General features: G+C 47.0%; 2 protein-coding genes and 1 pseudogene across 11 annotated transcripts; 2 read left to right on the top strand and 1 right to left on the bottom strand.

Moving 5' to 3' along the window:
* The first annotated feature begins 6,332 nt into the window (after positions 1-6,332).
* On the top strand, positions 6,333-8,011 carry LOC125553642 (Tetratricopeptide repeat (TPR)-like superfamily protein). Its single transcript, XM_048717399.2, has one exon. It carries the CDS (start codon positions 6,447-6,449, stop codon positions 7,866-7,868), a length of 1,422 nt encoding a protein of 473 aa, XP_048573356.2. The 5' UTR covers positions 6,333-6,446; the 3' UTR covers positions 7,869-8,011.
* A 5,261-nt stretch (positions 8,012-13,272) lies between these two features.
* LOC147974946 (uncharacterized) lies at positions 13,273-15,528 on the bottom strand (annotated as a pseudogene).
* A 38,562-nt stretch (positions 15,529-54,090) lies between these two features.
* On the top strand, positions 54,091-66,730 carry LOC125550929 (F-box/LRR-repeat protein At3g26922). 10 transcript variants are annotated; one of them, XM_087517868.1, is made up of 7 exons: positions 54,091-54,375; positions 54,474-55,414; positions 55,922-56,077; positions 56,164-56,241; positions 58,820-58,946; positions 59,976-65,204; positions 66,475-66,730. In XM_087517868.1, the coding sequence occupies exons 2-5, from the start codon at positions 54,509-54,511 to the stop codon at positions 58,895-58,897; spliced, it is 1,218 nt and encodes a 405-aa protein (XP_087373994.1). In that variant the 5' UTR covers positions 54,091-54,375; positions 54,474-54,508; the 3' UTR covers positions 58,898-58,946; positions 59,976-65,204; positions 66,475-66,730. The 10 variants fall into 10 exon arrangements, with proteins under 10 accessions (XP_087373994.1, XP_087373992.1, XP_048570019.1 ...); XM_087517866.1 differs by having other exon boundaries at positions 56,164-56,362; XM_048714062.2 differs by lacking the exon at positions 59,976-65,204 and having other exon boundaries at positions 58,823-58,946.
* Positions 66,731-72,089: the final 5,359 nt, after the last annotated feature.

Raw genomic sequence — 72,089 nt, 5'->3', positions numbered from 1 at the left:
TGCGTACCGGTGCCCGCGCCTCGGCCCACGCCTGGGCTGGTGGGCTCCTCCTGGTGGCGGCTGTCGGCCACACGCGCACATGCGCCCGCGCCTGGGCGGACGGTCTCACCGAATCGCGAGGTGAGACAGGCGGAGTCTGCCTAGTCGGCCACCCGTGCGCCAGTGGACGCATGCAGGGGAGGCATATCCTCCTCGGATCGCGCGCCACCAGAGACAGACGGGTTGACGCGAGGATCTGCATGGGATCCGGCGCCGCTGCCAACCGCATCAGCATGGGATCTCGTGCTGTTTCGTCCAGATCTGCACACATAAAATGACGACCACAATCTGCATAATTACAATTTTCTTTGGAATTTTCCACATGATCAGCTTTATTTAATTCACCCCCATGATCCGGAAGCAAGGCTATTTCAGCACGAAGAAGGGCGCCTGCGTTGGGATTAAGTTTGGCAAAAGGAAACAAAGTTTCGTCAAAAACAACATCCCTTGAAATATAGATACGTCCAGTGGCAATTTCAAGGCACTTATAGCCTTTGTGAAGATTACTATAGCCAAGAAACACACATTGAGTAGAACGAAGCTCGAGTTTATGACGATTGTATGGACGAAGATTGGGATAGCATGCACACCCAAAGATTTTCAGAGAGTTGTAATCAGGTTTTTGATGATAGAGGCGTTCCAAAGGAGTAGAGTTGCCAATGACTTTGCTAGGCAAACGATTAATAAGATATGTGGCAGTGATGAAGGTTTCATCCCAATATTTGAGAGGCATGGAAGCATGAGCAAGCAAAGAGAGACGAACTTCAACAATATGACGATGTTTACGCTCGGCGGAGCCGTTCTGTTGATGGGCATGAGGGCATGACACATGATGTGCAATGCCTATGCTACGAAAGGAGTTGAGCTTCTCATACTCTCCTCCCCAGTCACTTTGAACTGTCAAAAAATTTCTGTCAAAGTGGCATTCGACAAGTTTTTGAAACTCTTGAAATACATAGAAAACTTTAGATTTATGCTTGAGTAAATAAATCCAAGTGAATTTACTGTAATCGTCAATGAAACTGACATAGTATTTTTTTTTCTTCCAAAGGAGTCTCGGGCATAGCCCCATACATCACTGAAAATAAGCTCTAAAGGAGCATGATATATACTATCGGACCTAGGATAGGGAAGTTGGTGACTCTTGGCACATTGACAAGCTTCACAAACCGAATCACTAACATGGCTATGTGACAAAGAAAGGTTGCCTTTATTGACTACTTGCTTAACTAGGACTGAAGAAGGATGTCCTAATCGTTGATGCCACCTTACCAAAGAGGGCTTGATGGCGGAGTAGACCTGACGATGCTTGCAACTAAGTGCTCCGGATGTGATGGGGTAGAGGCCTCCAATACATCTCCCGTGGTGTAGAAGTTCCCTCGTTGCCCGATCCTTGATAAAAAATAACGAGGGTGAGTTCCAAAGAAGATGTTATTATCAGTGGCTAAACGAGACATAGAGGCAAGGTTTTTATCAGCTTGAGGAACATGAAGGACATCTTTGAGGACTAGATCACGTTTAAGCATAGGGGGATTAATATAAGCTTGACCAATGTGTTGAATATCCATACCTCCGCCGCTTGCGGTATGAATCTGATCATGGCCGTGGTACTGTTCACGGAGGGCAAGTTGCTCCAGCTCACTTGTGACATGGTCTGTGGCACCGGAGTCAACATACCAGACGCCATCTCCTCCTTGCTCACGCATGGCTGCAGCAACATGGCGAGCATCAGGCACATAGTTCTCGTCGAACCGGTGCCAGCAATCCATCACCTCATGGCCGGCCTTCTTGTAGAGTTGACAGCGAGGGCGGCCATGAGAGGAGGAGGGAGGGCGGCAGCTGTTGTTGTTGTTGAAGCCACCAGCCCCTGATCGGTTGCCGGTGTTGTTGTAGCTGCTGCCCCCGACGTTGTTGAAGTTGTTGTTGTAGCCGATGTCGCCATGAGCGTTGCCACGCCCGCACCCATTGCCGCGTTGCGCGTGGTGACTGCGCCCACGGCCGCGTCCACGCGAGGCGGCGTTGGCAGAGGACTGGCGAAAGATGGCGCCATGAAGGAGATTGAGGCGGGCGTCGAAGCTGAGGAGCTGGCTGTACAACTCCTGAACAGTGATGGGCTCAACCCGGGCAGCAAGGGCCGAGACGACTGGATTGTAATCCATGTCTAGTCCGGCTAAGATTTTGGACACGATCTTCGGATCGGAGAGCGCAGTAGCAGTGCAGGCAACTTCCGGTAAGGCTCTTACTTTTTCCAAGGTATTCGGCCATAGTCATGTTACCTTTTTGGAGATTCGTGAACTCGATGCGTGTATTGATAGCTTGGGCTTGGCTCTGGGCAGCGAACATGTCGTGGATGGCAAGCCAGACTTCAACCGGCATCTGGAGCGTGGCGACTTGAGCAAGGATGTCGCGGGAGAGGGAGCCCATCAGGTAGCCTTGGAGCTGTTGCTGTTGTGCAAACCAAAGGGATCGCGCAGAGTTCAGTACATGTTCTTCTTTGCCGTCCTTGGTAATGGTGAGGGTGGCCGGCGGTGTCGGACTCTTCGCGTCGAGATGATGCTCCATCTGCGCGCCCTTGATCTGGGGTAGGACGATGGCCTTCCAGAGCAGGAAGTTGCCCCTCGTCAGCTTCTCTTGCGGCGGCGATCCGAGGAAGGAGTTGGTGGAGGTGGAGGTGGACGATGACGCAAAGGTGGATGAGGTGTCGGTGGTGAGCGCACCCATGGTGCTAGCCGTCATGGCGGCGGCAGTGGTGGACATGGTTGCGGTCGCCTAGGTAGCTAGATGCAATCTCTATCCGATCTATCGAGGAAGAGGCTCTGTTACCATGTAAACTTTGGTGGAAGCATTGAACCCTTTGCTCGGGTCGTATCTATATTTATATCACATTTGTACCGTGGCTTACAAGAGATCGAGAGGATCGAGAGAGATCGAGATTGATCGTTACAGGAGATCAGGGAGGTTACAACAGAAGAAGAGATAGAAAGACACAAGTTTAAAACACCTCTCCTCCCTCTATACAATATCATCTAACAGCTATGACTGACACTTACGTAAATTAGAAAATGTTAGTAGCACAAAATACGTCGGAAGCACATTTTGATTCTGAGTAATATTCCCTTCGTCCCATAATGCAAGACGTTTTTTGACTGTAGTGTAGTGCAAAAAAACCTTCTTATATAATGGGGTGGAGGGACTAGATCATAGTGGGCATCTTGTAATTCGGAAATTTACAAAATTAGCACATGACAAAAATGTGGTGGAGGATAGAACACCTACTAAATCTGAATGAAAACGAAGAGTTTAAGTAGTTGTGTTCCACGATTGAGTATTGGACGATATCTACGGAAGCAGGATTAACCAGTAAGTTAAGTTGAATTCTTTATAAACACTTAACTTGATGATCAATTCCATGGGTTTGATGCTGTAAAACTATTATCTATGAGGTTTTGGGGTTGCGCCCCATTTAGGAGAAAATTTCATGGTAATATATACATATCTACTTATTCAGTTTTGGATGCAATTTCACTGTTTTTTCGCAAAGGGGGTGTACCACAGCCTCTGCATTTTTAGTGTTTATTGATAACATTTCACTAATGCATATATTGAACATGATTTTGATATGTACATTAAAGGGGCCCCATGTTCTGGTTTCGTCCCGGGCCCCTGAACTCTCAGGACCGGCCCTGGCAAATGGTCAGTTCTTACACTCCCAGTGCATACAATCTATGCTTCCAAGCATTCCCGAAAAGCCTCTTGATTCATTTATGGCTAACAACCGGGTTGTATCTGCATCCACATCATTTGGTTCTACCAAGTACACTGGGCCAAACACTGCGACCACAACTTTGTAGAAAATTTACAATGCCTCAAGGCATGTGGACTCACTCATGCGAACATACTCATCCACAAGATCATCAGGAATTCTATATGCAAGCATCTGAACAGTTGTGGTACATTTCTGATAAGAGGAGAAGTCAATATTTCCAAGGGTATCAGGCTTGCATTTGAAGGAATCATCATATCCCATCATTCCCTTCCGAATACGGTTGAACAAATGTCTCACCAACCGGAAGCATTGCTGAAAAAGCATGGCGGAGAATAGTGGTTCCTTGACCTCGAAACAATCGTTGTAGAGTAGGCAATGACCGCCTCTCTCTTACTATTCAACCCTGAAGCATGGCACATGATCGATCCTCTAAACAATGGTCGCTAACTTGAAATGTGCTCATTGACGACCAAAGTAGCAAGCACAACATCCTCATCGCCCTTATCTTCAGACGATGAACATAGGGTGTTACTGTAAAAAAAACATCTGAGCTATCCACCATGATCCTTCAGAGTGACAAATTTGTACCTCACTAGACGGAGGCTGGGGTGGAGGAGCCTTGGCCTAGCAAACATCCCACACCTTGTGGGCTGTGACCGAGGCAGGCGTGGACGATTTGCGACCATTGAAGGGCATCGTCCTTAGCCCATTCAGGCGGCAGGTCTGTCGAAGCCTGTGTCCTCCGGCGGTGACCGTGGAGGTAGAGATTGTATGCTGAGGGTTGCCGGTGAGCCTGCGTAGGTGGGCCTTGTAGTACTCCGGCGGCGGCGAGAAGTGGCCACGATGCCGGCAAGAGTGGGCGTCGATGAATGCAGTGGCGATGGGGCCATCGGTGGATGAGGCAGCGAGGGCTAGGGTAATGGGGAAGAGGCCGGAATTGGGTGGCGACAACGAGGGCAATGAGGCCAGGGTGTTTGGGGGAAGGGCAATGTTCGTTGTGCCACGGACGGGCGGTCAGGGAGGCGTCGCGTTGTGTCTGCGCGGACGCAAACTCGACCCAAATTAGGGCCGAAAATGGATCGAGGTGGACAAAAAATGAACATTTGTCTGTTTTAATCGATGCGTTGGGCCGTGTTTCTTTATTAGCGCGGGTCCAAATAGACAAGGGCGGACGAAATGTATCCTTAGGTTGGAGTTGTCCTTAGCTCCTGCACACTTTCCTGAGCTGCTCTCGTCATGTGATGCATCCAAATCCAGCTGAAATCCCTGTTTTTACCATTTCAAATTTTATTTCACGATCTGACCCTTTTGATAAATGATAACGCTAAAATTATGGTGTTTATGTCCTACCTAAACATGTTAAACTTACCAGTGTTTCTTCTTTGACTAGATAAGTGATCATGGGCACGCGTTAGGGCATGTATAAGGGTGCTATTTTAGGAGTGCCACGTAGGATAAATGATGAGGTGGAGAAGAGAGAACTCGTAAGAAAAGGCTTGTCTTCTCTTAGAGATGATCTCTTAGCACAATATGTCTCACCACGTTTTTAGGATTAGCTAGTTATTGAAGATAAGGCTAAGAGATAACCCATTGTAGACACTTTTTTGTCATCTCCAAATTATATGCAAGATTTTGGATAAAACTACCTTATCAACCATTGTACATGCCCTTAGACGCCAAGACGTGACGTTTGTTCGGCAGAAACGCTAACGGCCATAACGTTTCCGCTAAAGGGGGAATTTGATTATTTGCCACCCCTTACTTGGTACATTGACTATTTGCCACTCTTTACTTTGTATTTGATCTGGTGACACTCTTTACCTGGGTGTTTGATATTTTGCCCCCTATCAGACGGGTCCCACAACAAAAGACAAACTTACCCTTACCTCTCAATTGATTAGGAACAGAGGAGCGCTCGCTCGATCTCATCCCCTATGTCGCACGCGAGGCTCTGGCGCTACTGGGCGGCGGCGACCCTGGTGGTACTCGACGGCGGCGGCCCCGGTGAGTCCCTCTTTCCCGCTCCCTTCCTCTCTCCCGTTCCATCCCTCTCTCCCGCTCATCTCCCCTGCAGCGGCGGCCCTAACCAGCAGGCGGAGTGATGGCGGAAGGAGAGACTGCAGTACTAGGGGCAGCGGCAACAGGCCAAGAAGGGCTAGCGAGGAGCAACAAGGGCCGACAGGGAGTAGCAAGAAGGTTCAGGAGAGGAGTGCAGCAAGAGTTCATCCCTTCCCCTGTGTAATGTTTGGTCAAATAGGTATAAGGGTATAATAGTCTTCTATTTTGTTCATTTATGTTGTCTATTATTTTTAAAGTTTGTTTTTGTGTTGAAAAGTGGCAAAAGATCAAAGTTCAAAATAAAGAATGTCATAAAATCAATTACAAAGTACGGGATGGCAAATTAATTATGAAATCCCCCCCCCCCCCCCCCCCCCCCCCCCCCCCCCCCCCCGGTAAAGCTATGGACTGCCAAACTTACCTGCGTTGCGTTGTGTGGCATGTTTGGCGTTTAAAAAAAGGTGAAAACAGTGATTTTGGCCTCCAAATCCCAAACGGATGCATCTTTGATTTGATTTGATTTTTACCGCCGGCTTTCCCTTCCTACGCCGCCGGCCTCCTCTCGCCGGCTTCCGGCTAGCATATGTGGACGGGCTCCCCGTACTCCTTCGCCGTCCTCGAACGCCTCCTCCAAGATCACTTCTCCGCCCCTCGCCGCCTCCTCCAGGTCCATGCCCTCCTCCTCACCTCCGGCGCGCTCTCCACCTCCCACGCTGCCGCCACCTTCCCCTACAACTGCCTCATCCATGCCCACCTCCGCCTCCCCGCTTCCACCGTTACCCCGCTATGCGGCCCCCTCCGCCTCTTCTCGACCATGCTCGCCGCCGGCGCGCGCCCCAACGGCCACACGTTCCCTTCCCTCCTCAGGTCCGCCTCCGCCTCCGGACCAGCCACCATGGCCCTCCACGCGCAGTGCCTCCGCCGCGGGCTTACGGCCGACCGCTTCGTTGCATGCTCGCTCGTCAGCTCCTATGGCCGAGCTGGCCGTCTCGCGCATGACGCTTCTAAGGTGTTTGACGAAATGGCCAGCCCGGATCTCGCCTCCTCTAACGCCATGCTTGATGTGCTGTGTCTCGCTGGGGACGTGGCTGCGGCTAGAGTGTTCTTTGAGCGGATGGTGGTGAGGGATGTGGTATCATGGACGACGCTCATCTCTGGGTTATCGAGGAATGGGTGCCACTGGGATGCTGTCGAGATCTTCAGGGGATTTTTGGTGGACAACAGGGGACTGCTCGGTGAGGCCACGTTGGTCAGCGTGCTCTCGGCTTGTGCAAACTTGGATGGTGCTGAGGGGCTTGTGGTCGGGACGGCTGTTCACGCTTATGTCGTTCGCCATGAGGTTGACCTCACAGCGTTCTTGGGCACGGCGTTGATCGACATGTATGGGAAGTATGGGAAGCTTGACTGTTGTAGGAGAGCTTTTCATGCTGTATCTGAGAAGGAGGTCTGTACGTGGAATGCGCTGCTGTCTGCACTGGCTAATCATGGGAAAGAGACTGAAGCACTGGTTAAGCTCAACATGATGATAGTTGGAGGGTTCTTGCCAAATCAGATTACATTTCTTGCTCTACTGACAGGTTGTGCTCGAGCAGGATTGGTGGAGATTGGGTTATACTGGTTCGAGACGATGGTGACTGAATACAAGGTGACTCCGATGATGGCCCATTATGGATGTGTTGTGGACCTGTTAGGCCGTGCTGGCCGTTTCATGGAGGCCATTGAGAGGATAGAGCGGATGCCCTTTTTGCCTGATGCTTCTGTGTGGGGCGCGCTTCTTGGTGCTTCCAAGCTCCACGGAAATGTGGAGCTTGTTGCTGAGATTGGGCGAAATCTAGTGTCTCTTGGTCCTCAGCAATCCGACCGGTATGTGACTATCAGGAATATTTATCTAGAAAATGGGAATTGGTGTGCTGCGACGAGAATGGGTGAGGTGATGCATGACGCCGGGATCAAGAAGACAGCAGGACAAAGTAGTGTTGTGTTTCACAGCTCTGCCATTACTTGACTAGAGTTTGTTTGTTGCAAATATTGCTCTTCTGGGACTACCGTTTGTTTCTCATGACTTGTACCCTTAGGAAAATACTAACCCACATCTTGTTCAAGCTTATAACAAATATTTGACGTAATGAAGAATCAGATTTTTATTCACTGAATCGGGCGGGTTACCTTTGATTTGCAAGATTGCAAAAAGGCAGTATTAGGAAAATCACAGAATTGTAGTGGCATGTCCACTCAAAACCTATATTGCAAGAGGTTTGAGTGAATGGAAAATCCCTAAAAACTCTAAGCTCCTGGGAATTGGAGGCCTGGGAGCGCTATGTGTATTTTTTCGCTGGCTGGTCCCGGTTGTAAGGGGGAGATGCGTGTGTGGGACACGGGTGTCAGGGAGGGCGTGGGGTGTCTCCCGGTTGAACCGACGTTCAGCGTCGCGTGTTCGTTTCATGGTGGTTTGGCTTGTGGTCGTGTCTTCTTTCCGCTGGCCCTTGTGAGTCTGGCCAAAGGGGATTCTTCATTCAGAGAGGGGGTGAAGTGGTTGGCAGCTGTAGTTTCGGCAGGGTTGTACGAGCGGCTGGAAGACAAGGGTGGGATCACTGGGTGATTGGCGGCGGAGGTTCTCGCCGCTCCCTGCGGATAGCTGCTATGATAGGGTGGCCGGCGCGGTTGTCGTCGCTCTTCGATTCGGCCGCGTTGGGGTTAGTTTTGTTTCGGCTGCTGCGGGTGTTTCCCCATGGATTGATGCGTGTATTTGCTCCCTTCTTCGCTATTATTTCTTTCTTTCTTTGTGCCTTTGTCGGTGCTGATTGATATTTCACAGGCTTGTTTCGGCTGCGGAGGGTGTCCTCCCCGATTTTTTCTTTCTCCCCATGGATTACATGGTAGGGGCAGTGGTGGATGCTTCCTGTGTATCATCACGTGTTGCTGTTGGTGCGGTCCATTGGGGTTTGGATTAAGGGCTTTGTGGCTGCCTGGATGTGGTGCTGTCGATGGGTTTGTTTTTTTAGAAGAAAAGGGCTCCCGCCCCGGCTCCATTTGATTGATCAAAACGAAGCCAAATTTCTGTCGATGGGTTTGTTGGTGTGGGTTAGTGTCTCGGTGTGGTGTTCATCACTTTCGTGGGTGTTTTGTTTTATAGGATGTACCATCGTTTGATTTTTGCTGTAGGTTCGGTTGAGGTGTTTACTAATCTGGTACATTGTTGTCTGCTGGCTGCTTAATTATGTATAGGATCTGTACCTATAATCTCCACGACCGGCCAAACAGCTTTGCTAATTAAGAAGCCTGTCAAATATCCGCGAACCTCTGACTTGTTTAAGCTCTCTTTGACATGGATCAATCAATAAATACATGTATGTCTAGCATCTTCATGGGACCAAATCGACTTCTTCTTATCTAGGCACACTATTGTAAATTCCATTCACCGTTGTAGATTTGATAGAATCATTCTGAATTGGTTTTTTTAAGTACAAAACAGCAAAAAGATGTCGTTTTTTAAATTTCCAAGAAACTGTTGTCAATTTGTCTTCTGAATACAAAAGGGCATAGGGGAAGGCAAAATTAAGAATCGCTGATCACATAGGTTGTACACTGGCACAATATCTATCTATTCTCGGTTCTTAATTTGTCTAAAAGATGTGCTAAGAAATGGAGATGTAGGCACATGAGAAGAAGGGACATGGAGCCTTAGTTAATGTAATTATTTGTAGGGATGCTTCTGTTATAACATAATTATGTATCCCATGATGCTCATGTTATAGGATTTTTAACTACTTCATGTTCCATTGATTTGATTGGCAACCTCTATATGTCATCTCTGATGCATCGAGTGGGCTCTGTGGATTTGGATGCTGAATTCTAATCTGATGACTTGTTTTGACAATTTCAGGTTACTGTTACTCCCACGCTCCGTGGTATTATTTGATTTGATGTACAAATTTAATTGAGCATTACTCACATGTGAAATTAGGATATTCCTTCAACCCATCCGATTTTTACTCTGAAACTGATCATCATTTTCCTTATATTTTGGCCGATGTAGGCTAGATGGTGGTAAGTTAGTATTTATATGCTGTCTGCCTTGCTGGAAGAATTAACATCTACTCCCTCTGTAAAGAAATATAAGAGTGTTTAGATCACTACTTTAGTAATCTAAACGCTCTTATATTTCTTTACGGAGGGAGTACTATTTTATTTCAGCTATGTAAGAGCATCCGAATTTACTATACATTCCGAAGAACTTAGTAACTGGTTTGCCTGCAGAGTCCATCAGGAGGACACGATTGTAAACATAGGTCCTAGGCTCAGATATATGGATTCAGAATTTACTTGCTGAGTTGAGTGCCGAGGATTTGATGTTGTGATGCACTAAGGCAAGGATCCTTATTTTTCATTTGTCAGCCATTCCTGTGCTATTTCCATATTTTTGTTCTTGCAATTTTCTCATCTAGATAATTTTCTCAGATCCCATGAGTTTTGGAAATTAGCATCTTTCCATAGCTTAGTACAGAAGCATTTTTTATGGCTGAATAAATCTTGGTACTTCTAGGTTTGCCAGGCGGTTTGAGGTGTCCTCTTTGAGGTCAATGCCGGTAGTGCCGTTCGTGTTTAGGTGTGGGTTTGTGTCAAATTTGGTCTTTCGATTTGCTATTGTCACTGTCTCTGTGTCACCTAGGCAGAGTTCGTCCTATAGCCCCACTGATTTTTCTTTTAGTTGGTCTTGCTGTCGTGTGGTCATGTCGTTGTGTTTGGTTCAGCTCTAGGCTAGATGGAGGGCAGTGCGGCTGGTCATGTTTGGCACTGTCGGAAGCGCGCTGGTATACATGATTGTGGCCATAAGGCCTTTTATGTTTCATCCCTTTGTATTCCTGTCAATAAAAAAGGTGAAGCCACACCTTAAATTGTCGTGGTTGTTTCAGGGAAGGAGATTGAACCACACTTGATTCAGTGATCTCAGGCATACATATAGCGTTACAGAGGGAGAGGCACGAGGCCACGATGATGATCGTGGGCTGGCCATGATCGTGAAGGAGGACGTGTGTGCTCAGTGGGAAAACTGCACACACGCTCACTACCCCCCCCCCCCCCCCCCCCCCCCCCCCGCAGCCTTGGCGTCAATGCTCGAGACGCAAAGGCTGGAACGGAAGTCGTGGAAGACATCAGAGGGCAGCCCCTTCGTCATGACGTCGGCGAACTGCTGGCGCGTGGGAACGTGCAGGACGCGGAAGTCGCCAAGCGCCACACGTTCGCGCACGAAATGAATGTCCAATTCGATGTGCTTGGTGCGCCGGTAATGCACGGGGTTGCTGGAGAGATACACCGCCGAGATGTTGTCGCAGTAGACGAGCGACGCCGTGTTGATGGTGCAATGAAGCTCGCGAAGAAGTTGGCGCAGCCAGACACACTCCGCGTCGGCATTGGCGACGGCACGATATTCGGCCTCCGTGCTAGAGCGCGAGACGGTGGCCTGGCGTTTGGACGACCAGGACACGAGTGCGTCGCCGAGGAAGATGCAGAAGCCGGAAGTAGAGCGGCGGGTGTCCGGGCAGCCAGCCCAGTCCGCGTCGGTGTACGCACGGAGCTCCAGAGTCGACGAAGCACGCAGGGCGAGGCCGAGGGTGACCGTGCCGCGGACGTAGCGGAGCACGCGCTTGAGGAGAGCGCGATGACACTCGCGCGGGTCGTGCATATGGAGGCGGACTTGCAGGACGGCGTAGGCGAGCTCGGGACGGGTGATGGTGAGGTATTGCAGCGCTCCGGCGAGGCTTCTGTAGGAGGTGGGGTCGGAGACGCGGGGCCCGTCGAATGACGGGAGCTTGGCCTTGGTGTCAACTGGTGTAGGCGCAGCCTTGCAAGTGTCCATGCCGCTCAAGGATGTCCTCGGCGTACTGGGCCTGCGAGAGGAAGAAGCCAGCAGCGGTGCGCGTCACCCGTATGCCAAGGAAGTAGTGGAGCGCTCCCAGGTCCTTCATGGAAAACTCGTGCGTGAGTTTGGCGATGATCCTTTGAAGGAAGGCAGCCGAGCTCGCCGTGAGGACGATGTCGTCCACATAGAGCAGTAGATAGGCGGCGTCGGCGCCGGACGCGAGGATGAAGAGGGAGCTGTCCGAGCGTGTGGCGGTGAAGCCGAGGGTGGCGAGGAAGCTGGCGAAGCGAAGGAACCATGCGCGCGGCGCTTGCTTGAGCCCGCAGAGGGACTTGGTGAGCCGGCAGACGTGGTCGGGTTTGCTCGCGTCGACAAAACCTGCAGGCTGCAGACAGAAAACTTCCTCCTGGAGTGTGCCATGCAAGAAGGCGTTCTTGACGTCGAGTTGCCGAACGGGCCACCCACGGGAGGCGGCGAGGGTGAGCACAGTGCGAATGGACGCCGGCTTCACGACAGGGGAGAAAGTCTCGCCGTAGTCGACGCCGGCGCGCTGGCGAAACCCGCGGACGACCCACCGCGCTTTGTAGCGCTCGAGGGAGCCATCGGAGCGCGTCTTGTGCTTGAAAACCCATTTGCCGGTGATGTTAGCGCGCGGAGGGCGGGGCACCAGCTCCCACGTGCGGTTGCTGACGAGCGCGGCGAACTCCTCGCGCATGGCGGAGACCCAGTTCGGATCGCGAAGAGCATCGCGAACGGAACGGGGAAGCGGAGAGACGTCCGGCGAGGTGTTAATGGAGGCGACACAGGCGTAGTCGTCGGCGTAGCACATGTACGGACGGAACACGCCAGCCTGAGCGTGCGTGGTGATCCGCGAGCCGCCAGCTGTGGATGAAGAAGAGCTGGCGGGGACGACCGCGCGCTGCGCGGGAGCGGCCGGATTTAAATCAGGGCCGCCTGATGCAGATCCGTCGGTGCAGCTTGAACTTGAAGGAGTGGCGCGCGATGAAGGCGAGGCAGAGCCATTGGATGGCGATCCGGCGGCGCAGCTTAAACCCGGAGGAGTCGCGCCCGATGAGGAAGAGGCGGAGCCGCTGGATGATGATCGCGTGGCCGAGCTTGAACCAGCGGCGCCCGCGCGCTGGTGTAAGGCAGGAGGGCCGGACTCAACAGAGTCAGGCGAGCTTGCGTCACAGGGCGGCGTAGGAGCAGCTACGGGAGCCTGCAGGGGCGCGGGGACGTAGCGTGGAGCTGGTGGAGCGCTGACGGCGGGCGGATCAGAAGCGGCAACAAAGGGGAATTGAGTCTCATGAAAACGAACATGGCGGGAAGTGAGAACTCGTCGGGTGCGGGGATCGTAACAACGATAACCGCGATGATTTGGTGGATATCCAAAGAACACGCAAGCTACGGACCGGTGATCGAGTTTGTGGCGCGAGGTAGAAGAAGTGTTTGGGTAGCAGAGGCAACCAAACACGCGCAAAGTGGAGTAGTCAGGGGCCGTACCAAGAAGCAGTTCATGCGGTGACCGTGGCGAGGAAGTGGAGCATGGTTAGTAGTTGAGGAGGAGAGTTGCAGTGCCAAGGGCTTCCGCCCAAAAACGCGCCGGCATAGAGGCGTGAAAGAGCAGAGAGCGCACGCTATCGTTCAAGGTGCGCAGCATGCGCTCGGCCTTGCCGTTTTGCTGGCTGGTGTACGGACAGGAGAGATGGAAGACAGTGCCGTGCTTGGAAAGGAGCGATCGAACAGCGAGACTGTCGAATTCCTTGCCATTATCAGTTTGAAAAGCAAGGACAGGCCGCTCGAACTGTGTCTGAACGTAGGCGTAGAAAGCAGTAAGAACAGAGAGCACATCAGACTTATGACGCAAAGGGAAAGTCCAAACGTAATGCGTGCAACTGTCGAGTACAACCAGGTAGTACATGAAGCCAGACACACTAGCTACAGGCGAAGTCCAAACATCTAAATGCAAGAGCTGAAAAGGAAAATAACTAGGACTCTATGAAGAAGAAAATGGCAGACGGGCATGTTTGCCCAGTCTGCAGGCGTGGCAGGTGTGCGGAGCCGAGGGCGCGCAGGTGAAGGGGAACTGGTGTAGCACCCGTCGAAGTGCGTCGTCTCCAGGATGGCCGAGCCGCTGATGCCACAACTCCACGGAAGCGACACCGGCGAACGGAGGTGAGGAGGACGGCGCACCGCAGGGCATGACGGGGTACAAGTCTCCAGTGGAATCACAGCGCCGGATCACCTGGCAGGTGCGGATGTCCTTGACAGAGAAGCCAAATTCATCAAACTCGACAGAGACAGGATTCTCACGTGTAAGTTGCCGAACAGACAGCAGATTGGTGATAAGAGAGGGAGAAAGCAAAACATTGCGAAGAACGAGTGGAGAATTGGTGGTGATCAGAGAGCCGTGGCCGGTGTGCGTGATCGGGAGACGACCGCCATTGCCGACCACGATCTGATTGGGAGAGGAATTAGGAGAAAGGGAGTGGAGGGTACCAGGATTGGCGGTCATGTGCGCCGTCGCGCCAGAGTTGAGGTACCAGTCGGAGGTGCTTCCCACAGACAGAGCTGAGGTGGATGCGGCCTGCAGGGCCGTGTGCAGTGGCCCCATGTCCCAGGGCTGGGGCTGCGCCGGCGGTGGCGCGGTGCTGGAGCTAGCGCCGGGGGAGCCGTAGCCGTAGCCGGGAGGGGCACCGTAGGCACCATAGCCGGGTGGGTTCGATGGCGCAGCCGGCCCGACGAAGAAGGCCTGCTGCGGAGGGATGCCGGGGCGGGGTCCAAGAACGCCGTCACCGGGCGCGCGCCAGGGCATGGGCCAGGCTTGCACCAGGCCAGTCCAGGAGTTGGCGCCGGGGGCCTGTCCCGGAAGAGCAGGCGGACGGATTGGCGGTGGAGTGGTCAAGGAAGACGCCCTCGGACTGCCGCGGCCACGCCCACGGCCAGCGCTGGAGTCGGCTGGCGGGGCAGCGTTGGGGGCGGACGGGGGGGGGGGGGTGGACGGCGTGATGCGCCCGGCCACCATGGCATGGGCGTGCTGAATGCGCGCCGTCTGCTTGGCACGGTGTTCCTCCAGCAGCAAGAACGAGCGGGCCTGCAGAAAACTGGGCAGGGGCACGCGTGAGGTAAGGTGAGGTATGGCGCCGTGGTACTGGCACCCAAGCCCACGAATCATGTTGAAGAGCTGCTGGGTCTCGGAGACGGGCTGGCCGAGATCGCGAAGCTGGTCGGCGAATGTCTTCAGACGCGTGCAGTACTGCATGATCACAAGGGCGTGGTACTCGGCGTCGACGTACACGGCGCGGGAGAGCTGGTTGTCGTGGAAAATCGCCTCGATCGCAGCCCAAAGCACGGCCGCCGTATCCTCGGGCTGCATGACGGCGTCGAGCAGCTCCGGCGAGATCGTGGCGTAGAGCCAGTGAACCACGCAGTGGTCGATCATGACCCACTCGGGGTCACGGCGGCCCGGCGCAGCGTCGGCGAGGATGTGGTCGCGGATGCCGAACATGCCCACAATGGTGTGGAAGAAGCGGCGCCACTGCGCGTAGTTGCCGGCGTGGAGATCGAGAGTGATCGGGACATGGTGGCGAATATCGATGGTCTAAAGAACGGACGCTGGGAAGGCGCGCGGAGGTGGGAGGAGGGCGTTGGGGAGGTCGACAAGGGCGGCGTTCTGGAGGACGCCGGCAGCGTGGTCACCGTCGTCGGAGGAGGTGGGAGAGGGGACGGGGTTGCCGTCCATGGCAGCGGAAGGGGAAGGTGGCACAGGCGCAAAGGGGTTGGAGTCCTGCGCATCTGATACCATGTTTTAGGGAAGGAGATTGAACCACACTTGATTCAGTGATCTCAGGCATACATATAGCGTTACAGAGGGAGAGGCACGAGGCCACGATGATGATCGTGGGCTGGCCATGATCGTGAAGGAGGACGTGTGTGCTTAGTGGGAAAACTGCACACACGCTCACTACACTACTCTACCTTATACGTACAGAATACAGTAGTCTAACAGTGGTGATGTTGGATGGCAGTTGGCCAGCCAGTCAGGTTGATTATTTGAGAAATCAATGTGTGTATATCTGACAAAGAGATAATCACAGTAAACTAAAAAGCTTAGAAGTTGAGTTTAAAAGAAAGTTCAGAAGGACTGGAGGCTCATGCTTCTACGGTCATATTTAAAGCTCCAGTTCTGAGTGATGTTTCTAAAGAAGAGATTATCGACATCTGCATATATATCGTGTGTTCATAATAGCATTCATGTCTCATTCTTTGTTTGTCATATTATTTTTCTCTATATATATTGTAGAGCTCCGGTTAAAATTACTGATATTTTCATATAAATTTTATAACTTACTCCCTCCGTCCCATAATATAAGAGCGTTTTTGACACTAGTGTAGTGTAAAAAATGCTCTTATATTATGGGACGGAGGGAGTAGCAAACAAGGTCCTAATAAAGTAGAGCAACAAGTTTCAGAAATAAGATGTTTATAACTACGCAGACAAGGTTCTGAACTTCTGATAAATAAGATCCAATAGTTTCAGAAATAAAGGTAGGGAAATCAAAGGTAAAACATGCAGGCAAATGACTTTGCATATGAAAGAACAAGAACTATGAATATGAGTAACTTATGCACAATGGTATGAATGTCGCAATTAGACTTTCCTTCTGCTATTACCCCGTGTGTTGCTTCAGTAAATGAAGTTTATATGCTTAGCTTGGTCTACATAATTTGATGTTACTATTTTTAGCCCCGTGAGCAAATTTGCAGGTCAACAATAGGTATGTATAACAGAGTCCAATGTTATTCAGATTCACTCCATGAACAAGCTGAATGTAGCTCCGTGGCACAAAATGCAGTCATGGAAAACACAATTTATATCCATACACGTGGTTTAATAGTGCATTGGTGAACTTCTTATTCTACATGTGCTGTTTTGAAAATTGATTGAGATAGTTTAGTGGCCTTACCATGTTGGACGATCTCTAACTCATGAAGGGAAGTCATGCTTACAATAGTGTTGATTGTAAGGTCGATGAAAATCGGTCATGTATGCTGGACTATGCTACATGTTATTCGTCATTTTGGCAAACATGCTATAAAAGTTTACTATATAGAGTTGCTATTCTAAGTTCTAGCAGAGAAATGTCAACATCTGGTGAAGACGTGCTCATCAGTGAAGTTGTGAATACATATGTCTCCTTTCTGCAATGTTGGGATGGTAGCAGCAAGTAAGTCCTGTATTTCTATGATTTGGGCATATAGTTGGTCGTACAGCAAGCAAGTCCTGTATTTCTATGATTTAGGCATATAGTTTGGTCATACAGAAAAGCTGGTGAGCAACTTCCCTATATACATTCATTGTAATTGTTTCACCATAATTGACTGTTTCTAGCAGGGTGGTTAGGTCCTGCAAAAATAGAATCATTAGATGTGTTGTTTACTGCTAATGTGCTATGAACATTTTGGCATTGTTTATTATTGCCTGTTACCATGAATCTATAAACTGGTTTTTATGTAGCCTTATGAAACACAATGAGTATAAGTCTTTGTAGAGATTTCACTGTGGACAACATACGGATGTATATAGATGCATTTTAAAGTGTAGATTCACTCATTTTGCTTCGCATGTAGTCTATAGTAGAATCTTTACAAAGACTTATATTCAGAAACGAAGAAAGTATATGGTACATGAGAACCCAATGGCAACACATTAAAAAAATTAAGGTGGCTACGCTACAAAACAAGCAGCGCAGCAAAGCGCGCCTTACCTTCTAGTTTCCTATTAAATGTACTGCAATTGATTTCTTAGAAAAAAATATCCACGGGATTCATCATACAAATAAAAAAACAATATAGGAGAAATTTCTAAAATCATTTAAATCAAAGAGTCCCTAAAACTGATAATAAAAAGATTGTCCAGTTTAACCAAAAAGAAAAAGAAATCCAAGCAGCCAAGGTGAACTAAAAAGAAAAAGAAATCAAGCAGCCAAGGTGATATGCGTGCAGCTCTCCATTGTTTAGCTCCAATCCCTAAGGGCATCTCCAACTTGTCCATCAAAATGCCGCTAATATTCGGGTATGTGGTCCGAACGCTTTGTGTCATCCATTGTCGTACGTCAAACGTCCACAAACCAGTCTGCACGTTTGAATTCTCGCAAACCAGAAGCATAGCTGGCGGAGCTTTGCGAATGTCCGAGCAGACGCCACGTAGGTGTCCCACATTCTGGATTTAGCCAAAAACCCACCTAGAGCCCCGCTTTTCTCGCTTCGTCCCTTCCCCTTCCTCTCTGTCTGCATAGTCTTAGACCGATGTCGCCGCTGCACCAACCACTTTGCCGTCCAGACCTTGCCGGACCTCCACCGCCCCCTGAATGTAGACCAAACACATGTCTCGAAGCCAAGGTGTCTGGACTAGAGTACTTGAGAAAACCAACTGCCAAAGACACCGCACGACTCATGGCACTGTCGGAAGTCAGAGGATAGCTAGGTATGCTCGGATCCTTGGATTACATGCACTGCATGGCAATGAAAGAATTTCCCATATGCTCTAAAGGGCAATATTAGGACCATTGCAAGAAGCCCATCATGATTCTTGAAGCAGTTGCATCACAAGACCTCTGGAATTGACACTCTTTCTTTGGGATTTTCGGGTCTCACAATGACATCAATGTGCCACATCCGTCTCCATTGTTTGCGAGGTTGTGTGCGGGAGAAGCTCCTCCACGTAACTATAGTACTATATACCATCGATGGTCATGACTGCAAGGGATGATATTTATCTTTTAAGAGCATCTCCAACAGCCGCGCCAAACTAGCGCCGCGCCGCAAAATTGCTCGTTTTAGCGCGCGCGCAACCGATATAGTGGCTCCAGCGGGCGCGCAAAAACAGCGCGCGCGGCATATCTAGTTCAGCGCGCGGGCCGAAACGGGATCACGCACCGCTTATTTGTTGCGCCCGCTCCGGCGCGCTTGACTCTCGCACGCTCGCTCGCAACTCCCACCCTCCATCCAGCCGCGCCGCCGTCGCTGCCCGTGCCACCCGGCGACCGTTCCAGCGCTTCCTCGGCCTATCCCCGCGCCGCGGCGGCTTCTCCGCCCCCCCATCTAGTCCCGCCGCCCCTCGCGCGCATCCGTCGTCCGACGGACAGCGCCCGAGCGCTCGCTGCCGCTCGGCGCCCCAAGGTGTTCGACAAAACGCCTGCAAGGTATGTACTGCTCAAACGTCATGAATTTGGTGCATGTTGATTCTAGTTTTTATAGCATAGTATTGAACATTGTAGATGAGTTCGTCGTGTGATTCTTCCGAAGAAGAATTTGATATGGAAGAGGAGGAGGATCTTGCAATGATCCTAGCTATGCATATCAATAAAAAAACCGAAGCACGGTGGTTTGGTTATGGGTCGACAGAAAATTTGGAGGGATAGGATCGATGCCCATAACAGATTGATGAGGCACTATTTCGTGGAGAATCCCACATACCCGGAGTCGTACTTTCGTCGCCGGTTTAGGATGAGCACCGAGTTGTTCAGGCGCATTGCAGAGAAACTAGCGAGCCATGACCGGTTTTTTCAGCAAAGGAGGAATGCCACCGGTGTTGGGGAACGTAGTAATTTCAAAAAAATTCCTACGCACACGCAAGATCATGGTGATGCATAGCAACGAGAGGGGAGAGTGTTGTCCACATACCCTCGTAGACCGAAAGCGGAAGCGTTAGCACAATGCGGTTGATGTAGTCGTACGTCTTCACGATCCGACCGATCCAAGTACCGAACGCACGGCACCTCCGAGTTCAGCACACGTTCAGCTCGATGACGTCCCGCGAACTCCGATCTAGCAGAGCTTCACGGGAGAGTTCCGTCAGCATGACGGCGTGGTGACGGTGATGATATTGCTACCGACGTAGGGCTTCGCCTAAGCACCGCTACGATATGACCGAGGTGGAATATGGTGGAGGGGGGCACCGCACACGGCTGGGAGAGATCAACTGATCAACTTGTGTGTTTAGAGGTGCCCCCTGCCCCTGTATATAAAGGAGCAAGGAGGGAGGCCGGTCGGCCCTCTATGGGCGCGCCAGGAGGAGTCCTCCTCCCAGTAGGAGTAGGACTCCCCTTTCCTACTCCTACTAGGAAGAGGAAAGGAAGGAGGAGAAGGAGATGGAAGGAGAAGGAGGAAAAGGAGGAAAGGGGGGCCGCCCCCCTAGTCCAATTCGGTTTGGGCTAGGGGGGCCGCGCGCCCTGCCTCCTCTCTTCCACCACTTGGCCCATGAGGCCCATTACTTCTTCCTTGTATTCCCGTAACTCCCGGTACCCCCGAAAATACCCGAATCACTCGGAACCTTTCCGATGTCCGAATATAGTCGTCCAATATATCGATCTTTACATCTCGACCATTTCGAGACTCCTCGTCATGTCCCCGATCTCATCCGGGACTTCGAACTACCTTCGGTACATCAAATCACATAAACTCATAATACAATCGTCACCGAAACTTTAAGCGTGCGGACCCTACGGGTTCGAGAACTATGTAGACATGACCGAGACATGTCTCCGGTCAATAACCAATAGCGGGACCTGGATGCCCATATTGGCTCCTACATATTCTACGAAGATCTTTATCGGTCAGACCGCATAACAACATACGTTGTTCCCTTTGTCATCGGTATGTTACTTGCCCGAGATTAGATCGTTGATATCTCAATACCTAGTTCAATCTCGTTACCGGCAAGTCTCTTTACTCGTTCCGTAACACATCATCCCGTAACTAACTCATTAGTTGCAATGCTTGCAAGGCTTATAGTGATGTGCATTACCGAGTGGGCCCAGAGATACCTCTCCGACAATCAGAGTGACAAATCCTAATCTCGAAATACGCCAACCCAATAAGTACCTTCGGAGACACCTGTAGAGCACCTTTATAATCACCCAGTTACGTTGTGACGTTTGGTAGCACACAAAGTGTTCCTCCGGTAAACGGGAGTTGCATAATCTCATAGTCATAGGCACATGTATAAGTCATGAAGAAAGCAATAGCAACAAACTAAACGATCAAGTGCTATGCTAACGGAATGGGTCAAGTCAATCACATCATTCTCCTAATGATGTGATCCCGTTAATCAAATGAAAACTCATGTCTATGGCTAGGAAACACAACCATCTTCGATTAACGAGCTAGTCAAGTAAAGGCATACTAGTGACACTTTGTTTGTCTATGTATTCACACATGTATTATGTTTCCGGTTAATACAATTCTAGCATGAATAATAAACATTTATCATGATATAAGGAAATAAATAATAACTTTATTATTGCCTCTAGGGAATATTTCCTCCAGTCTCCCACTTGCACTAGAGTCAATAATCTAGTTCACATCGCCATGTGATTTAATACCAATAGTTCACCTCACCATGTGATTAACACCCATAGTTCACATCGACATGTGACCAACACCCAAAGGGTTTACTAGAGTCAATAATCTAGTTCACATTGCTATGTGATTAACACCCAAAGAGTACTGAGGTGTGATCATGTTTTGCTTGTGAGAGAAGTTTAGTCAATGGGTCTGCCACATTCAGATCCGTAAGTATTTTGCAAATTTGTATGTCAACAATGCTCTGTAGAGAGCTACTCTAGCTAATTGCTCCCACTTTCAATATGTATCCAGATTGAGATTTAGAGTCATCTGGATCAGTGTCAAAATTTGCATCGACGTAACCCTTTATGACGAACCTTTTGTCACTTCCATAATCGAGAAACATATCCTTATTCCACTAAGGATAATTTTGACCAATGTCCAATGATCTACTCCTAGATCACTATTGTACTCCTTTGCCAAACTCAGGGCAGGGTATACAATAGGTCTGGTACACAGCATGACATATTTTATAGAACCTATGGCTGAGGCATAGGGAATGACTTTCATTCTCTCTCTATCTTCTGCCGTGGTCGGGTTTTGAGTCTTACTTAACTTCACACCTTGTAACACAGGCAAGAACTCCTTCTTTGACTGTTCCATTTTGAACTCCTTCAAAATCTTGTCAAGGTATGTACTCATTGAAAAACTTATCAAGCGTCTTGGTCTATCTCTATAGATCTTGATGCTCAATATGTAAGCAGCTTCACCGAGGTCTTTCTTTGAAAAAACTCCTTTCAAACATTCCTTTATGCTTTGCAGAATAATTCTACATCATCTCCGATCAACAATATGTCATACATATACTTACCAGAAATGTTGTAGTGCTCCCACTCACTTTCTTGTAAATACAGGCTTCACCGCAAGTGTGTATAAAACTATATGCTTTGATCAACTTATCAAAGCATATATTCCAACTCCGAGATGCTTGCACCAGTCCATAGATGGATCGCTGGAGCTTGCATATTTTGTTAGTACCTTTAGGATCGACAAAACCTTCTGGTTGCATCATATACAACTCTTCTTTAATAAATCCTATTAAGGAATGCAGTTTTGTTTATCCATTTGCCAGATTTCATAAAATGCGGCAACAACTAACATGATTCGGACAGACTTAAGCATAGATACGAGTGAGAAATTCTCATCGTGGTCAACACCTTGAACTTGTCGAAAACCTTTTTGCGACAATTCTAGCTTTGTAGATAGTAACACTACTATCAGCGTCCGTCTTCCTCTTGAAGATCCATTTAATCTCAATGGCTCGCCGATCTTTGGGCAAGTCAATCAAAGTCCATACTTTGTTCTTATACATGGATCTCATCTCAGATTTCATGGCCTCAAGCCATTTCACGGAATCTGGGCTCATCATCGCTTCCTCATAGTTTGTAGGTTCGTCATGGTCAAGTAACATGACCTCCAGAACAGGATTACCGTACCACTCTGGTGCGGATCTCACTCTGGTTTACCTACGAGGTTCGGTAGTAACTTGATCTGAAGTTACATGATCATCATCATTAGCTTCCTCACTAATTGGTGTAGTAGTCACAGGAACAGATTTCTGTGATGAACTACTTTCCAATAAGGGAGCAGGTACAGTTACCTCATCAAGTTCTACTTTTCTCCCACTCACTTCTTTCGAGAGAAACTCCTTCTCTAGAAAGGATCCATCCTTAGCAATGAATATCTTGCCTTCGGATCTGTGATAGAAGGTGTACCCAACATTTTCTTTTGGGTATCCTATGAAGACGCACTTCTCCAATTTGGGTTTGAGCTTATCAGGTTGAAACTTTTTCACATAAGCATCGTAGCCCCAAAATTTAAGAAATGACAGCTTAGGTTTTTGCCAAACCATAGTTCATACGGTGTCGTCTCAACGGATTTAGATGGTGCCCTATTTAACGTGAATGTAGTTGTCTCTAATGCATAACCTCAAAACTATAGTGGTTAATCGGTAATAAACATCATAGATTGCACTATATCCAATAATAGTACGGTTATGACGTTCGGACACACCATTATGCTTTGGTGTTCCAGGTGGCATGATTTTGTGAAACTATTCCACATTGTTTTAATTGAAGACCAAACTCGTAACTCAAATATTTGTCACCGCGATCAGATCGTAGAAACTTTATTTTCTTGTCACGACGATTTTCCACTTCACTCTGAAATTCTTTGAACTTTTCAAATGTTTCAGACTTATGTTTTATCAAGTAGATATACCCATATATGCTCAAATCATCTGTGAAGGTCAGAAAATAACGATACCCGCCTCAAGCCTCAACACTCATCAGATCGCATACATCAGTATGTATTATTTCCAATAAGCCAGTTGCTTGCTCCATTGTTCCGGAGAATGGAGTCTTAGTCATTTTTCCCATGAGGCACGGTTCGCAAGCATCAACTGATTCATAATCAAATGATTCCAAAAGCCCATCAGCATGAATTTTCTTCATGCGCTTTACACCAATATGACCTAAACGGCAGTGCCACAAATAAGTTGCACTATCATTATTAACTTTGCATCTTTTGGCTTTAATATTATAAAAATGTGTATCACCACGATCGAGATCCAACAAACCATTTTCATTGGGTGTATGACCATAGAAGGTTTTATTCATGTAAACAGAACAACAATTATTCTCTAACTTACATGAATAACCGTATTGCAATAAACATGATCCAATCATATTCATGCTCAACGCAAACACTAAATAACATTTATTTTAGGTTTAACACTAATCCCGAAAGTATAGGGAGTGTGCGATGATGATCATATCAATCTTGGAACCATTTCCAATACACATCGTCACTTCACCCTTAACTAGTCTCTGTTCATTCTGCAACTCCCGTTTTGAGTTACCACTCCTAGCAACTGAACCAGTATCAAATACTAAGGGGTTGCTACGAACACTAGTAAAATAATCTGTATATCAAATATACCTTTGTTCACTTTGCCATCCTTCTTATCCGTCAAATACTTGGGGCAGTTCTGCTTCCAGTGACCAGTCCCTTTGAAGTAGAAGCACTTAGTCTCAGGCTTAGGACCAGACTTGGGCTTCTTCACTTGAGCAGCAACTTGCTTGCCGTTCTTCTTGAAGTTCCCTTTCTTTCCCTTTGCCCTTTTCTTGAAACTAGTGATCTTGTTAATCATCAACACTTGATGCTCTTTCTTGATTTCTACCTTCATCGATTTCATCATCATGAAAAGCTCGGGAATCGTTTTCATCATCCCTTGCATAATATAGTTCATCACGAAGTTCTACTAACTTGGTGATGGTGACTAGAGAATTCTGTCAATCACTATTTTATCTGGAAGATTAACTCCCACTTGATTCAAGCGATTGTAGTACCCAGACAATGTGAACACATGCTCACTGCTTGAGCTATTCTCCTCCATCTTTTAGCTATAGAACTTGTTGGAGACTTCATATCTTTCAACTCGGGTATTTGCTTGAAATATTAACTTCAACTCCTGGAACATCCAAATGATCCATGACGTTCAAAACGTCTTTGAAGTCCCTATTCTAAGTTGTTAAGCATGGTGCACTAAACTATCAAGTAGTCATCATATTGAGCTAGCCAAACGTTCATGACGTCTGCATCTGCTCCTGCAATAGGTCTGTCACCTAGAGGTGCATTAAGGACATAATTCTTCTGTGCAGCAATGAGGATAAACCTCAGATCACGGATCCAATCCGCATCATTGCTACTAACATCTTTCAACTTAGTTTTCTCTAGGAACATATCAAAAATAAAACAGGGGAGCTAAACGCGAGATATTGATCTACAACATAGATATGCTAATACTATCAGGACTAAGTTCATGATAAATTAAAGTTCGATTAATCATATTACTTAACAACTCCCACTTAGAAAGACATCCCTCTAATCTTCTAAGTGATCACGTGATCCAAATCAACTAAACCATAACCGATCATCACGTGAAATGGAGTAGCTTTCAATGGTGAACATCAATATGTTGATCATATCTACTATATGATTCACGCTCGACCTTTCGGTCTCAGTGTTCCGAGGCCATATCTGCATATGCTAGGCTCATCAAGTTTAACCTGAGTATTCTGCGTGTGCAAAACTGGCTTGCACCCATTGTAGATGGACGTAGAACTTATCACACCCAGTCATCACGTGGTGTCTGGGCATGATGAACTTTGGCAACGGTGCATACTTAGGGAGAACACTTTTATCTTGAAATTTAGTGAGAGATCATCTTATAATGCTTCCGTCAATCAAAGCAAGATAAGATGCATAAAAGATAAACATCACATGCAATCAATATAAGTGATATGATATGGCCATCATCATCTTGTGCTTGTGATCTCCATCTTCGAAGCACCGTCATGATCACCATCGTCACCGGCGCAACACCTTGATCACCATCGTAGCATCGTTGTCGTCTTGCCAATCTTATGCTTCCACGACTATCGCTACCGCTTAGTGATAAAGTAAAGCATTACAGCGCAATTGTATTGCATACAATAAAGCGACAACCATATGGCTCCTGCCAGTTGCCGATAGCTCGGTTACAAAACATGATCATCTCATACAATAAAATTTAGCATCATGTCTTGACCATATCACATCACAACATGCCCTGCAAAAACAAGTTAGACGTCCTCTACTTTGTTGTTGCAAGTTTTACGTGGCTGCTACGGGCTTAGCAAAAACCGTTCTTACCTACGCATCAAAACCACAACGATAGTTTGTCAAGTTGGTGTTGTTTTAACCTTCGCAAGGACCAGGTGTAGCCACACTTGGTTCAACTAAAGTTGGAGAAACTGACACCCGTCAGCCACCTGTGTGCAAAGCACGTCAGTAGAACCAGTCTCGCGTAAGTGTACGTGACGGTGTCCTGGACTAGGGGGTACTCACCACGTCGTCTCCCGATCTATTAGATTGGGCCGAGGCCCCCATGGCCGTATACTCATGGGCCAGTTCGGACAGCTGCAGCATACAAGGAAGATTCCACAAAGACTTGGCGATCAAGACAAGGACTTCTCCCCACCGGCGTACTCGGCTAGGACTCTTGTTAACCTAGGCCTCTGGTGCATTATATAAACCAGAGCCAGGCTAGTCGATAGAATATACAACTTCATCATACAACAATCATACCATATGCTAGCTTCTAGGGTTTAGCCTCCTTGATCTCGTGGTAGATCTACTCTTGTACTATCCATATCATCAATATTAATCAAGCAGGAGTAGGGTTTTACCTCCATCGAGAGGGCCCGAACCTGGGTAAAAACATCGTGTCCCTTGTCTCCTGTTACCATCCGCCTAGACGCATAGTTCGGGACCCCCTACCCGAGATCCGCCGGTTTTAACACCGACATTGGTGCTCTCGTTGAGAGTTCCGCTGTGTGATCGACAAAAGGATCGATGGCTCGCCTGCAGATCAACTTCGACTTCGGCGTCTTCGTCACCAGTTCGACTGGTCACCTTGGTTCGACCAAGAACTGCGCCCCGTGTTTGGATCACCATGTTCGGACGAGGGCCTTCATCAAACATCAACTCCGATCTCTATCAAGATCATGGAGGAATCATCCATGGAGCTCGGGGGCTCAACGTCAACATTGCCCTCAAGCGATCGTACTGTTTTTTTGGACAGCGAACTCGTATCTACCGCCACCACCTCCTCGAGTATCGCTTTGACGATCGCTTTGGTGGAATTGTGAGGAATTGAGTCTATAACAACCCTGGAAAATTTCGTCGAGTTCCAATGGAGGAATCTCTGGCAATCCACGATATACCGGAGCCCTGTCAAATCTGGATGGGAATTTGGATGAGTTTAGGGCGTGGTGTCCAGCTTCTAGCTCGGACGTCCTTTGGAAGATCCAACCGTTGATCGGCTTCGGAATTCCTATATCTACCACCTCTCAAAATTTCAGCTCGATCCGACCGTCCAAACTCCGGGAACCTTCCGATTAGTGCATCACTATCTGTTTTCTGCGCGAAAATGAATCCGACCCGAATTCATCTTTTTTATGAACGGGATTTCGGACATCCCTTTTAAAGGAAGTTTTGTATGGGTTATTGTGTTTTGTTCCCGAACACATCCCACTAACTTTAAACATCTTTTGAACATGATCTTCAACATCATGCTGGTGTCAAACCAGTCCGGCAATATCACTCCACGGCTGCCGACCTACGCTAGACACGGCGTCACTTTGTTGAGCCGAGCTCAAACTTCTTCGGATCATCATCTCGGCAAGCCGAACAAGAGTCCGGCATTGCGAAGGATAAATCATCACCAACATCGCCGCTCCACGGATTACACGGAGCGGGCATACCGGCATCGCCGCACGATCGCTTCATCAAGCCGACATCGACCACGTTACGACCTGGATCGGCAGGGCCGCACTATTGCCTCTTCAAGCTGGTGTCCATCACGCCGACCTACTTCGACTCATCGGCTGACATCGAGACTTCGACATCTCGGCTGGACCGGGGGCTTCGCCATCTCTTCATCAACCTACTCCATGACACTTCGGCGTCACTAGCCGACCAGCTCCGTCACGTTAGCTGGGCCGAGGGCTTTGCCTCAGCGAGTCAACTTTTACCAGCATTGCCATGCCGTCGCTTTATCGCCCATCAGGCAATGGGTGTGCGGAGCGAGTCTCAATTTTGGAAATCATCTTCCTTCGGATTGCTACAACAAATAAACCAGGTGTTATAAATCCCAGTATTTTTTGCTTGTTTGGGTTCATTTTCCCAAGGAATTATTACTTTGGTTTGTCCATGATATGTACACAGGTCTATAAAATGGTGACTGCATTAACGACGGTCGCGTGGTGGTTCGGTCAGTTTCCGTACATAGTCCGGCGAACGCCGCATTCGGAGCTCGGACCGACCTGTGAATTCAGACTTTGTCACGCCTTTACTACATCACGCCGACGCCCTGCATCGACATTGACTTCGGCGCCAGGCCATATTTCTTCTATTCTTCACTTTGCATAAATTATTTATTATGCAACGATTTTTTTATTATCACTATTACTATTATCTCCGGTTTGCACTATTTTTTGTGCACAGGAAAATGATCAGGGGACTTCGGCGTCACTCTGCCGGTCTGCATTGACCGAGCTATGTCACCACTTCGGCGTGTCGAGCTCTCCGCTCCGCCACCTCGGGACCGGTTTGGGGGATGGAACCTTGTCCCGCATCAAGCTCGGACCGCGTCATCAATACCGAACACATTAACCAGCTAAGTCGCTTTCATGCTCAAAGCTCTAATTTCTAACTTGTGTTCGGTTCGACCAAGCATTATACTTTTTTGGAAAAAAGTCGCTTGTAAAAAATTTCCTTGTCCAAACTTTGTTTGTGGCGCGTAAATTCAAATACCCCGTTTATTTGGGGGCTTCCTTCACGAAGCTTTTCCACTTGCATATGATTATACTTGTACGGCTTCGTTCCTTGTTCGTGTATTACGCCACAATATGCACCATATTGACTTAAGCGATTTGCAAGCTGGGTTGCCTCGCTCCTGTGTTTACCCCTACGTTCCCGATTGTTCGGCTAGGGAGTAAAGGGAGCACCTCTGCGATTGTCACAATCGGGTAGCCCGAGCGGGACCTCAGATTGGGTGAAGCCAAAAGCTAGCGTTCTTATAGTTTTCAATGATGGTCGGCACACAACGGAACTCATGAGTACAAAAAATCTATTGCACAAGTCTCATAATAACAATGAGCACCAAAGAAAGGCATCAGTGGGGGTACTATTTTCTTCGAAGATGCTTCTTACACTTCACAGTAATATAGCATAAGTTCCCTGAGCGCGCTTTGTCTCTTACAGCCTTATGGCCTGATTGCCTGGTTATTGGAAACACCATCGATATTCTCGACCGATGGAGTACATAACACTTTTCGGTCCTTGACCGAAGAGAGAGAAGCCGACGGTCGGTTAAGACGCGTTTAAAGTTCGATTGGACATAGATATGATATAAGTACTTCGGTACATGCAATCATTCTTTTACCCAAGTCACTTGGGGGCTCTTAAATTTATTTGAGCCGTTTTATAATAAGTGTTCTTCTTCTTAGTCGTTGCAAAGTTTTTTTATTATTATTTATCACTCCTTTTTTCGACACGAGTGTGCGGTCACTAGCCGGGGAGCCTAATTTCTCTCTCAAAGCCGCTAGAGTTTAGTTTGCTAAACTGGCCTGATGAGAAGTACTCCGCCCTCGTGATAGGAGGTTGAAGCCGTTGGATGACCCGCTCGAAGTCTTGAGATAGGATGTATCATGTTAAAACACGACAGAAGCACTTCCTTTTTTTCTAAGACCAACTTTCGGATTGGCACCGAACACTTGATATTGTTTGGATGTCATGTTTTTACTAACGTTTCTTGGTTTTCCAAGCTTTTTGGCACTTTTAAACTATTTGTGCTTTTCCAGCATTAATCTCGCAGTGCAACGCCGGACACCTTTAGGGATTCGGCAAAAACATTCTCAGATATTGCTATATATGCATCGGTTTTGAATTGTGTCTTCGATCAATAGTTGGGTTGCCCGGCTCCTGCACTTGCTTCCTATGTTCCATTTTGTTCGGCTAGGCGTGCAAAGGGAGAACCACTGCGATTGTGCTTCCAGCTCACATGGTTAAGCACCTCAGTGGAGAAAGCCGAAAACTGACTTTCACAATAAGCGTAAACTGGTCAGCGATCCGATGACCATGTTAAATGATGGGCCGTTCATAACATTGGCCGAAGTGTTTACAGCTTGACCAGGACTGTCGCCGAACACTACCAGGGGCTACTAACTGGCCTCCCAAACTAAATCCTCAATATTTTGCTCTTACATTAGAGCTGAGGTTTAATGATCATGCTTAGCATGACAACCCAAAGAAAGGAACCGATAGCGGGACTATTTTCTTTGGAAGACATTTCTTCTGTTAAACAGTAATATAACTCTCTGCGTACCTTTGTTTATAAAACCGTATGGCCAGATTGCCTTGTTTGTCGTAAATTTTTGCCCTCATAAAGGCTTTATAAAGTAAGACAAACACTCCTCGGCTACTGGCCGAGGAGGTGGAAGCCGATGGTCGGTCAACAAAGTTTTGTACAATGCGGATCCGAGCATTAAATGACGTAAAGTACTTGGGTACATAGAGTCATTACACATAATTTGTGATTTTACTACGGATATTGATCCTTAATTCGGCCACCCGTGCCCGCATTAAGGCTCAGGGGCTACTGGGCTTCGGGCCTATTATTTACAAATATTAAAGGGGCACATCAATCCCCTGATCTGGTGTTGCCACCCGACCAGTGTCTCGGGGGCTACTGCATTACTTGACCAATGCAGAAAATTTTATGTGCAATATAGTTTCCGAGGAGATTTTGATCCTCAGGTTGGTCGGCCGCACCCAACCTGAGTCTCGAGGACTGAGCACGCCGCTTTTGGTGTCCCGAAGTATTCTGCCGAGCTTGGACTTGATCCTCAGGCCGATTTTGCAAATCAACCTGAGTCTCAGCGGCTACTGGGATCAGCGGTCTTACGCCATCCTTCAGGTGCATCTCGGGTTTTAGACCGATACACACCTTGAGGGCTACTGGCTATATATCTCGGCAGAGAATAAATTGCACCAATAAAAAATATTCACAAAAATCGGCCCACATTCGGGGTGGTGCACCACCTTGGAAGCAGCCCGGCATAAAGCTCGGGCGCTAGTGGCTGGCTCCATAGAGGGCATTTCCGGCGTTGAGCTCGGCTAAACTCCTTCAAACTTTTTTGAACCAAGGTGATATGACACCTCGGATATAGTCCGGCGTTGGAGCTCGGATACATAGTCCGGCGTTGGAGCTCGGATACATTCCGGCGTTAGAGCTGGGAAGCGGTCCGGCATTGGTGCTCGGCTGCAAAAGATACCTCGAATACAGTCCGGCGTTAGAGCTCGGACGCAAGAGGACACTGCCTCCCGGAAACAACTTCAAACCCGAGGTGTGGCATAAAAATAATAAGGCATTGATAAAGGCCGGAAACTTAAAGGGGCTCCTCGGATACCCGGCGTATAAACTCATCAAATGCATTTCGGCGATCCTCAAGATCGAAGATAAAGAAGATTTGTTGAACCAGTTTTCAAGACCGACGACCGAAGATGAAGAACAGTTCGGAAGAATCGAGGAGCGTCCCTAACTTGAAGACCGGCTCAGGGGGCTACTGACGGTGTCCTGGACTAGGGGGTACTCACCACGTCGTCTCCCGATCTATTAGATTGGGCCGAGGCCCCCATGGCCGTATACTCATGGGCAAGTTCGGACAGCTGCCGCATACAAGGAAGATTCCACAAAGACTTGGCGATCAAGACAAGGACTTCTCCCCACCGGCGTATTCGGCTAGGACTCTTGTTAACCTAGGCCTCTGGTGCATTATATAAACCAGGGCCAGGCTAGTCGATAGAATATACAACTTCATCATACAACAATCATACCATAGGCTAGCTTCTAGGGTTTAGCCTCCTTGATCTCGTGGTAGATCTACTCTTGTACTTGTTGGAAATATGCCCTAGAGGCAATAATAAAAGCATTATTATTATATTTCCTTGTTCATGATAAATGTCTTTATTCATGCTATAATTGTGTTATCCGGAAATCGTAATACATGTGTGAATAATAGACACCAACATGTCCCTAGTAAGCCTCTAGTTGACTAGCTCGTTGATCAACATATAGTCATGGTTTCCTGACTATGGACATTGGATGTCATTGATAACGAGATCACATCATTAGGAGAATGATGTGATGGACAAGACCCAATCCTAAACATAGCACAAGATCGTATAGTTCGTTTGCTAGAGTTTTCCAATGTCAAGTATCCTTTCCTTAGACCATGAGATCGTGTAACTCCCGGATACCGTAGGAGTGCTTTGGGTGTACCAAACGTCACAACGTAACTGGGTGACTATAAAGGTATACTACGGGTATCTCCGAAAGTGTCTGTTGGGTTGACACGGATCAAGACTGGGAATTGTCACTCCGTATGACGGAGAGGTATCACTGGGCCCACTCGGTAATGCATCATCATAATGAGCTCAAAGTGACCAAGTGTCTGGTCACGGGATCATGCATCACGGTATGAGTAAAGTGACTTGCCGGTAACGAGATTGAACGAGGTATTGGGATACCGACGATCGAATCTCGGGCAAGTAACATACCGATTGACGAAGGGAATTGTATGCGGGATTGATTGAATCCTCGACATCGTGGTTCATCCGATGAGATCATCGAGGAGCATGTGGGAGCCAACATGGGTATCCAGATCCCGTTGTTGGTTATTGACCGAAGAGCGATCTCGGTCATGTTGACATGTCTCCCGAACCCGTAGGGTCTACACACTTAAGGTTCAGTGACACTAGGGTTGTAGGGATATGTATATGCAGTAACCCGAATGTTGTTCGGAGTCCCGGATGAGATCACGGACATCACGAGGAGTTTCGGAATGGTCCGGAGGTAAAGAATTATATATAGGAAGTGCTATTTCGTGTTGGGGAACGTAGTAATTTCAAAAAATTTCCTACGCACACGCAAGATCATGGTGATGCATAGCAACGAGAGGGGGAGTATGATCTACATACCTAGTAGATCGACAACGGAAGCGTTTGGTTGATGTAGTCGTACGTCTTCACGATCCGACCGATCAAGCACCGAAACTACAGCACCTCCGAGTTCTAGCACACGTTCAGCTCGATGACGATCCCCGGACTCCGATCCAGCAAAGTGTCGGGGAAGAGTTCCGTCAGCACGACGGCGTGGTGACGATCTTGACGTACTACTGCTGCAGGGCTTCGCCTAAGCACCGCTACAATATTATCGAGGACAATGGTGGCTGGGGGCGCCGCACACGGCTAAGGAATAGATCACGTGGATCAACTTCTGTTCATGGGGTGCCCCTTGCCTCAGTATATAAAGGATGGAGGAGGAGGAGGCCGGCCAAGGCTAGGTGCGGCCAGGATGTGGAGTCCTACTAGGACTCCAAGTCCTAGTAGGAGTCCACCAAGAGGGGAGGAAGGGAGAAGGAAGTGGAGGAGAAGGAGAGGTGGCCGGCCCCCTTTTCCCTAGTCCAATTCGGACTAGAGGGGAGGGGGGGCGCAGCAGCCCCTTGGCCCTTTCTCCTCTTCCCACTAAAGCCCATCAAGGCCCATTGCTTCTCCCGTAACTACCCGGTACTCCGAAAAATACCCGAATCACTCGGAACCTTTCCGATGTCCGAATATAGTCGTCCAATATATCAATCTTTACGTCTCGATCATTTCGAGACTCCTCGTCATGTCCCCGATCTCATCCGGGACTCCGAACTCCTTCGGTACATCAAAACTCATAAACTCATAATATAACTGTCATCGAAACCTTAAGCGTGCGGACCCTACGGGTTCGAGAACAATGTAGACATGACCGAGACACGTCTCCGGTCAATAACCAATAGCGGGACCTGGATGCCCATATTGGCTCCTACATATTCTACGAAGATCTTTATCGGTCAGACCGCATAACAACATACGTTGTTCCCTTTGTCATCGGTATGTTACTTGCCCGAGATTCGATCGTCGGTATTCCAATACCTAGTTCAATCTCGTTGCCGGAAAGTCTCTTTACTCGTTTTGTAATACATCATCCCGCAACTAACTCATTTAGTTGCAATGCTTGCAAGGCTTAAGTGATGTGCATTACCGAGAGGGCCCAGAGATACCTCTCCGACAATCGGAGTGACAAAACCTAATCTCGAAATACGCCAACCCAACATGTACCTTTGGAGACACCTGTAGTACTCCTTCATAATCACCCAGTTACGTTGTGACGTTTGGTAGTACCCAAAGTGTTCCTCCGGTAAACGGGAGTTGCATAATCTCATAGTTATAGGAACATGTATAAGTTATGAAGAAAGCAATAGCAACATACTAAACGATCGGGTGCTAAGCTAATGGAATGGGTCATGTCAATCAGATCATTCTCTTAATGATGTGATCCCGTTAATCAAATAACAACTCATTTTTCATGGTTAGGAAACATAACCATCTTTGATTAACGATCTAGTCAAGTAGAGGCATACTAGTGACACTTTGTTTGTCTATGTATTCACACAAGTATTATGTTTCCGGTTAATACAATTCTAGCATGAATAATAAACATTTATCATGATATAAGGAAATAAATAATAACTTTATTATTGCCTCTAGGGCATATTTCCTTCAGTCTCCCACTTGCACTATAGTCAATAATCTAGTTCACATCGCCATGTGATTTAACAGCAATAGTTCACATCACCATGTGATTAACACCCATAGTTCACATCGATATGTGATCAACACCCAAAGGGTTTACTAGAGTCAGTAATCTAGTTCACATCGCTATGTGATTAACACCCAAAGAGTACTAAGGTGTGATCATGTTTTGCTTGTGAGATAATTTTAGTCAACGGGTCTGTCACATTCAGATCCGTAAGTATTTTGCGAATTTCTATGTCAACAATGCTCTGCACGGAGCTACTCTAGCTTATTGCTCCCACTTTCAATATGTATCTAGATCGAGACTTAGAGTCATCCAGATCTGTGTCAAAACTTGCATCGACGTAACCTTTTTACGACGAACCTTTTTGTCACCTCCATAATTGAGAAATATTTCCTTATTCCACTAAGGATAATTTTGACCGCTGTCTAGTGATCTACTCTTAGATCACTATTGTATTCCCTTGCTTAACAAAGTGTAGGGTATACAATAGATCTGGTACACAGCTTGGCATACTTTATAGAACCTATGACTGAGGCATAGGGAATGACTTTCATTCTCTTTCTATCTTCTGCCGTGGTCGGGCTTTGAGTCTTACTCAACTTCACACCTTGTAACACAGGCAAGAAACTTTTTCTTTGACTGTTTCATTTTGAACTCCTTCAAAATCTTGTCAAGGTATGTACTCATTGAAAAACTTATCAAGCGTCTTGATCTATCTCTATAGATCTTGATACTCAATATGTAAGCAGCTTTACCGAGGTCTTTCTTTGAAAAACTCCTTTCAAACACTCCTTTATGCTTTGCAGAATAATTCTACATTATTTCCGATCAACAATATGTCATACACATATACTTATCAGAAATGATGTAGTGCTCCCACTCACTTTCTTGTAAATACAGGCTTCACCGCAAGTCTGTATAAAACTATATGCTTTGATCAACTTATCAAAGCGTATATTCCAACTCCGAGATTCTTGCACCAGTCCATAGATGGATCGCTGGAGCTTGCTTATTTAGTTAACACCTTTAGGATCGACAAAACCTTCTACTTGTATCGTATACAACTCTTCTTTAGTAAATCCATTAAGGAATGCAGTTTTGTTTATCCATTTGCCAGATTTCATAAAATGCGGCAATTGCTAACATGATTCGGACAGACTTAAGCATAGATACGAGTGAGAAAATCTCATCGTAGTCAACACCTTGAACTTGTCGAAAACCTTTTGCGACAATTCTAGCTTTGTAGATAGTAACACTAGTATCAGCGTCCGTCTTCCTCTTGAAGATCCATTTAATCTCAATGGCTCGCCGATCTTTGGGCAAGTCAATCAAAGTCCATACTTTGTTCTTATACATGGATCTCATCTCAGATTTCATGGCCTCAAGCCATTTCACGGAATCTGGGCTCATCATCGCTTCCTCATAGTTTGTAGGTTCGTCATGGTCAAGTAACATGACTTCCAGAACAGGATTACCGTACCACTCTGGTGCGGATCTCACTCTGGTTTACCTACGAGATTTGGTAGTAACTTGATCTGAAGTTACATGATCATCATCATTAGCTTCCTCACTGATTGGTGTAGTAGTCACAGGAACAGATTTATGTGATGAACTACTTTCCAATAAGGGAGCAGGTACAGTTACCTCATCAAGTTCTACTTTCCTCCCACTCACTTCTTTCGAGAGAAACTCCTTCTCTAGAAAAACTCCGAATTTAGCAACAGAAGTCTTGCCTTCGGATTTGTGATAGAAGGTGTACCCAACAGTCTCCTTTGGGTATCCTATGAAGACATATTTCTCCGATTTGGGTTTGAGCTTATTAGGATGAAACTTTTTCATATAAGCATCACAACCCCAAACTTTAAGAAACGACAACTTTGGTTTCTTGCCAAACCATAGTTCAGATTGTGTTGTCTCAACGGACTTAGATGGTGCCCTATTTCACGTGAATGCAGCTGTCTCTAATGCATAACCCCAAAACGATAGTGGTAGATCGGTAAGAGACATCATAGATCGCACCATATCTAATAAAGTACGGTTATGACATTCGGACACACCATTATGCTGTGGTGTTCCAGGTGGCATGAGTTTGTGAAACTATTCCACATTGTTTTAATTGAAGACCAAACTCGTAACTCAAATATTTTACTTCTGTGATCATATCATAGAAACTTTCATTTTTGTTACGATGATTCTCCACTTCACTCTGAAATTCTTTGAACTTTTCAAATGTTTCAGACCATTGTTTTCATCAAGTAGATATACTCATATCTGCTCAAATCATCTGTGAAGATCAGAAAATAATGATACCTATCGCGAGCCTCAATATTCATCGGACCACATACATCAGTATGTATGATTTCCAACAAATCTGTTGCTCGCTCCATTGTTCCGAAGAACAGAGTCTTAGTCATCCTGCCCATGAGGCATGGTTCGCAAGCATCAATTGATTCATAATCAAGTGATTCCAAAAGCCCATCAGCATGGAGTTTCTTCATGCGCTTTACACCAATATGACCTAAACGGCAGTGCTATAAATAAGTTGCACTATCATTATTAACTTTGCATCTTTTGGTTTCAATATTATGATTTTGTGTATCACTACGATCGAGATCCAACGAACTATTTTCATTGGGTGTGTATCCATATAAGGTTTTATTCATGTAAACAGAACAACAATGTATTCTCTTACTTAAATGAATAACCGTATTACAATAAACATGATCAAATCATATTCATGCTCAACGTAAACACCAAATAACACTTATTTAGGTTCAACACTAATCCCGAATTTATAGGGAGTGTGCGATGATGATCATATCAATTTTGGAACCACTTCCAACACACATCGTCACTTCACCCTTAACTAGTCTCTGTTTATTCTGCAACTCCCGTTTCGAGTTACTAATCTTAGCAAGTGAACTAGTATCAAATACTGAGGGGTTGCTATAAACACTAGTTAAGTACACATCAATGACATGTATATCAAATATACTTATGTTCACTTTGCCATCCTTCTTATCTGCCAATCACTTGGGGTAGTTCCGCTTCCAGTGACCAGTCCCTTTGCAGTAGAAGCACTTAGTCTCAGGCTTAGGATCAGACTTGGGCTTCTTCACTTGAGCAGCAACTTGCTTGCTGTTCTTTTTGAAGTTACCCTTCTTCCCTCTGCCCTTTTCTTGAAACTAGTGGTCTTGTCTACCATCAACACTTGATGTTTTTCTCGATTTCTACCTTCATCAATTTCTGCATTACGAAGAGCTTGGGAATCGTTTCCGTTATCCCTTGCATATCATAGTTCATCACGAAGTTCTACTAACTTGGTGATGGTGACTAGAGAATTCTGTCAATCACTATCTTATCTGGAAGATTAACTCCCACTTGATTCAAGCGATTGTAGTACTCAGACAATCTGAGCACATGCTCACTAGTTGAGCGATTCTCCTCCATCTTTTGGCTATAGAACTTTTTGGAGACTTCATATCTCTCAACTCGGGTATTTGCTTGAAATATTAACTTCAACTCCTGGAACATCTCATATGCTCCATGACGTTCAAAACGTCTTTGAAGTCCCGATTCTAAGCCATTAAGCATGGTGCACTAAACTATCAAGTAGTCATCATATTGAGCTAGCCAAACGTTCATAACATCTGTATCTGCTCCTGCAATAGGTCCGTCACCTAGCGGTGCATCAAGGACATAATTCTTCTGTGCAGCAATGAGGATAAACCTCAGATCATGGATCCAATCCGCATCATTGCTACTAACATCTTTCAACACAATTTTCTCTAGGAACATATCAAAATAAACACAGGGAAGCAACAACGCGAGCTATTGATCTATAACATAATTTGCAAAATACTACCAGGACTAAGTTCATGATAAATTTAAGTTCAATTAATCATATTACTTAAGAACTCCCACTTAGATAGACATCCCTGTAATCCTCTAAGTGATTACGTGATCCAAATCAACTAAACCATGTCCGATCATCACGTGAGATGGAGTAGTTTCATTGGTGAACATCACTATGTTGATCATATCTACTATATGATTCACGCTCGACCTTTCGGTCTCCGTGTTCCGAGGCCATATCTGTATATGCTTGGCTCGTCAAGTATAACCTGAGTATTCCGCGTGTGCAACTGTTTTGCACCCGTTGTATTTGAACGTAGAACCTATCACACCCGATCATCACGTGGTGTCTCAGCACGAAGAACTTTCGCAACGGTGCATACTCAGGGAGAACACTTCTTGATAATTAGTGAGAGATCATCTTATAATGCTACCGTCAATCAAAGCAAGATAAGATGCATAAAAGATAAACATCACATGCAATCAATATAAGTGATATGATATGGCCATCATCATCTTGTGCTTGTGATCTCCATCTCCGAAGCACCATCGTGATCACCATCGTCACCGGCGTGCCACCTTGATCTCCATCGTAGCATCGTTGTCGCCTCGCCAAGCTCGTGCTTCCACGACTATCGCTACCGTTTAGTGACAAAGTAAAGCATTACATCGCGATTGCATTGCATACAATAAAGCGACAACCATATGGCTCCTGCCGGTTGCCGATAACTCGGTTACAAAACATGATCATCTCATACAATAAAATTCAGCATCATGTCTTGACCATATCACATCACAACATGCCCTACAAAAACAAGTTAGACGTCCTCTACTTTGTTGTTGCAAGTTTTACGTGGCTGCTACGGGCTTAAGCAAGAACTAATCTTACCTACGCATCAAAACCACAACGATAGTTTGTCAAGTTGGTGTTGTTTTAACCTTCGCAAGGACCGGGCGTAGCCACACTCAGTTCAACTAAAGTTGGAGAAACTGTCACCCACAAGCCACCTCTGTGCAAAGCATGTCGGGAGAACCGGTCTCGCGTAAGCGTACGCTTAATGTCGGTCTGGGCCGCTTCATCCAACAATACCGCCGAACCAAAGTATGACATGCTGGTAAGCAGTATGACTTATATCGCCCACAACTCACTTGTGTTCTACTCATGCATATAACATCAACATATAAAACCTAGGCTCGGATGCCACTGTTGGGGACCGTAGTAATTTCAAAAAATTTCCTACGCACACGCAAGATCATGGTGATGCATAGCAACGAGAGGGGGAGTATGATCTACATACCTAGTAGATCGACAACGGAAGCGTTTGGTTGATGTAGTCGTACGTCTTCACGATCCGACCGATCAAGCACCGAAACTACGGCACCTCCGAGTTCTAGCACACGTTCAGCTCGATGACGATCCCCGGACTCCGATCCAGCAAAGTGTCGGGGAAGAGTTCTGTCAGCACGACGGCGTGGTGACGATCTTGACGTACTACTGCTGCAGGGCTTCGCCTAAGCATCGCTACAATATTATCGAGGACTATGGTGGCTGGGGGCGCCGCACACGGCTAAGGAATAGATCACGTGGATCAACTTCTATTCATGGGGTGCCCCTTGCCTCAGTATATAAAGGATGGAGGAGGAGGAGGCCGGCCAAGGCTAGGTGCGGCCAGGATGTGGAGTCCTACTAGGACTCCAAGTCCTAGTAGGAGTCCACCAAGAGGGGAGGAAGGGAGAAGGAAGTGGAGGAGAAGGAGAGGTGGCCGGCCCCCTTTTCCCTAGTCCAATTCGGACTAGAGGGGAGGGGGGCGCAGCAGCCCCTTGGCCCTTTCTCCTCTTCCCACTAAAGCCCATCAAGGCCCATTGCTTCTCCCGTAACTACCCGGTACTCCGAAAAATACCCGAATCACTCGGAACCTTTCCGATGTCCGAATATAGTCGTCCAATATATCAATCTTTACGTCTCGACCATTTCGAGACTCCTCGTCATGTCCCCGATCTCATCCGGGACTCCGAACTCCTTCGGTACATCAAAACTCATAAACTCATAATATAACTGTCATCGAAACCTTAAGCGTGCGGACCCTACGGGTTCGAGAAAAATGTAGACATGACCGAGACACGTCTCCGGTCAATAACCAATAGCGGGACCTGGATGCCCATATTGGCTCCTACATATTCTACGAAGATCTTTATCGGTCAGACCGCATAACAACATACGTTGTTCCCTTTGTCATCGGTATGTTACTTGCCCGAGATTCGATCGTCGGTATTCCAATACCTAGTTCAATCTCGTTGCCGGCAAGTCTCTTTACTCGTTTTGTAATACATCATCCGCAACTAACTCATTTAGTTGCAATGCTTGCAAGGCTTAAGTGATGTGCATTACCGAGAGGGCCCAGAGATACCTCTCCGACAATCGGAGTGACAAAACCTAATCTCGAAATACGCCAACCCAACATGTACCTTTGGAGACACCTGTAGTACTCCTTTATAATCACCCAGTTACGTTGTGACGTTTGGTAGTACCCAAAGTGTTCCTCCGGTAAACGGGAGTTGCATAATCTCATAGTTATAGGAACATGTATAAGTTATGAAGAAAGCAATAGCAACATACTAAACGATCGGGTGCTAAGCTAATGGAATGGGTCATGTCAATCAGATCATTCTCTTAATGATGTGGTCCCGTTAATCAAATAACAACTCATTGTTCATGGTTAGGAAACATAACCATCTTTGATTAACGAGCTAGTCAAGTAGAGGCATACTAGTGACACTTTGTTTATCTATGTATTCACACAAGTATTATGTTTCCGGTTAATACAATTCTAGCATGAATAATAAACATTTATCACGATATAAGGAAATAAATAATAACTTTATTATTGCCTCTAGGGCATATTCCCTTCATTTCGGGCATCGGGACAAGTTTCGGGGTCACCGGTATTGTACCGGGACCACCGGAAGGGTCCCGGGGTCCACCGGGTGGGGCCACCTGCCCCGGGGGGCCACATGGGCTGTAGTGGTGTGCGCCTTGGCCTATATGGGCCAAGGGCACCAGCCCCAAGAGGCCCATGCGCCTAGAGATAAGGAAGGGAAGAGTCCCAAAGGGGGAAGGCACCTCCTAGGTGCCTTGGGGAGGAGGGATTCCTCCCTTGGCCGCCGCCCCCTAAGAGATTGGATCTCCTAGGGCCGGCGCCCCCCCTAGGCTCCCTATATATAGTGGGGGGAAGGAGGGCCTCTCATCCCACGCCTTTGGTGCCTCCCTCTCCCTCTCCAACACATCCTCCTCCTCCATAGAGCTTGGCGAAGCCCTGCCGGAGTACTGCAGCTCCACCACCACCACGCCGTCGTGCTGCTGCTGGAGCCATCTTCCTCAACCTCTCCTTCCCCTTGCTGGATCAAGAAGGAGGAGACGTTACGCTGACCGTACGTGTGTTGAACGCGGAGGTGCCGTCCGTTCGGCGCTAGGATCTCCGGTGATTTGGATCACGTCGAGTACGCCTTCCTCATCCCCGTTCTTTGAACGCTTCCGCGCGTGATCTACAAAGGTATGTAGATGCAATCCAATCACTCGTTGCTAGATGAACTCCTAGATGGATCTTGGTGAAACCGTAGGAAATTTTTTTGTTTTCTGCAACGTTCCCCAACAGTGGCATCATGAGCTAGGTCTATGCGTAGTTCTCTTTGCACGAGTAGATGTTGTCAACTTTCTTGCCGCTACTAGTCTTATCTTGCTTCAGCGGTATTGTGGGATGAAGCGGCCCGGACCAACCTTACACGTACGCTTACGTGAGACCGGTTCCACCGACTAACATGCACAAGTTGCATAAAGGTGGCTGGCGGGTGTCTGTCTCTCCCACTTTAGTTGGAGCAGATTCGATGAAAAGGGTCCTTATGAAGGGTAAATAGAAGTTGACAAATCACGTTGTGGCTTTCACGTAGGTAAGAAAACGTTCTTGCTAGAACCCTTTTGCAGCCACGTAAAACTTGCAACAACAATTAGAGGACGTCTAACTTGTTTTTGCAGCAAGTGTTCTGTGATATGATATGGCCAAAGTTGTGATGAATGATGAATGATATATATGTGATGTATGAGATGTTCATGCCATTGTAATAGGAATCATGACTTGCATGTCGATGAGTATGACAACTGGCAGGAGCCATAGGAGTTGTCTTTATTTTTTGTATGACCTGCGTGTCATTGAGAAACGCCATGTAAATTACTTTACTTTATTGCTAAACGCGTTAGCCGTAGTAGTAGAAGTAATAGTTGGCGAGCAACTTCATGGAGATCATGATGATGGAGATCATGGTGTCATGCCGGTGACAAGATGATCATGGAGCCCCAAGATGGAGATCAAAGGAGCTATGTGATATTGGCCATATCATGTCACTATTATTATTTGATTGCATGTGATGTTTATCATGTTTTTGCATCTTGTTTGCTTAGAACGACGGTAGTAAATAAGATGATCCCTCATAATAATTTCAAGAAAGTGTCCCCCCTAACTGTGCACCGTTGCGACAGTTTGTTGTTTCGAAGCACCACGTGATGATCGGGTGTGATAGATTCCAACGTTCACATACAACGGGTGTAAGACATATTTACACATGCAAACACTTAGGTTGACTTGACGAGCCTAGCATTTACAGACATGGCCTCGGAACACAGAATACCGAAAGGTCGAGCATGAGTCGTATAGAAGATACGATCAACATGAAGATGTTCACCGATGTTGACTAGTCCGTCTCATGTGATGATCGGACACGGCCTAGTTAACTCGGATCATGTTATACTTAGATTACAGGAGGGATGTCTATCTAAGTGGGAGTTCATTGAATAATTTGATTAGATGAACTTAATTATCATGAACTTAGTCTAAAATATTTACAATATGTCTTGTAGATCAAATGGCCAACGTAGTCCTCAACATCAACGCGTTCCTAGAGAAAACCAAGTTGAAAGACGATGGCAACAACTACACGGACTGGGTCCGGAACCTGAGGATCATCCTCATAGCTACCAAGAAAGATTATGTCCTACAAGCACCGCTGGGTGACGCACCTATTCTCCCTGCAGAACAAGACATTATGAACGCTTGGCAGGCACGTACCGATGACTACTCCCTCGTTCAGTGCGGCATGCTTTACAGCTTAGAGCCGGGGCTCCAAAAGCGTTTTGAGAGACACGGAGCATATGAGATGTTCGAAGAGCTGAAAATGGTTTTCCAAGCTCATGCCCGGGTCGAGAGATATCAAGTCTCCGACAAGTTCTTCAGCTGTAAGATGGAGGAAAACAGTTCTGTCAGTGAGCACATACTCACTATGTCTGGGTTGCATAACCGCTTGACTCAGCTGGGAGTTAATCTCCCGGATGACGCGGTCATTGACAGAATCCTTCAGTCGCTTCCACCGAGCTACAAGAGCTTTGTGATGAACTTCAATATGCAGGGGATGGAAAAGACCATTCCTGAAGTATTTGCAATGCTGAAATCAGCAGAGGTAGAAGTCAAAAAGGAACATCAAGTGTTGATGGTGAATAAAACCACTAAGTTCAAGAAAGGCAAGGGTAAGAAAACCTTCAAGAAGGACGGCAAGGGAGTTGCCGCGCCCGGCAAGCAAGCTGCCGGGAAGAAGCCAAAGAATGGACCCAAGCCCGAGACTGAGTGCTTTTATTGCAAGGAAAGTGGTCATTGGAAGCGGAACTGCCCCAAATACTTAGCGGACAAGAAGGCCGGCAAAACGAAAGGTATATGTGATATACATGTAATTGATGTGTACCTTACCAGTACTCATAGTAGCTCCTGGGTATTTGATACCGGTGCAGTTGCTCACATTTGTAACTCAAAGCAGGAGCTGCGGAATAAGCGGAGACTGGCGAAGGACGAGGTGATGATGCGCGTCGGGAATGGTTCCAAGGTCGATGTGATCGCCGTCGGCACGCTACCTCTACATTTACCTACGGGATTAGTTTTGAACCTCAATAATTTTTATTTAGTGCCAAGTTTGAGCATGAACATTGTATCAGGATCTCGTTTAATACGAGATGGCTACTCATTTAAATCCGAGAATAATGGTTGTTCTATTTATATGAGAGATATGTTTTATGGTCATGCTCCGATGGTGAATGGTTTATCCTTAATGAATCTCGAGCGTAATGCTACACATGTTCATAGTGTGAGTACCAAAAGATGTAAGATTGATAATGATAGTCCCACATACTTGTGGCACTGCCGCCTTGGTCACATAGGTGTCAAACGCATGAAGAAGCTCCATGCTGATGGATTTTTAGAGTCTCTTGATTACGAATCATTTGACACGTGCGAACCATGCCTCATGGGTAAAATGACCAAGACTCCGTTCTCAGGAACAATGGAGCGAGCAACCAACTTATTGGAAATCATACATACTGATGTGTGCGGTCCAATGAGTGTTGAGGCTCGCGGTGGCTATCGTTATGTTCTCACCCTCACTGATGACTTGAGTAGATATGGGTATGTCTACTTAATGAAACACAAGTCTGAGACCTTTGAAAAGTTCAAGGAATTTCAGAGTGAGGTTGAGAATCAACGTGACAGGAAAATCAAGTTCCTGCGATCAGATCGTGGAGGAGAATACTTGAGTCATGAGTTTGGCACACACTTAAGAAAATGTGGAATAGTTTCACAGCTCACGCCGCCTGGAACACCTCAGCGTAATGGTGTGTCCGAACGTCGTAATCGCACTCTATTAGATATGGTGCGATCTATGATGTCTCTTACCGATTTACCGCTATCTTTTTGGGGCTATGCTTTAGAGACTACCGCATTCACTTTAAATAGGGCTCCGTCGAAATCCGTTGAGACGACACCGTATGAATTATGGTTTGGGAAGAAACCTAAGCTATCGTTTCTAAAAGTTTGGGGATGCGATGCTTATGTCAAGAAACTTCAACCTGAAAAGCTCGAACCCAAGTCGGAAAAATGCGTCTTCATAGGATACCCTAAAGAAACTATTGGGTATACCTTCTACCTCAGATCCGAAGGCAAGATTTTTGTTGCCAAGAATGGATCCTTTCTAGAGAAGGAGTTTCTCTCGAAAGAAGTAAGTGGGAGGAAAGTAGAACTTGATGAAGTATTACCTCTTGAACCGGAAAATGGCGCAACTCAAGAAAATGTTCCTGAGGTGCCTGCACCGACTAGAGAGGAAGTTAATGATGATGATCATGAAACTTCAGATCAAGTTGCTGCTGAACTTCGTAGGTCCACAAGGACACGTTCCGCACCACAGTGGTACGGCAACCCTGTCTTGGAAATCATGTTGTTAGACAACGGTGAACCTTCGAACTATGAAGAAGCGATGGCGGGCCCGGATTCCGACAAATGGCTAGAAGCCATGAAATCCGAGATAGGATCCATGTATGAAAACGAAGTATGGACTTTGACTGACTTGCCCGTTGAGCGGCGAGCCATAGAAAATAAATGGATCTTTAAGAAGAAGACAGACGCGGATGGTAATGTGACCATCTATAAAGCTCGGCTTGTCGCTAAGGGTTATCGACAAGTTCAAGGGGTTGACTACGATGAGACTTTCTCACCGGTAGCGAAGCTAAAGTCTGTCTGAATCATGTTAGCAATTGCCGCATTCTATGATTATGAGATATGGCAAATGGACGTCAAAACGGCATTCCTTAATGGTTTCCTTAAGGAAGAATTGTATATGATGCAGCCGGAAGGTTTTGTCGATCCTAAGAATGCTAACAAGGTGTGCAAGCTCCAACGCTCGATTTATGGGCTGGTGCAAGCATCTCGGAGTTGGAACATTCGCTTTGATGAGATGATCAAAGCGTTTGGGTTTACGTAGACTTATGAAGCCTGCGTTTACAAGAAAGTGAGTGGGAGCTCTGTAGCATTTATCATATTATATGTAGATGACATACTTTTGATGGGAAATGATATAGAACTCTTGGACAGCATTAAGGCCTACTTGAATAAGAGTTTTTCAATGAAGGACCTTGGAGAAGCTGCTTATATATTAGGCATCAAGATCTATACAGACAGATCAAGACGCCTCATAGGTCTTTCACAAAGCACATACCTTGATAAGATATTGAAGAAGTTCAATATGGATCAGTCTAAGAAGGGGTTCTTGCCTGTGTTGCAAGGTGTGAAATTGAGCTCAGCTCAATGTCCAACCACGGCAGAAGATATAGAAGAGATGAGTGCCATCCCCTATGCCTCAGCCATAGGTTCTATTATGTATGCCATGCTGTGTACCAGACCTGATGTAAACCTTGCCGTAAGTTTGGTAGGAAGGTACCAAAGTAATCCCGGCAAGGAACACTGGACAGCGGTCAAGAATATCCTAAAGTACCTGAAAAGGACTAAGGAAATGTTTCTCGTTTATGGAGGTGACGAAGAGCTCGTCGTAAAGGGTTACGTCGACGCTAGCTTCGACACAGATCTGGATGACTCTAAGTCACAAACCGGATACGTGTATATTTTGAATGGTGGGGCAGTAAGCTGGTGCAGTTGCAAGCAGAGCGTCGTGGCGGGATCTACATGTGAAGCGTAGTACATGGCAGCCTCGGAGGCAGCACATGAAGCAATTTGGGTGAAGGAGTTCATCACCGACCTAGGAGTCATACCCAATGCGTCGGGGCCAATCAAACTCTTCTGTGACAACACTGGAGCTATTGCACTAGCCAAGGAGCCCAGGTTTCACAAGAAGACCAGGCACATCAAGCGTCGCTTCAACTCCATTCGTGAAAATGTTCAAGATGGAGACATAGATATTTGTAAAGTACATACGGACCTGAATGTAGCAGATCCGTTGACTAAACCTCTCCCTAGAGCAAAACATGATCAACACCAGAATTCCATGGGTGTTCGATTCATCACAATGTAACTAGATTATTGACTCTAGTGCAAGTGGGAGACTGTTGGAAATATGCCCTAGAGGCAATAATAAAAGCATTATTATTATATTTCCTTGTTCATGATAATTCTCTTTATTCATGCTATAATTGTGTTATCCGGAAATCGTAATACATGTGTGAATAATAGACACCAACATGTCCCTAGTAAGCCTCTAGTTGACTAGCTCGTTGATCAACAGATAGTCATGGTTTCCTGACTATGGACATTGGATGTCATTGATAACGAGATCACATCATTAGGAGAATGATGTGATGGACAAGACCCAATCCTAAACATAGCACAAGATCGTATAGTTCGTTTGCTAGAGTTTTCCAATGTCAAGTATCCTTTCCTTAGACCATGAGATCGTGTAACTCCCGGATACCGTAGGAGTGTATGGTCACGGGATCATGCATCACGGTACGAGTAAAGTGACTTGCCGGTAACGAGATTGAACGAGGTATTGGGATACCGACGATCGAATCTCGGGCAAGTAACATACCGATTGATGAAGGGAATTGTATGCGGGATTGATTGAATCCTCGACATCGTGGTTCATCCGATGAGATAATCGAGGAGCATGTGGGAGCCAACATGGGTATCCAGATCCCGCTGTTGGTTATTGACCGGAGAGCGATCTCGGTCATGTCGACATGTCTCCCGAACCCGTAGGGTCTACACACTTAAGGTTCGGTGACGCTAGGGTTGTAGGGATATGTATATGCAGTAACCCGAATGTTGTTCGGAGTCCCGGATGAGATCCCGGACATCACGAGGAGTTCCGGAATGGTCCGGAGGTAAAGAATTATATATAGGAAGTGCTATTTCGGGCATCGGGACAAGTTTCGGGGTACTGCAGCTCCACCACCACCACACCGTCGTGCTGCTGCTGGAGCCATCTTCGGGCATCGGGACAAGTTTCGAAGCCCTGCCGGAGTACTGCAGCTCCACCACCACCACACCGTCGTGCTGCTGCTGGAGCCATCTTCCTCAACCTCTCCTTCCCCTTGCTGGATCAAGAAGGAGGAGATGTTACGCTGACCGTACGTGTGTTGAACACGGAGGTGCCGTCCGTTCGGCGCTAGGATCTCCGGTGATTTGGATCACGTCGAGTACGCCTTCCTCATCCCCGTTCTTTGAACGCTTCCGCGCGTGATCTACAAAGGTATGTAGATGCAATCCAATCACTCGTTGCTAGATGAACTCCTAGATGGATCTTGGTGAAACCGTAGGAAATTTTTTGTTTTCTGCAACATTCCCCAACAGTACTACCCATATCATCAATATTAATCAAACAGGAGTAGGGTTTTACCTCCATCAAGAGGGCCCGAACCTGGGTAAAAACATCGTGTCCCTTGTCTCCTGTTACCATCCGCCTAGACGCACAGTTCGGGACCCCCTACCCGAGATCCGCCGGTTTTGACACCGACAGTACGCGTAATGTCGGTCCGGGCCGCTTCATCCAACAATACCGCCGAACCAAAGTATGACATGCTGGTAAGAAGTATGACTTATATCGCCCACAACTCACTTGTGTTCTACTCGTGCACAACATCAACGCATAAAACCCAGGCTCGGATGCCCCTGTTGGGGAACGTAGTAATTTCAAAAAAAATTCCTACGCACACGCAAGATCATGGTGATGCATAGCAACGAGAGGGGAGAGTGTTGTCCACGTACCCTCGTAGACCGAAAGTGGAAGCGTTAGCACAACGCGGTTGATGTAGTCGTACGTCTTCACGATCCGACCGATCCAAGTACCGAACGCACGGCACCTCCGAGCTCAGCACACGTTCAGCTCGATGACGTCCTGCGAACTCCGATCCAGCAAAGCTTCACGGGAGAGTTCCGTCAGCATGACGGCGTGGTGACGGTGATGATGTTGCTACCGACGTAGGGCTTCGCCTAAGCACCGCTACGATATAGCCGAGGTGGAATATGGTGCAGGGGGGCACCGCACACGGCTGGGAGAGATCAACTGATCAACTTGTGTGTTTAGAGGTGCCCCCTGCCCCTGCATATAAAGGAGCAAGGGGGGAGGCTGGCCGGCCCTCTATGGGCGCACCAGGAGGAGGAGTCCTCCTCCTAGTAGGAGTAGGACTCCCCTTTCCTACTCCTACTAGGAGGAGGAAAGGAAGGAGGAGAAGAAGAAGGAAGGAGAAGGAGGAAAAGGAGGAAAGGGGGGCCGACCCCCTAGTCCAATTCGGTTTGGGCTAGGGGGCCGTGCGCCCTGCCTCCTCTCTTCCACCACTTGGCCCATGAGGCCCATTACTTCTTCCTCGTATTCCCGTAACTCCCCGGTACCCCCGAAAACACACGAATCACTCGGAACCTTTCTGATGTCCGAATATAGTCGTCCAATATATCGATCTTTACATCTTGACCATTTCGAGACTCCTCGTCATGTCCCCGATCTCATCCGGGACTCCGAACTACCTTTGGTACATCAAATCACATAAACTCATAATACAATCGTCACCGAAACTTTAAGCATGCGGACCCTACAGGTTCGAGAACTATGTAGACATGACCGAGACATGTCTCCGGTCAATAACCAATAGTGGAACCTGAATGCTCACATTGGCCCCCACATATTCTACGAAGATCTTTATCGGTCAGACCGCATAACAACATACATTGTTCCCTTTGTCATCGGTATGTTACTTGCCCGAGATTCGATCATTGGTATCTCAATACCTAGTTCAATCTTGTTACCGGCAAGTCTCTTTACTCGTTCCGTAACACATCATCCCGTAACTAACTCATTAGTTGCAATGCTTGCAAGGCTTATAGTGATGTGCATTACCGAGTGGGCCCAGAATACCTCTCCGACAATCGGAGTGACAAATCCTAATCTCGAAATACGCCAACCCAACAAGTACCTTCGGAGACACCTGTAGAGCACCTTTATAATCACCCAGTTACGTTGTGACGTTTGGTAGCACACAAAGTGTTCCTCCGGTAAACGGGAGTTGCATAATCTCATAGTCATAGGAACATGTATAAGTCATGAAGAAAGCAATAGCAACAAACTAAACGATCAAGTGCTATGCTAACGGAATGGGTCAAGTCAATCACATCATTCTCCTAATGATGTGATCCCGTTAACCAAATGACAACTCATGTCTATGGCTAGGAAACATAACCATCTTCGATTAATGAGCTAGTCAAGTAGAGGTATACTAGTGACAATTTGTTTGTCTATGTATTCACACATGTATTATGTTTCCGGTTAATACAATTCTAGCATGAATAATAAACATTTATCATGATATAAGGAAATAAATAATAACTTTATTATTGCCTCTAGGGCATATTTCCTTCAGCCGGAGAGCTCGGGCATAGCACCTTTCAGAAGGTGACAGCCGCTTTGCGTATGTTGGCATACGGTATCCCGACTGATCTAGTTGATGATCACTTGGCTATGGGTGAGAGTCAAGCCATCATGCGTGTCAAGCGCTTCGCAGTCGGAATTGTGCAAGTGTTTGTCAAGGAGTATTTGAGATCTCCCAATGCTGAAGACGCCGCAAGGCTATTAGCGATGAACAAAGCTCGCAGCTTTCCTGGCATGCTTGGCTCAATAGATTGCATGCATTGGAGTTGGAAGAATTGTCCAAAGGCATGGCATGGGCAATTCCACGGGCAAAAAAGGGTTCCACTATAATCCTTGAAGCGGTGGCCGGTCAAGAGACTTGGATTTGGCATGCATTTTTTGGAATGCCTGGATCTTTGAATGACACCAATGTTGTCAACCAGTCACCACTGATGAGTAAGATTGCAAATGGTGAGTTGCCACCGGTGCAGTTTGTAGCAAATGGCCGTACATACAACTATGGCTATTATCTAGCGGATGGCATCTATCCAAAGTGGCAAACCTTCGTGAAGCCGTTGAGAAAGCCGGAAGGTAAGAAAAATCTTGATTTCCACAATGCTCAGGCGGCGGCTAGAAAAGATGGGGAGAGAGCTTTTGGGATTTTGCAAGCCCAATTTGCTATTGCGAGAGGACCGGCTAGATTTTTAGATCAAAAAAATGCTTTGGTACATCATGCACGCTTGTGTGATCATGCACAACATGATCATCGAGAATGAGCGTGGCCAAGATTTAGACTACTCATAGTATGAGCTCTTGGGACATCCCGTGCGAGTGCGACGAAGGGCTGAAAGGGTGGCCCGTTTTGTTTCCTTCTATCATGCCATTCGGCGTCCCGCGGCGCACAATGATCTTCAGAAGGATCTCATTGAGGAGTGGTAGGCATGGCATGGACGACAAAGAGCATGATTTGTGTGTTCGACATTGTATTGTTCATGAACTATTTGTTGTGTTTATTTCACTATTTGTTGTACTGAATGATAAACTATTTGTTTGGGTTGTAATAACGAAAGTGAACTATTTATTGTTGATTTTTTGTTTATAGTTTGATCATTTTTGCTTCTATTTGAAATGCATATGTTGTTTGTGCGAGTCGCGCGCGCTGCATTTTTTACGCGCTGCTGAAGCTGCGCGTGCTGCATTTTAGCGCGGCTGCTGGAGCCAGCGCTGCCCGCCGCGCCAAATCAGGAGATGAGCGCGCGACAAAGTAGGTTTTAGCGCGTGGCGCGTTCGGCGGCTGTTGGAGATGCTCTAAGTGCTTAGATAGGCGGTTTGGAGAAAGTAAACATGGGTCAAAATAGTGTTGGAGATGACGTAACCCTCAGAAATCCTCACCGCCTCTCCACTTCCTCTTCCTCTTCCTCCCTTCCTCACTCACCAAGCATTCCAGGCCCCAGAAGCATCTAGACCTAAGAATTTACGCAGCCCGGTCCACCGTCGAGGGTCTTCTGGCCAGCCGGCGATGGCCGGATGCCGACGGTTCTCCTGGGAGGAAGCTTGGAACAATGTACCAGAAAAAAACTTTAACGTGTGGGGAACAGAACGCGTGTACTTTACGTCAGCTATACTCAACAGGGGAAAGATAAATACTACATAATACAGTGGGGCTATTATAGTGGGTGAGAATTCCAAAACGATTTGATACGCATGATTTCAGTGAGCGTCGTCGTCGAGTGCTCCTGCACAATTTTGACGAGCACTTCCCTATATACATTCATTGTAAGTGTTTCACCATATTTGACTGTTTCTAGCAGAGTGGTTAGGTCCTGCAAAAATATAATCATTAGATGTGTTGTTTATTGCTAATGTGCTATGAACATTTTGGCATTGTTAATTATTGCCTGTTACCATGAATCTATAAACTGGTTCTTATGTAGCCTTATGAAACACAATGGTGTGGGAAACAAATCTATATTATACGGTACATGAGAACCCAATGACACCACATTCAAAAAATTGAGGTGGCTACGCTACAAAACAAGCAACACAACAAAGTGTGCCTTACCTTCTAGTTTCCTATTAAATGTACCGTAATTGATTTCTTAGAAAAATATCCACATGGTTCATCATACAAATCAAAAAACCAATATAGGAAAAATTTCTAAAATCTTTTAAATCAAAGAGTCCCTAAAACTGATAATAGAAAGGTTGTCCAGTTTAACCAAAAAGAAAAAGAAATCCAAACAGCCAAGGTGAACTAAAAAGAAAAGAAATCCAAGAAGCCAAGGTGATATGCGTGTAGTTCTCCATTGTTTAGCTCCAATCCCTAAGGGCATCTCCAACGTTGCCCATCAAAATGCCACTAATCATTCAGGCGTGTGGTCCGAACACTTTGTGTCATCCACCGTCGTACGTCAAACGTCCACAGACCAGTCTGGACGTCTGAATTTCCACAAACCAGAAGCAAACCTGGCGGAGCTTGGCAGATGTCCGAACAGACGCCACGCAGGTGTCTGACACTCCGGATCTAGTCAAAAACCCATCTAGAGCCCCGTTTTTCTCACTCCGTCTCTTCCCCTTCCTCTCTATCTGCATAGTCTGAGACCGATGTCGCCGCTGCACCAACCACTTTGCCGTCCAGACATTGCCGGACCTCCGCCACCCCCTGGATGTAGACCAAACACATGTCTCGAAGCCAAGGTGTCTGTACTAGAGTACTTGAGAGAACCAACTGCTGAATACACCGCACGACTCATGGCACAGTCGGAAGTCAGAGGGTAGCTAGGTATGCTCGGATCCTTGGATTACATGCACTGCATGGCAATGCAAGAATTTCCCATATGCTCTAAGGGGCAATATCAGGACCATTGCAAGAAAGCCCATCATGATTCTTGAAGCAGTTGCATCACAAGACCTCTGGATTTGATACTCTTTCTTTGGGATTTTCGGGTCTCACAATGACATCAATGTGCCACATCCGTCTCCATTGTTTGCGAGGTTGTGTGCAGGAGAAGCTCTTCCATGTAACTATAGTACTATATACCATCGATGGTCATGACTGCAACATGAGCTATTATCTTTGTGATGGTATCAATTCTTCATGGGCGACCTCCGTCAGGACCATCTATGATTCAAGGGGCGAGAAAAGATCTTATTTTTCCCAAAGAAAAGGAGTCGGAAAGGATGATGAGAGGGCATTTAGAGTGCTCGAGCTCATTTTGCAGTTGTTCGAGGACCTGCAAAAATATGGGATGCAGAGACGTTGTGGGAGGTGATGGCAGTTTGTGTCATACACAACATAATTGTGGCGGATGAGGGTGACGGAGTTCGCCACGGTTTGGAATTTGAGCGCATGAGTGATCCTATCCAACTTTTAGATCAAAATCCGACAAAGTTTGATGATTTTATCCAAATGCATCGGCAAATTCACTATAGAACAATTCATGAGCAGCTTCAGAATGATCTAGTTTGCATATTTGTGGACGCTTCAAAGGAAAAATTAAAAAATGTGTCTGAATAATGAACTTTAGATTTGAACTATTTTATTGAATTTGAATTTATTTTGTATCGAAATATTTGCATAACATGATTATGAGAAAAGGATGATATTTATCTTTCAAGTGCTTAGATAGGCGGTTTGGAGAAAGTAAACATGGGTCAAAACAGTGTTGGAGATGACGTAACCCTCAGAAATCCCCATCGCCTCTCCACTTCCTCTTCCTCTTCCTCCCTTGCTCACTCACCAAGCATTCCAGGCCCCAGAAGCATCAAGACCCAAGAATTCACGCAGCCCGGTCCACCGTCGAGGGTTTTCTGGCCAGCCGGCCATGGCCGGATGCTGACGGTTCTCCTGGGAGGAAGCTCGGCTTCAAAATCTGGCGACGGCAGCTCGCTAGGGTGCCACGCAATTCCACCCCTGCTCCACCTCCACAAGATCTACAGGTAAACGATCAACGAGCTCATAATTTTCACTCCGAGGTGCCAGTTGATGTAGCGAAGGGTCCGTCCATGCCTGATCTTCGTCGGGTTCTGTTTTTCAGCGGCCAGAGCCGGCGCTCCCCACCTGTTCGGCGTAATGCCTAAGGAGCAAGCAACGGCCTCCCGCCGTTGGAAGGCGGCGCCCGAGGCGCGTGGCGGCGAGGGGATCGACGCGCTGCCGGGCGAGGTCCTGCAGCACGTACTGTCCTTCTTGCCGGTGGCGGAGGCCGTGCAGACCTGCGTGCTGGCTCGGCGCTGGCGCGACCTCTGGAAGTCCATGCCGGTCCTGCGCATCACCTGCGAGGGCAGGATTCTGAACCGGCGGGGCGTCAGGAGGCTCAACAAGTTTGTGAACCATCTGCTGCTCCTCCGTGACCGCAGCGCGCCCCTGCATGCGTGTGAGATAGAGCTCAGCACTTTCCATAGCCAGGATGAACCGCAGGTCAACTTATGGATCCGGCATGCTCTCTTGTGCCAAGCTCGAGTCCTCAGTGTTCATTTAGGCCGTGATAACAATAGCTTCGAGCTGCTGGAGGACCTGCCTCTCGTCTCTCTGCACTTGACGAGGTTGGAGCTTTGCAACGTAGTGTTAAATGATAGCATTCTGTATTTTTCGAGCTGCCCAGCGCTGGAAGAACTGTGGATGAGGGGTTGCTACGTCCAAGCTGATATGATCATGTCCCAGTCCCTAAAACGCCTGACCATCCTTGACTGCATATTTTATCCAAATGAACGGACTCGGATTTCTGTCCCAAGTCTAGTTACACTGGAATTAATTGAGTGCTGGGGGAGGACTCCTTTGCTTGAAAGCATGCCATCATTAGTAACAGGATCTATTAAGCTTGCCGACTGTGATGATTGTTGTGGTAAAGAAGCTGGTGGTTCGTGTGTCGATGTTACCTGTGAAAATTGCAGTTCCATTGATGATGACACTGGAGATTGTGTGCTTCTCAATGGTTTGTCAGAGGCTAAAAGCTTGGAGTTGATAGCTGAACCTTGTGTGGTATGTTTGCATCTACTTCTTTTCTCAGCTTTTATTGTTATTTGTGAACCCTGATACATTATGTCTCTTACATTATATCATCATTTGACATCTGTGAAGTAACCGCTATGCAAGTGGTTTGCTTGCACCTGTACATTATATGGATTTAATTTCCCGTGACTCTATTCATATTTTGTATTGTATTACTTCTGAAACTGCAAGCACAGGTTTAATGTTTGTATTGGAATAAATCTGTCAAATCTATTTTTATATGGCCAATTATACATATTCACATTGAGAAATATTATGTACAATTTTATATGTTATGCAAGGAGGTAAAAGCAAACTTATAAAATCTGATATGGGTTACAAGCCTCTTTTTTCACTCTGGTTACAAGCCTCTTTTCGCTTTGGCCAAATCAGATTTTGCTTTTCAATACTTGTGGGAGCTTCATTTACTTCAGTAGCATCACACCTTGTACTTAAAAAAAATCTTGAGATATTCTTACCCATTTGCATTTTCTGTAGTTTATCCTCAAAAGAGATTTGATGTGGTGCCCTACCTTTAGCAAGTTAAAAACCTTGTTACTCAATGATTGGTGTATGAAGGCCAATCTTGGTGCACTCATGTGCTTTCTCCAACATACACCTGTTCTCGAGAAGCTTACCATCCAGCTTTGTCAGGTATATACTTCGTAAATCTGATATATGTTCCAATTTAGGTTATCATGCATGATTTAATGTAGTATTTTTGCTCCATACACATACAGGCACCCAGCAGTCGGATGGGGACTGAAGGAAGCTACAATCTGACGGGACAACCGTTTGTTTTATCTAACAAGCTTAAGGTACTTGAAATCAAGTGTGAGAACATTGATGAGAGGGTTCACAGAATTTTAACGTTCTTGAGTACCTATAGCATACATGTTGAGCAAATCAATATCCAGCAGAGTATTGGATCTTCTGAAGGTTAGTAGGTTCTTGACGCTTGTACCATCTAGGCCCCAATTGCACTTCTATTGATTAGTAACTAGGGGCAGGGGCGCGCCCGTGGCGCGCCTCTTGAGATGCTCCTCTGCACTTATAGGCTGTCTACTGACTTTATTGTCCCTGCTTTAATCAAATAGATACTAACCAAAATAAACACTGGACAATAGTTTCATGTGAGTATGTTAAAAGAATAGAAGCCACACTCTTTATATTGATCTGATCATACCATAGGAGGTCAAGAATTTGGCAAGTCAATAATACACATACGAATAACAATATGCCATTTCATAACAAATAAGGTCCTTGCACCCATGTAAATCTCGTGCTGCAACAGCCGCCAAGATTCCGACGTGTTGAGCTTCTGCGCGTTCACGATGGCCGAGACGATGCCGGGGAAGGCTTTGGTACCCCACCAGTCGTCCTGGTCCGACGAGGCATAAATCTGCCGAAGGAGAAAAACCATTACTGTGGTTAGTTTCAGACTAACTTCGGAGTTCAGACAACTACAGTACTATGTAACAAGCCTGCAGCTTTGATGCTCATCATATGTTTGGACCACGGTCTCCCTCCGAGCCACTCTTGGTTGGTGAAGGCTCGCTCCGCCATCGTCCATCGGTCGTTGATCTCTTTGACTTTCAGCATGCGTACCCTCGTGTTATGGCCCTTCTTTTGTGCTTGCAACATCTGTTGTCATGAGGACGGCAGATAGTCCATGTTTCAAGTAATTGTTGGAGCTACTTCTACATGCCACACTTAATGATAATTTCATGAAAAAAATGTGTGTACCAATCAATAAGAAGCGAGTCTATCATGAATTCATGATTCTGTTTCAGTTTCCTTGATGAAACTGAATTAGGGGATTACCCTGTGTGTCTATCTCAGTTGCCAGAAGAGAAAATACCTCCAGTTCAGACACGTAGGGGACATAATTGAAGGGAATGATCTCATCATCTGCAAGTCTCAGTAAAATGGGTTAGTCAGCGCTATAGTGAACTTTCTGAATTTGAAAAGATAGCTCGCTCAGTACATACTACATGTCTGTGGAACAAAGGGTCTCCAAACTGCTCCATCCAATCAAAATCATCGTATAGCGAGTCGTAGACAGGGTATTCTGAAACTGCAAGAGCAACAATATTTACGGCAGATGCTAGAGGAATAATAATAAAGCGAGCAGTAAATATATGGTTTGCTAGTCCACTGTTCTGTTTTTTTAAATGAATCAGAACAATGCTATAGAAAGGGAGCACGGATTTTCAGGCTTATACACCACCAAAAGCGTTTCACTTACATAATCCATAAGAGATGTCAAGTGAAGGGACTCCAATGTGCTCGACAAAAGCTGCAAAATCTGTTCCTGCACCGGCCACTCTTGCAGTATGAAAATAGGAGCTTAATACTTCAGTATGTTTCAATCAAATGAAGCTCTCATGATCGCTCATTTGTGCCATGTAGTCATACAAGGTATGAGACGGATCATCAGGATCGGGTACCTTCAATGAAGGAAAAAAAAAGGATCAAATAATTAAATAAATTTGGAATCTATGTAGACAAGTCTCTAATATGTACTCAATGCTGCTCATGAAGTTTAAATTCTATGCTTATAAAGGCTTTAGGTGCAGAACTAAAATACCATTCTGCTTGCTTCATTGATTAATTCATCGAGTTGTCGTGTTGCACGGGGCATAAGACTTCCAGGCCCAAACATTGACATGTCTACATTCAGATAAGCAACACCTCTTGAAGCAAGCATATCCATGTCCTCCTCGGTCCATTCCGTAGACCCTATCCGAGGCATTGGAATTTTCAACGCTTTAGAGCTTACAGTTGCGGATGAGAAAGCATCTGAGAGCATGCGAGCAAGAACATACCAGCGCAAACTCTTCTGCATCCCAACTGCAGACGATGATTGTTCGCCTTGGCCTCCATCCTTTATTTTCTAGCTTGGACAGCCTCCCTGCTATCTACAAACAAAGATAGGGTATTGGCATTATCCTCAATTTATCAAAGATGCCTTGCATTCAGAACAGCTTAGTATTCGGTAAGGTTGATTACCTCGAGCATAGTTGCTGTTCCGCTGTTGGGATCGACTGCCTCAAATGTTTTTAGTACATTTTTTCATATGCTGGCTACAGAAAGCGAATATAACCAATGTACCAGCAGACTTTCAACAGAACAAGTACATCACGATTGTTTGGTTGCAACTGATTTACCTCGTTTTGTGTTTGCCGTTTCGTGAGCTTATGCCGTACAGATTGATCAGCATCATGTATAACAATTTCTCGTGCTATAAGCTCAGCCACTAGTTTTGCCTGAGGCAACAACACAGAGATAGTAAATATGAATACTTAGTCCCAATAATACATAGGTTAGCTTGCTCATATGGGGGGTAGGGACTGTATCATGGAGCACAGACCTGACTTAGTTTTTGAATTGCAGCAGCAGCAGCAGCAGCACTCTGAAGCACCGGTGGAACGAGCGGTGGCGGCAGGATATGCAGTAGTGCCACGGAATTGAAAGATGGGCAGTCTCGCCGCCGCAGCCGCGGCGACCAAATCCTCTGCAGGTTGATCCCACTTCCTCTCTTTTACAGAAAAAAAGACGGAAAAATCGGGCCTAGCATTCCTTTTTCGCAGATCAATCCACCATTAGAGGATAAGAGCGTCGATCCCACTTCCTCTTTTTTACAGAAACAAAGACGGAAAAATCGGCCCTAGCATTCCTTTTTCGCAGACCAATCCGCAATTATAGAGGACAAAAGCGAGCGGGGAAGGAGGGGAGGTGGGGAGGGGCGCACCAGATCGACCATCTTGATGAGGCCCTCCAGGCCGGAGTTGTTCTTGACGTTCAGGAGGTGGAAGTTGCTGCAGCGGGCGAGGTGGGGCGGGGGTGGGTCGACGAGGCGGCGGATCTTGTAGCAGTAGACGTCGACGGCGAGGACGGAGTCCGGGGTCTCGGCCATGAGGTGCTCGCAGATGAATCCACCGCCCCGCTCATGCAGATGGTGAGAGGCGCTACGAGCACCCGTCCAGATCCAACCTGTCGTCGCTGGCGGGCGTCGGCCTCGGTAGCAACATGGTCCTGGCGGTCGAGCGGGCGAGCCGATCCAATCAAAGGAGAAAGATCTTTGGAGAGGGAAAAAGAGGTTGTGTGCTCGAGAGAGAAAGTGCGTGTGGCTCGAGGGGCACGAAGGAACAAGGGAAAAAGAGGTTTCTTTTTTCATCGACGAAACTCGCCAACCCCTTCTGTCCACGTGGACGTCGCGAGGAGGCGCCCTTTGTGCCACCGTTAAAGGGTTGTACTAGAACGATCATGTTGAGGTTACAGGGCCCAAGGATTTTCCTCAGGAACCCAGAGCTGGACCTTCTCAAGCGCGAACTCCGCGTGTGTTGCCCTCGCAGAATGCTCAGTTGAGGAGCATGGCTGAGCAGATTGTAGTCAGGCAGGAGCAGATCAAAGTTGAGCAACAGCAGATCCTAATGCATCTGGGAAGATCTAAGTTGAACAGCTGTTACGGTATATCTCTCTCAAGGTAGTTTTGGTGATTGATGACAACATGTTTGCGAACTAATCTTGTGCTTTGAATAATTCACAGATTCTCCACTGGCATGAGACGCCTTCTTCTCCTCGGAGTGTATTTCAAGACGGTGTAGCTCTTTTGTTTTTTTTCTCGGTGGACTAGTTGCGTAGAGGGCATCGTACTATCAAGAAGGGGTCCGTTGGGTTTTTGCATGGATGGAATCATCACGTACACATCAGCTTTTCACCCTCCGAGCTTTCCTTTCCATTGAAGAGCAGTACCGCGCACCCAGCGGTAGTACCGCTGAGAAACCACAAGCGGCAGTACCGCTCCGTAGCGGTAGTACCGCCCGTGGCTCCTCAGCAGTAGTACCGCTGGGGGCCTGGCACCTCCGCCTTGTCCTCAGCTCCTTTGAGAGATTTCTTCTCTCTCTCGCGCCCCAGCGGTAGTACCGCACTGCCTGTGGTACTACGGCCGAAGGGTCACAAGCGGCAGTACCGCTCCACAGCGGTACTACCGCCCTTGACCCCACTGCCGTAGTACCGCTGGGCAGTCTGGTTCCTACCGCCTCGGTTCGAGAGGTCTTTTTCTCGTGTCGGGTTTTGCGGCACTAGTCACGGTTGTAGTGACAGTAGTACCGTTCCAGGAGCGGTAGTATCGCCCTACCACCGCGGTAGTATCGCATTTGGGTCCGTTCCCTACTAGTCTCCTCAGCGCGGCAGTACCGTTGGCTGGCGCGGCAGTACCGCTCCCTCTCAGCGGTAGTACCGCCCTGTGCGGGGCTGGTTGGTGGGGGGCAACGGGATTGTTGCCCCCACTATAAAAAGGAGTCCCTTTCTTCCTTCCCACCTACCTCTTACTCCCCCAAACTCCATTAAATACTCCAAGCTTCATTTTCGCCCAATCTATCTCTCTAGCCAATCAAATTTGTTGATTTGCTCGGGAGTGGTTGAGAAGGCTCCGATCTACACTTCTAGCTAGGGATTTTTGATTCCCCCACTCATCCCTAGCGGATCTTGTTACTTTTGGGTGTTTGAACACCTTAGACGGTTGAGGTCACCTCGAAGCCATATTCCATTGTGGTGAAGCTTCGTAGTCTTGTTGGGAGCCTTCGATTAAGTTATGGAGATTGCCCCAACCTTGTTTGTAAAGGTTCGGTCGCCGCCTTCAAGGGCACCAATAGTGGAATCACGGCATCTCGCATTGTGTGAGGGCGTGAGGAGAATACGGTGACCCTAGTGGCTTCTTGGGGAGCATTGTGCCTCCACACCGCTCCAACGGAGACGTACTTCCCCTCGAAAGGAAGAAACTTCAGTAACACATCCTTGTCTTCACCGGATCCACTCTTAGTTATCTCTTACCTTTACTTGTGCAAACTCTTTAGTGTTTCTACCCTTGCTTGCTTGTATGCTTGTTGTTATTGCATCATATAGGTTGCTCACCTAGTTGTACATCTAGACAACCTATTTTGATGCAAAGTTTAATTTGGTAAAGAAAAGCCAAAAAAATTGGTAGTTGCCTATTCACCCCCCCTCTAGTCAACCATATCGATCTTTTCAATTGGTATCAGAGCCTCGTCTCTTTATTAAGGACTTTACCGTCCAAAGAGTATGGTTGATACCGTAGATAGTGTGGAGGAACACTCCAGTGTGAATCCGATCTTGTCTACGGGAGATGGGGGAACTTCGGTCTCTCGTGAGGAGTTCAATGTGGCCTTGGAGACATTGAAAACCTCCATTACGATCGAAGTTGAAAGCATGTTTACTAAATTTCTTGAGGGGCTTAAACTATCCACCGCACCGTTGAAAGTGGGTGATCCCGCCAACAAGGTGTCGGATGCTATCCCCGACAAGGGGAAGCTAGTAGTGAAAAGACTCCTTCTAGTGGCAAGAATGGCACCGGCATCTTTGGCCATGTGGAACCACCACTTGTTTATGGTGGACCGGTTCCTTTCACTCATTTGAATCATGCCGGTCCTCCCTCGAAGATTATGAAAAACGAGGATTTTGATTCTTGGGTTTACCGCTTTAAACGTCATTTAAATCATGTGAACACTAACCTTTGGAGAATCATTGAAAAAGGTTTCTATCCACACGATCCAAGCAACTTCACTCCATGAGAAGTCGCGGACAATCAATTCAATGAGAATGCTCTCTTCATCATTCAAGATGCAATTCCACCCGAAGACCTACCTCATCTTCGTCCCTTCGCCTTGGCCAAAGATGCATGGCATTGTGTCGTGTCTCTCTACCGGGGAAGCGCAAGCATTCAACGCTCCAACTATGAAGTGGTACAAGATGAGGCCGATGAGTTTGCAATGAAGGAAGATGAAGAACCTCGTGAGCTTTATCGGAGAGTAACCAAACTCGCGGTCTCACTACGAGATCACGGGAGCAAGGACACGGATGACAATTGGATCAAGCGCAAATTCCTCAAGGCAATGATGCCCTACCACAAGGCCATGTCCTCCGTCATTCGTCAAAGACCGGACTTCCACACTTTGACCTCAAGCGAAGTGTTGGATGAGTTTGTGGCCATGAACATTTTGAACAAGACCACCGACAATGCGGTGCTCCGTTCTCAACGGGCAAAGAAGCCTAACCTTGCATTGAAGGCCAAGCTCACCGTGGAAGAAGAAGAGGAAGAAGAGGAGAGCAACCCCGAAGATACGAAGTATGCATATCATGAACACATGTGTAACGCCCCGAGACCGATGTGCCAGGTGTCGTCCAGTTATTCGCGGTTGTTGCGTTGTCATTGCTTGCGTGTCATGCATTGCATATCATGTCATCATGCGCATTTCATTTGCATACGTGTTCGTCTCGTGCATCCGAGCATTTTCCCCGTTGTCCGTTTTGCATTCCGGCGCTCCGTTCTCCTCCGGTGTCCCTTTCTACCTTTTTTTCGTGTGTGGTGATTAAACATTTCCGGATTGGACCGAGACTTGCCAAGCGGCCTTGGTTTACTACCGATAGACCGCCTGTCAAGTTTCGTACCATTTGGACTTCGTTTGATACTCCAACGGTTAACCGAGAGACCGAAAAGGTCTCGTGAGTGTTGCAGCCCAACACCCCTCCAATTTGGCCCAAAACCCACCAAAACCCTCTCCATCATCTAGAGCGTTCGATCACGATCGCGTGGCCAAAAACCGCACCTCATTTGGACTCTCCTAGCTCCCTCTACCTATATATATGTGGCCATCCCCGAAATTTTCGCGGATGAACCCTAGCCTCCCTCTTCCTCACGCCGCCGGACATGTCCGCCCGGCGACCGGACGTGTCCGCCCTCACCCTCAGCCAATCCGGCCTCGCCACCTCACCCCGCCGCCCTCTCTCTCCTCCAGCCCCGCCGCCGGCCCACGCGGCCCGGATCAGGCCCGCGGGGCCCATCTCCTCGCGCCGCCGCCCGGGAGACGCCGCCGCCTTCGTCCGAGCTCCTCCTGCCCGCGCCGCTCCGCCTCTCCAACGACCGCCACCGCCGCCATGCTCGAGCGCCGCCACCGCGCCGACGCCTCGCCTTCTTCCCGCGGGCGCCGCCCTTCGCCGGCGTGGCCCCGTCGTCGCCAGGCGCCCCGCCGCCGCGGGCCTCCTCCACGGCGCCCTGGCCGGCCGGACTTGGCCATCCCCGCCGCCGCACGCCTACTCCGGCGCCCTGCTCCGGCGAGCCCGGCCCGCCTCGATCCGTGTGCGATCTGGATCTCAGATCCAAACATCTCTAGGGTTGACTTTTTCCGTAAGTCCCCGAGATTTCCATGTTTCATATGCCCATCTTCATCGTGCCGTAACTTTGCATCCGTAGCTCCGATTCATGCATATAGCATATCAAAATGCTCGTCTCAGAGAGCACATTATTTCATCTCATTGCATCATTGTCATTTGAGTTCATCTTGATGCCCGAAATGCTATTGGAAGTATGCTAGTTGAGATAATTGTCAGATCTGCTGCTCCATTTAGATATTTGTCATTTTTGCCATGATTATTGTGTTCATGTTATGCCCATGAGCTCTACATATGTTTTGTTATAGGTTTTGCCATCTTTCCAGTGGTGCCATCCATGTATTTTTGTGATGTGTGTGGCGACTAGCACAAGCTTGCAAAGTGGTGCACTTGTTAATGCTGATTTCAGGGACTTAGCATTTCCACTAAGTCCTTGGCCTGTTTATCTCATTATGCCATATGTTCATATTGTTTCCTAGTGATCCGTGCCTCTTTTGAGGATGATCAGTAAGGATGTTTTGTTAATCTTGTAGTGCTCTATCCATCCATGTCTTTGTTTGCAATTATGGAGCACCCTAGCTTGAGTCAATCGAGCTCTACTTTTGTCATTTCGTGAATCTGGCCAGATTGTCTACTTGTTAGCGATTTTGCCGATGATGTTGTAGTTGATCCGTGCATGCTATGTTATTGTTCTTGCCATGTCTAGCTTGTATTTTGTGTATTCTTGATGGGTGTATGCTTAGATTGTCATGACATGCTCTGTAGTGAGTGCATCGAGCTCGTAAACATGCCTACTTGATATCTGCTTCAGCATGCTCCAGTTTTCACTAAGTCTGAGAACTGATTATACTTTTGACATGTTCACATGCTTGCAAATGCATTTTCTGATCCCTTTTGGCTCAAGGTCACTAAGGGACTTTTGTTAAGCTCTTTGAGTAGCTCCATGCCATGCTTTACTTTGCCATGTTCAGGTCCTGTATCATATAGTTTTCATGCTCCGAAGTGTGCTACCTGATCTGAAATTCCAGATAAGTGTTAATTTCACTAAGTCTGAGTTCTGTTTACTGTTTTCTCTTTTGCCATACTTGTTTGAACCTGTTAATGGATGAATTGGCCGTAGCTCAGTGTTCATCTTTTGTTAAGCATCATGAATGGATCCCTGCCATGTATTTTGCTGCCATGTTTGAGTGATGTAGTATGTTCATCTCGTTGCATTTAGTTGGCTACTTGCTGTAAATTGCAGACCGTTGCCATATTTGAATTGCTTGCCATTTCCAAACCGTGACTCCGATTCCGGCGTTTTTTATATCGTTTTCAAGCGATTTCATCTCACCTTTCCAGTGGCACACTTGGATTTCTAAGTTGAGGCCAGGTTCATTCATCTCTTGTCAAATCATGCATATGCATCGCATACCGCATCCCGCATATCATATCATGTTCATGTGTTGGTTGTTTACTATGTTGTGTGCTTCTTTCCGGTGTTTGCTTCTTCGGGTTGGTTCCGATAACGTCGCGTTTTTGAGGATTCGTTCAACTACGTCCGTTTGTCTTCTTCATGGACTCATTCTTCTTCCTTGCGGGATTTCAGGCAAGATGACCATACCCTCAAAATCACTTCTATCTTTGCTTGCTAGTTGCTCGCTCTTTTGCTATGCCTATGCTGCGATACCTACCACTTGTTTATCATGCCTCCCATATTGTTGAACCAAGCCTCTAACCCATCTTGTCCTAGCAAATCGTTGTTTGGCTATGTTACCGCTTTGCTCAGCCCCTCTTATAGCGTTGTTAGTTGCAGGTGAAGATTGAAGTTTGTTCCCTGTTGGAACATGGAGATGTTGTTCCTTGTTGGAACATGTTTACTTGTTGGGATATCACAATATCTTTTATTTTAATTAATGCATCTATATACTTGGTAAAGGGTGGAGGCTCGGCCTTATGCCTGGTGTTTTGTTCCACTCTTGCCGCCCTAGTTTCCGTCATATCGGTGTTATGTTCCCGGATTTTGCGTTCCTTACGCGGTTGGGTTATAATGGGAACCCCTTGATAGTTTGCCTTGAATAAAGCTTTTCCAGCAATGCCCAACCTTGGTTTTACCATTCGCCACCTAGCCTTTTCTTTCCCTTGGGTCGGCCAGCCCGAGGGTCATCTTATTTAACCACCCCCCCGGGCCAGTGCTCCTCTGAGTGTTGGTCTGACCGAGTAGACTGCGGGGCCACCTCGGGGCAACTTGAGGTTTAGTTTTACTCGTAGGATGTCTCATCTGAGTGTGCCCTGAGAACGAGATATGTGCAGCTCCTATCGGGATTTGTCGGCACATTCGGGCGGTGTTGCTGGATTTGTTTTAACTTGTCGAAGTGTCTTGTAGAACCGGGATACCGAGCCTGATCGGAATGTCTCGGGAGAAGGTCTATTCCTTCGTTGACCGTGAGAGCTTGTCATGGGCTAAGTTAGGACCCCCTGCAGGGATTTGAACTTTCGAAAGCCGTGCCCGCGGTTATGGGCAGATGGGAATTTGTTAACGTCCGGTTGTAGAAAACCTTAAGTCGACCTTAATTAAAATACATCAACCGCGTGTGTAACCGTGATGGTCTCTTTCCGGTGGAGTCCGGGAAGTGAACACGGTGTTGCAGTTATGCTTGACGTAGGTTGTTCTAGGATCACTTCTTGATCATAGATTTCTCGAACGTGCTTTGCCTTCTCTTCTCGCTCTCATTTGCGTATGTTAGCCACCATATATGCTAGTCGCTTGCTGCAGCTCCACATATTTACCTTGCCTTACCTATAAGCTTAAATAGTCTTGATCGCGAGGGTGCGAGATTGCTGAGTCCCCGTGACTCACAAATTACTTCAAAACCCAGTTTGCAGGTGCCGATGTTACCGAGCAGGTGACGCAACCAAGCTCAAGGAGGAGCTCGATGAAGATCTTGTCCTTTGTGTTGTTTCGTTCTAGTTGATCAGTAGTGGAGCCCAGTTGGGGTCGATCGGGGACCTTGTCGTTTTTGGGGTTCTTCTTTTATTTTGGTTCCGTAGTCGGGCCTTGATTGTATTTGGATGATGTAATGCTTTATTCATGTAATTGTGTGAAGTGGCGATTGTAAGCCAACTATGTATTTCTTTCCCTTATGTATTACATGGGTTGTGTGAAGATTATCTCACTTGCGACATTGCTTTCAATGCGGTTATGCCTCTAACTCATGCTTCGACACGTGGGAGATATAGCCGCATCGAGGGCGTTACAACATGGCACTTGCTTCAAGGCAATTTTGGAGCAAGAAAAACTCGAGGCCCAACTTTAGCAAAAACAACTCGAGTGGCACAAGGGGCAAGCAACGTGTAAGGACTTGCTACAATTGCGGCAACGTGAGTCATTTCGTTGCGGAATGCCCGTATGAGAAGAGGGAAGACAATGGTGGCAAACTCATACGAAAGGACAAGGCCAAGTCGTTCCCCAACAAGAACAACTTCACCAAGAAGACTCCTCCCAAGGCTTTGGTTGTGCAAGAAGAGTACAATGAGGATGATGACGATGATAAAGATGATGAGTCGGTTGCCATGGCCTCCGTTGCCATTGCAACAACGTCACGGGTGTCTCTCTTCGACTCACCCAACGAGAGCATCACCGCCAAGTGCCTCATGGCTAAAGCCACCAACAAGGTAACCTCCAACATCAAAACTACCATCATTAATCATCCTTCCCCAACGGATAGCATTAATGAACTTGAGGGAGCTAATGTGGAGGCTAACGAGTTTGAGGCCTTTATGGGCAAACTCAAGGGAAAATCCAAGAAGCACTTTGTTGCTCTCCTGGAACAACTTGGTGAGGCCAATGACATGGTCGAGGCTCACGAAGACACCATCTCTAAGATGGAAGGGCATAGTCGTGACTATGCCGATGGGATTTCGGATCTTTCCAATGCTCTTGAGGAAGAGTGTGGTCTTCGTTTGGCTCTTGAGGAGTCACACAACATTGATCATGCTAAGTTAAAGAAAGATTATGATCATGCCCTCATTGTTTCTCGTGTGCTAAATTCCGAGAAGGCCAAACTCGGAGTTGATCTTGCTAGACTCAAAGAGGAGTTTGATATACTTGACAAGGCCCACAAGGCCTTGAAGGGTATTCACGCTAGTCTCAAGGAGTCTCATGATCAACTCCAAGTGAAGCTAACTAAGGAGAAAGCAACTTTTCCTCATATGGTTTTAATTGATAATGCAAATGCTACTAACCCGTGTTGTGAGCATATACATCTTGTTGAGGAAAATGCTAAGTTGAAGGAGCAACTTGAGAGAGGTCTTGCGACTTGCATACAAGGCAAGAAGAACCTCAACGATCTCTTGATCAACCAAAAGGGAGGTGTGGCCAAGGAAGGGGTTGGGTACGTGCCCGACTCCAAGAACAAGAAGAAGAATGACAAGACCAAACAACCTCCTCCCCTCATGCAAACCTTTGTGAAGGAGGGAGAGAGTGCCCCCGAGGAGAAGAAGAAGAAGAACAATGTCAAGAAGGGCAATATCACCCCTCCCAACAAAGCCGGCGATTTTAATCCTTCTTATGTGTTATGTCGTGCTAGTGATGGGCATGTTTATGCCAAATTTGTTGGTTCTCTTCATGAGTACATTGAATGGTCTATTTGGGTTCCTAAGACCCTTGTTACTAACATCAAAGGACCATTACAAAATGGGTACCTAAAACCAAGCATTGATCTCTTGTAGGTGTTTGCTTTCGGTGGTGGATCATGGTTGCTCGATAGCAGAGCTACAAATCATATGACCGGAAGCAAGGACTTGGTGGTGGACGTGCACAAAGTTCCATCTATGCCCACCAATGTCGAGTGGGGTGACGCCTCATCCTCTAAGGTATTGGGACTTGGCAAGGTGGTCATCTCTCATGATCTCACGATCGAGAAGGTCATGCTTGTTGAGTCCCTCGCATACAATTTACTTTCCGTTCGTCAACTTGCAATCACGGGCTTTGCCACTTTCTTTGATATCGATACTGTGGCCCTCTTGTGGAGCAAGACTCTTAAAGTAGCTTTTGTTGGGCATGTCTAGAACGGTCTATATGTGATTAACTTTTCGGAGCGACCCACTAAGACCGCAACATGCCTAATGGCTAAAGTTGATGTGGGATGGCTTTGGCATCGCCGTTTAGCCCATGTCAATATGAGATCTTTGCAAAGTCTCCTCAAGAGGGACCATGTCCGTGGACTAACGAATGTTAGTTTTGTTAAAGATCGTGCTTGCAGTGCTTGTATCGAAGGAAAGCTACATGAGAAGGCTCACCCTCCCACGACTATCATTTATTCAAAGAGGCCCTTGGAGCTCCTTCATATGGATCTTTTTGGGCCCCCATCCTTCGATAGTCTTGGAGGTAGGAAGTATTGCTTGGTGATTGTGGATGACTACTCAAGGTACACGTGGGTGTATTTCTTCAAGAGGAAGAGCGAGACCCAACAAACCGTCATTGACTTTGCAAATGAAGCACAACGTCAACACAATGCAAAGATCTTGACAATAAGAAGTGACAACGGCACCGAGTTCAAGAACTACACCTTGGATGAATTTCTTAGTGATGAGGGAATCAAGCATCAATATTCCGCACCATACACCCCTCAACAAAACGGTGTTGCGGAGAGGAAGAACCGGACGTTGATGGATGCGGCAAGGACCATGATGGCGGAGTTCAAGTCTTCGTACAACTTTTGGGCCGAAGCCATCAACACCGCGTGTCATGCATCCAATCGACTCTACCTCCGCAAGGGCTTGAACAAGACTCCATATGAGATACTCACCGGTAACAAGCCCAACCTCAAGTACTTCCGGATATTCGGGTGTAAGTGTTTCATTCTCAAGAAAGGTGTTCGGTTGTCTAAATTTGAGGCTAGAGCTTATGAGGGCATATTTGTTGGTTATGCTACAAACTCTCATGCTTACCGTGTCCTCAATAAATCCACGGGACTTATTGAGGAGACGTGTAACGTGGAGTTTGATGAGAATAACGGCTCCCAAGTGGAGCAAAGTGGCACTTGTGATGTAGGTGATGAAATTCCTCCTCAAGCCATAAGAAGAATGGGTGTTGGTTTCATCCTACCCATTGAGGAACCCCTTGTGGCCGAAGGAGAAGGACAATGCTCCACTCAAGTGGAGCCATCACCAACCCAAGGCCCACACGCTTCCGAAGAACAAAGTGAAGGCCCTCAACCTCATGAACAAGACCAAGGGCAAGATCATACTCAAGACGGTGTTGACACACCAAGTGATGCCCAAGGTCAAGTTCTCTCCCCCGAGCAAGTTCAAGATCAAGAACAAGTTCATGACGGCGCTCAAGATGATCAAGTAACCGCTCCTCAACTCTCCACCGAGGAGGAATTAGAGCGTCGTGCCGCCAAGGTTGCTTCCAAGCTCTCCACCAAGGATCATCTCATGACGAATGTGCTTGGAAGCTTAAGAAAGGGGGTAAGCACTTGTAGACAATTATCAAATTATTGTGAGCATCACGCGTTTGTCTCTTGTGTGGAACCCCACAAGGTCTATGAGGTGCTAGAAGATCCGGATTGGCTCAATGCCATGCATGAAGAACTCAACAATTTCGAGCGCAACAAAGTGTGGAGATTGGTGCCAAGGCCAACGGGGAACCACAATGTCACTGGAACCAAGTGGATATTCAAGAAAAAGCAAGATGCACATGGGATTATCATTCGCAACAAGGCTCGTTTGGTAGCACAAGGCTACTCCCAAGTCAAGGGTATCGACTACGGTGAAACCTTTGCTCCCGTTGCTCGTCTTGAATCCATTCGCATGTTGATTGCATATGCTTCTCATCATAACTTTAAGTTACAACAAATGGATGTGAAGAGTGCTTTTCTTAACGGTCCCATTAATGAATTGGTTTACGTCAAGCAACCCCCCGGGTTCGAGGATCCCTACTTTCCCGATCATGTGTATCAACTCGATAAGGCACTCTATGGCCTTAAACAAGCCCCACGTGCGTGGTATGACCACCTTACCGAGTTGTTACAAGACCGTGGTTTTGAAGTTGGGCTAATCGACCCCACTCTTTTTACTAAGAAGGTCAAAGGGGAGTTGTTTGTGTGCCAATTATATGTTGATGATATTATCTTTGGTTCTCCTAACAAAGCTTTCAATGAGGAATTTTCCGCTCTCATGACCTCAAAGTTCGTGATGTCCTCCATGGGAGAGTTGAAGTTCTTTCTAGGGTTTGAAGTGAAGCAAAGAAGAGAAGGAACCTTCATCAATCAATCCAAATACACTCAAGACATGTTCAAGAGATTCAAGCTAAATGACGTCAAGCCGGCCTCCACTCCAATGCCCACCAAGTGCCAACTTGACTTAGATCCTAATGGTAAAGTGGTGGATCAAAAGGTATATCGTTCCATGATTGGATCCTTGCTTTACCTTTGTGCATCTAGACCGGACATCATGTTGAGTGTGGGAATTTGTGCACGGTTTCAAGCCGCACCTAAGGAAAGTCACTTTGTGGCGGTCAAACGAATCTTTCGATATTTGGCTCATACCCCAAACTTTGGCTTATGGTACCCAAGAGGATCAAACTTCAAGCCTGTAGGGTACTCGGATTCCGATTGGGTGGGAGACAAAGTGGATAGGAAGTCCACTTCCGGAGGGTGCCAATTCCTTGGTTCCTCTTTGGTAAGTTGGTCTTCCAAAAAGAAAAGTTGTGTGTCTCTCTTGTCCACTGAGGCGGAGTATGTTGCCGCCGGTAGTTGTTGTGCACAACTTCTATGGATGAGGCAAACTTTAAAGGATTACGGTGTCACTTGTGACAAAGTGCCTCTTTGGTGTGACAATGAAAGTGCCATCAAGATTTCTCTCAACCCAATGCAACACTTCAAGACGAAGCATATTGAGATTCGGTATCACTTCATCCGGGATCACATTAGGCGAGGAGAGATCGAGCTCAACTATGTCAACACTCATGACAACCTTGCAGATATTTTCACGAAGCCCTTGGATGAAGCAAGATTTCGCGAGTTAAGGCATGAGCTAAATATCATTGATTCGAGCAATGTGGCTTGAACCCGTGCACACCCTACCACGCTCAATTTGTTGTCTAGTTTAGGTGTAGGCATGGACATAGGGGGAGTGTTGTTCTCTCAATGAACTCTCCCTCCCCCCATTATGAATAAATTGATAAAGTCTTTCACTTTAGCCATTGTTGATGGCACTTGTGCTTCAAAGACGAGTTTTGGTCATGGGACCAAGGTTAAAATCTTCGCGGTGCCATACCTTTTGACTCAAACATAGGTGGCCTCGGCCACCGCCCTCTTTTGAAGAGGTGTGTCTTGGTCGTTTGCTGGTGTGTTTTTTTCTCTTGCCGTTTTTGTCGTTTCGTCGAGCTAAAGCCGTGTATGTCTAGTTGCTGTGGCGTGCTGGGCAGTATTACCGCTGGTGGTGTGCGGTACTACCGCTCGTAAGCGGTACTACCGCCCCCCAGCAC

The sequence above is a fragment of the Triticum urartu genome, chromosome 4A (assembly GCF_056163025.1).
Source record: "Triticum urartu cultivar PI428250 chromosome 4A, HENAU_Tu73, whole genome shotgun sequence".
Classification (NCBI taxonomy): domain Eukaryota; kingdom Viridiplantae; phylum Streptophyta; class Magnoliopsida; order Poales; family Poaceae; genus Triticum; species Triticum urartu.
Note: the sequence above shows the minus strand (reverse complement) of the source record. Positions and strands in the feature narration are given on the sequence as shown.

What these genes read in the sequence shown, in the direction of transcription:
- LOC125550929 (XM_087517865.1), top strand. Translation starts at nt 54,509, where the DNA reads ATGCCTAAGGAGCAAGCAACGGCCTCCCGCCGTTGGAAGGCGGCGCCC. An exon ending in TGATAGCTGAACCTTGTGTG is followed by an intron (nt 55,415 to 55,921) that starts GTATGTTTGCAT and finishes CATTTTCTGTAG; the next exon opens with TTTATCCTCAAAAGAGATTT. An exon ending in TTACCATCCAGCTTTGTCAG is followed by an intron (nt 56,078 to 56,163) that starts GTATATACTTCG and finishes ATACACATACAG; the next exon opens with GCACCCAGCAGTCGGATGGG.
- LOC125553642 (XM_048717399.2), top strand. Translation starts at nt 6,447, where the DNA reads ATGTGGACGGGCTCCCCGTACTCCTTCGCCGTCCTCGAACGCCTCCTC.